A 67,972-nucleotide genomic window follows, 5' to 3' on the forward strand; every position below is an offset into this window, starting at 1 on the left:
TCTGATCTAAGCAAAGAAAATATCAGTGTTCTGGACTGACTAATATAGTCCCCTTTAGAACCTCAGCTTTTAGCATGATTAATTCCACTGTTTCTTTCAGTTTGCCTGTTACATCCAGGAAAAGCAATTTAGTTTCATCAGCATCATCCCGTCTTTATTCTGTGGCACAACTAACTTACCAGCTGAGACACTCTTCTTCAAATAATTAATAATTAAATTTAAATTAAATTTGTCTTCTACTTAAGTTGAAAAAGAGGTCAACTCTTTTAGTAGTACTGTGCAGGCTTGGAGACATTTGCAGAGCAATGTCTTCAAATAAATCTATAACTGTTCATAAGGAGCTTACTACAAGCCATTAAGTAACCATGGGCTATGTAATAAACGAAGACTAATGACAACCCAAATAGGATGGTAGGTTTTACGTCTGAGGCTGGGAGCTCCTGCAGCCCTGCCCTAATGCTATGTTGTTACATAGTATAATAATAACACTGAAAATAGTGAGTATACACATGTTGGAGTTCACCTCACTGCACATCTCTCTGTATCCTTCTGTTTTCCTGCATTTATAAATGTAAGTGTGTGGGTAGAAGGTTCTATCTCTCATCAACTGCTCTTTTAAAGCACTACTAAAATGCCAGACCCAGAGTACACTTTTTTTTATTTCAGTTAGGGAATGGTGACTGAGGTGGTGTAACCATGTCCCTTTGTAGGCATTTCAGTTCCTGTGTAGATTTCAGATATCTTGAGATGATAAAAGTATTAGAGTGGAAGAAAATTTTCTAACATGCACTTTCAATCTTAAAGCTTAAGAATTTTTAGGAATTCTTGTGAGAATATGAACATGCTGAATTTTCCCGAGTTCCTGTTGCCACTCCCCATTCCACAGGATTTGTTATTTTAATAGAGTTGTATTAGACATTATTCATATGACTTTACAAATCACTGTTGTGTTTCTTTTTTCAGAATGGAGTATACCCTATGTGACTGTATCTGTTTTTATTTTGATTGTGGTCATGGTAGGGCTTGCCTGGTTTTGCATCTGCTGCTGCAAAAGGTACATGATTTGTGTTTCTTTTTGATGGGGTATATCCAAAAACTGTACACAACTGTCATATTTAGTCCAGTGCTTAGCACTAACCCAGTGAACTCTTTTTGGACATGTGAGGAGCTTCCGGTACCTGTTTCTGTAAAGACACTTTTGTTGAAAAAAGGAGTATCTATTTGTGTCTCTATGCTTTTCTGCATTATGAAAAATGGAAAGTTAATGTTGTGGTATCTTTCATATTAAGTGATAATTAATGTTAAAATGCTGAGAGTATACTGCAGATCTTCATAGTCTCCTACTAAGTCCTCCAGGTACTCTATGTGAACAAAAAAGAGACACACCCTGATGGTCACTGATGTAAGAATGTTCTAGGCCACCGGAAAGGATCTGCTCCCAGTCTTGGACAGGAAGGGTGGGTAGGTGGGCTGCGTGTGGCTGATAGGCAAGGAGTACTCCAGTGATCTCAGTCATGCATACTTCTTGCTTCCTCTTTCCTTAAACAGTTCTGTCTACTACTGTATGTTGTTTCCCTCTCTGTTCCTCCTCTAGTCTTTCATTGTAAGCTGATAAGAAATTCTCTTTCATGTGACAAGCCCTCCAGAAAATTCTGTCACTGGATCAAGTGTTTTTGCTTCAGCTCAAACAGCTCAGCAAATAGATGACTTGTTCAGGTGTTGGTAAAAATAAAATGCTGTCAAAGTCTTTCCAGATTTTCAAATTTTTCTAGGGTGTCCTTGCAGTACATAAAGGATATGTGTGAGTTGATACTAATTTTCTTTTTATGCTTGAAGGAACAGTGCTTTTATTAGAAAACACTGTGTCCCCTGGATGGTGTAGAGCCTCACAGGCTTGTGTAGATTTGATGACAAAGGAGTTGTTTGTGAGTTCAGCTGCTTCTGTCCTTTGTCCCCATGTGGCTTATGCCAGAGAGTGATGGCTGATGGATACAGACCCATATGAAAAAGGGGACGTAAATGCTTCACAGAACAGAATGACAAGAGACTCCCTTTGCTTTGTGGAACTACAGGGAAAAGATACACTGTAGTCCCAAGACCTGGCTGGAGTTTTGAAGGTTTTAAAGACTTTGAGTTGCCAAATGAACTCTATTTCTTTAGAAATCCATAGAGGGAGGCCAAGTGGCTGGCTGTTGCTGTAATGTTGGCTGAGCAGTGAGATGGCTTTCCACTGTGAACTTGTGAGGGCAAGTGAATATGTGTCTACCTTGTCTGTAGTAACTATGTTGAAATTGAACAAACTGAACCCCTGTGGCCTAGGAACGCAAATCAATCTGTCTTGTCTTTTTGTATCAGAGAAAATAAGCTATACTAGCTTTTACAGATTGTACATCTGCTTTTGTAGGTATAAACTGGAGCAACTATTTTAAGTGGAGGTGAGAAAGTTCTGTATATCAGGGTATGTAGCTATTCATATGAAAAGGAAGAGGGAGCAGATTTATGTGTGTATATGAGAAATAAATTTCTTCATGGTAATTTCCTTTTTAGCAGAAAGAGGACAAAGATAAGAAAGAAAACAAAATATACCATCCTAGATAACAGAGATGAGCAGGAGAGAATGGAGCTATGACCCAAATACAGTAAGTGCTATATGGTAAGCTGTGAACTCATCCACCAAGCATACAGTCAAGATGTCTGAATTGACAGCTATAGTCCGGAGGAGCTCAGAAGCTGGCCTACAAGTTTGGGAGTGGCAGAGTCAAAGAGACAACAGAGTGGTTGGAGGAGAACCACTTCATTTATGAAGCCTTGGGCACAGTCACTGCTCTGAGCTTTGTGGTTAATCTTGATTTAGAACATCTAATTGTCCCACAGACTTTCCCCATGTCACACTTTCTTCTCTGCAAATGCTTTCATTTGGAGCTGTTTTTATTGCTGCCCTTCTGGCCTATAAGTGCCCTGTTAAACCTCAGTAGATTTCAGCTGCTGTTTGCATATATTTTAATTTGTTTGAGTTCTAGTTTTTAGCAAGGGAAATGTTGAAATCCAAGGAAATAAAATCATCCAAAGAAACTACTGTCTTAGAAAGACAGAGATAGCATTTCTGTAGAATATAGGGGGAGCCCCTTATACTCAGCTGGGCTGTGGACTGACAGTCAGAAGAGCTCAGGCACAGCAGACATCAGAAGGCTTGAACAGAAGGCTCACAACTTCAGAGTTTATTCAAGATAGGTTAACAGACAGCTCTTCACAGCACATAATAGAAGTTAGCTCCTAGAAGTTCCTATTACATCAGTAGATCTACATCTAACTAACTCTCATGCAGTAATATCCACACCTTTTATGCACTCTCACATCCAACATGCTATCACATAATTGGTTAACCAATTCACCTTACATACACCACAGCCTCTCATTGGTCTCTTAGCCACCACACATACTCCAGGTAGCTCTGTTCTGCTTAAGGCAGAACTCCAAACAGCTTTCCTTAAAAGGGATGCACTCACACTCACCCCTACAGTAGAAACCATGACCTTTCATTCCCGCTTGAGTTAATAAGACAGTTGAGTGGACAGACTAAATTTCAGATTTAAGCTATTAAAAGTACATTAGGCATGACAAAGATAATTGGATTTTCAAATTTAAATGCATGTATTCATATTTCAGAGCCATAAACTCATGGACCTGTAGTGAAGTCAAAAGAATATCTGCCCAACAGTATATACTTCTTCGGCCAGTTTTTATATGGGTGGTGGTTGTGATGCATGCTGTTACATTGCACTGAAGGGAATGCTTTCATTTACCTTTCATACCACATCAGGGGGAGAGGATGGTTAGTTGTTACTAAAAAGTCAAACCTTTGTCATGGGTTTGTTTTGCTTTTTTATTGTCAGGTATAAAACACAGAAGTACAGAACACAACTCCAGTCTGATGGTCTCTGAGTCAGAGTTTGACAGTGATCAGGACACTATCTTCAGCAGCAAAAAGATTGAAAGAGAGAATCCCAGAACACTTACGAATGGACCTATCAGAAATGGAGTTTCCTTCAATTACAACTGCAAAGACAGATAACTGAATGAGGGTAAAAGCACAGAACACACTGATGCAACATCTCTGAAACATGTTGCCCCCCCTCTGTTTTTCCAGAACCAAAAGCATCCTAAAATATCAAAAAAATTGCAGATGAAAGGGTAACTTATAACACAGGTCAAGGAAGGAAAAATAAAGGAGCAAGAATTAGAATGGTCACCTAACTCCTCTTGTCACCACGACAGAAACAAGGAAAAGCACATCTTATTTCTTGCATGTTCTGTGCTGAATGTTTGTCTGAACTTTAGAAGGCCATTTTTTTCTACGTCAGTGCTACAAAATCAGCCAGGGCTGTTGTGCTACAAACTGTGGTAACTAACAGTGGCATACAGATTCATGTCATATGCTCCTAGCACTCTCTTAGAGAAGGAGTATGATTTATAACAGCAAAAGTCAATATAGACAAATTCCCTTACAACTATAGAGAGCAATATGTGGCCGTAAGGTCCATCTTAATTTTCAGTTTAGGATGGAAACACAAAGAACATTTTTAGTGCATTGTGTTTATCTGACTGTGCTTTGTGAATTCTCTTTCTAGGGTACTATTCATGAGGTGAACACATCTTTGTTTTATTTTCAAAGAAAGGTTTTCCCTGTATTTTCATAGAAGGTATGGTGTCTGCAGGGAAGTCCAGCCTTAGGGTGCTTCTGTAATGATGAAAGTGCTTTGTCTCTGCCATGTTCATCCAGGAAACTGTAGTGCCTTCTAGAATCATTTTGAGCACCCCAAGCAACCTTGTGCTTAGACATCATTTTGAGGAGCTCTGAACCTTCTAGACTGAATGCTCAGCTGTTGCCTGAGGTTGTGGAAAAAAACCTTTTAAGACATATTATCTGGGTGAGGTAGAGAATACTGAAAAGCTTTCCAGATTTACAAAGTTTATACATGTACACAGCACAGGACTTACACAAATTTATAATGCTACCTAATTATCATAATTAAAGGCTACATCCAACTCAGAAACCATCCACCCTCGAAATACCTTGGTGCCACCGCAGAACCTCCTCCAGACCTGCCCCTTGGTGCACCTCCTTGGAATTGAGTCGGGGTCTCAAGACCCTTTACTTTTCACCTGCATCATCTTCACACTTTTCCCTTCTTGGACCTTCTCCAAGGCCCTGGGTCATCTATCTTGTTTTGACTAAAATGGTCTTATTGCTGTAGTCCTAGTACCTGGGTCCCAAACATGATGTTCTGGCAGCAATCTTGCCCTTAACACAGAAATTCAGGAATGTAGCACAGAGGGAGAAACTGCTTGTTGCTAAATGTAAGAAACTTATACAGCTCTATAAAAATCTACAAATATAAAGTCCTAAGGCATCAAGCTGAGATGAGTTTTCATGTCAGTCTCAGTGCTCAGTTAAACAATGTGCCAGGTACTTTTGTAGCGAAATACTTGTGGCAAATATCCTATGTGGAGAAGGAGGTTCAACACCTACCTTCATTGTCATGGGAATCACTACTGAGCAAGGTTTTAGCTTGAACATTATATTGTTTTACTTTTTGCTCTATGGCTATTCAGTGACTGGATCTGTTGGCCTAAAGAGATCCTTTTTGGGTTTTGGCAAAGGTAGGTGTATTGAAGTTCTGATATTCTTCTTCACAGTGTGCATAATTTCTTCCCAGCCTGCTTGTTAGGCTTTAAAATCATGCCCCTAAGTACTGCACTCAAAATCCCAAACTGAAGATCTGGCTTTTATACATAAGCCTCACTTTTGGGGGCATCTGCATCAGTGGAACTGTTTAGCCATGACATCAGCTTTTCCTAAGCGTACTCTACTGATGTGCTGGAGTCTTGGGCTGAGATGGAGGAATGATTTGTTTTGATGGAGAAAACGTTCCTTTGGGAGTATTTTGGAAAGGGTTTTTTTCTTTTCAATCCCGCGGTAGAGAACTTGTTATTGGAGAAGGATGGAGCAGTATAGAGATCAAGGGGAGCAGCTTAGAAGGCTCAGGGAGGTGACATAGCCCATCTCCATGAGGAATAATTTAGTGATGAATTTTGAGGCTTTTTCCATCCTTTCCTGGAAGTCTGACAGAACAGAGTAGCTGGGTTCTGTGCTTCTCTTGTTAATGGAGTTGGGAAACTAGGTTGGAAGGAATTAGTAGTCAGAAGTTGGCAGTAACATGGCATCCTCATAACTTGCTCCATACTTTTGATTCTCAAATGCAGCCAGCAAGAGTCCCTAAGGCTACTAATGCAGCACTGAGGAGTATTTACCCTGTGCCCAGTCCTGCATTTCTCTGGAGAGCTTTATGTGGCTTGCAGGAATCATCGTGGTGGAAGAGGTTGTAAAGGACTTTTTAAGGCTTTTTAGGGCTAATGCATGTGTTGGCTGTTTTTCCCATACTGACCAGCAAGGTGCAGTATAAATGATACGATTTGCTTTCTTAAGAAACCAAGTTTCAACTCTGTATATGGGAGGTATAGCGTATTTATTGAAACAAATCTAGTTTATCATACTTTTCCCCTTCCTCTGAGTGTGTATGTACATGTATATATATTTTTAATTAACTTGGTCAATAAAAGCAAGATCAGCTTCTGATGTCTTTCAGTTTCTGCACTAGATGTGTTAATGCAATAATGCAGTGTTCACTTTAAAACATTCCTGAAAATAGTTAAGGCCCACTCATAATACTAATTTAGTTTTTTCCTTTGAAATCCAAATGTTGGGCTTATTCCATTTTGCAGTTTCTCAGAATGTTCTAACAGGAATCCTGCTCCTAAGCAGTTTCAATTTTGTATTTGCCATGCTGCCATTAATGTTTCTGCTAAATGCTGTCTGCAGCGTGCCTTTATCTAGGAGCTTACCTTTTAGGACATGCCACTGCAGTCAGCAGCATCCATCAGTTTTGTGAAAACAGTCACTTATATGTTTTGGATTTATTTTATGTTTAAAGCAAAAGCCTAGAAGGTTGTTCTTTCAAGAAATTAAAATTCAGACACCTTTTTTTTAAAACCAAACCAAACAAAAAAACCCCAAACAAACAAACTCCCCCCAACCACCACCAACAACAAACAAAAAAAAAATCCCAAAGCTAAAAATTTATTCTCTTCTAAAACAACAGCAATCATAAACCTGCATTCCTTAATGCTGTTGAATTCCTAAGGATAGTCCCTTAAAATGAAAAGGTATCCTTTACGTTTTAAGGAAGTAATATATTTTGGAAAAAGACTCCTTAGAACTTCTTACTGCTAGAAGTATTGAACAGGTACTCAACTTAGTATTCAGTCCAGTGCAAACAGGTCATTGGCTTGTGTTTTTAATTTTCTTAAACAAAATGGTACTGCAGTATGAAACAAAAGTTACCTTGGCAAATCTGCTGAGATCCACATCCAAATTGTCTGTCCCATGGTTCAAACTGTCCTATTAACTAGAGAAAAGAAAGCAAAATGGGAACTGTCTAATTACAGGGAATTGTTCATTTGTGTAGGGGGGAAAAGAAAGGGTTTTCTTGTTTCATGTGTAATAATACATTGTCAGCTCTGTCCTTTCAGGTGAACAGTTTTCCTCTGTCAGATACGTGTAAGTACTATTCAAGCATCTGTTTTTTGCTGTCAGCTTTTGCTTTTATCGTATCAGTTTTGGTATCTTGTGGGCAAACAAGTGTGCACAGATTGGAACTTAACAGCGTGAACTTAGAGAGTGGGTGCATGTTCTCTGTGCTGGATGCAAACTTTCCTTAGCTAGTCTGAGGTTTTTGAAATAATTCAGTTTTTAGGCAAGTGCTTTTAGCCTCAAGTCAAACTACTGGTTTTGCCCCTGTATACTGATGTAGTACTGCATCAATCATGGATCTTTGGGATGGTGGTAATAAAAGGGCAGTTAGTGGAATCTTCTACCATTTTATGTGAGATTTGAGAGAGGTAAACATTAGAAGGGAAATGGGATAGAGGTGAATTAGTTTCTTAACATCACTTATTGCTTATGATTGATCCCTAACTAGAATACCAATCCCATACTTCTGCAATGAAGAAAAACCCATTTCACATACCTTTTATGTCCTGAACTCCCTAAGGCAAAGGAGAGAAATATAAAGTTTAGAAATAAAATTTTAAAAGGAGGCAGCAAAGGTAAATGATTTTTGCACAGGCTTTGAATCAAGTGTAGATGCGCTGCTCATCTGTAGTTTGTCTCTGTATTGAAGCACTTCTCCCTGTGGGTGGATGGGTGAGCTGTTACAGAATTTGTATTAGTATTCTGTTTCTAGAAAATGGTATTTATTGCAATTACTATCTTATTGTAACTGGAACCATTTCTGAGCTGAAATTGGTACATTTATGTAACTACTAATAAAGTTTTGTCTTTCCTTTTAGAAACTTGCCAGGTACTCTTTTAGGCATGGTATTCTGTACTGAACTCAACACTTAGCTCAGGCTAATAGGCATATGTTGTATACAATAGCTTTTGACTGTATTCAAACATAAAAGCAGTGCAATAGCTGATCCCTTCCCTTCCTACTGACAGAAGCATCTTTTTCTGGAGAGGTGACATAATTCAGTATATCAGATAGCAGGGAAAAAATAATTTACTACAGTTCACAGTAAGTTTTCATGTGGTGCTTGTCCTTACTTGGTTTAGTGGGCTGTATGTAAATAATCACCAGCTCTCAAGCCAAGTGTGGTGATTTCACAAGTTTTGTGGCTTACTCCGTAACAAATCCAGTACCTGGGAGTGTTTATCAGTACAATGGCTGTTTTGCAGTAATCACAGTGTGCAATATAACCCAAAATACTGCTGTTAGAGGCAGGTTATGCTGTCTCTTTCTGAAGTTGAAAAGAAAAATCCTTTCATCAGTGGTGTGAAGTTCGTGCTAAATTGTGATAATAAAAGGTACTATAAGACACAAGTGTCTTTCTGTAAGGAAAAATCATACATCATAAAAGCAACTTTTAAAGCATATTTGAATATATGATGCCACAGTCCACATGGCACCTCATTCATATTGGACTCCTGGAAGGGAATACTGGCTGCTGAATGAGCTGATGAGATACGTAACTGTCCTGTATTAAAGAATGGAATCTGCCCCTTTGTTATTGCACTGTACATTTTGCTAACAGCAGTAGCCTGCCCCCTACCCTTTGAGTAGGCTGGTGCAACTGCCACCATCAGCATGATAATAGTATGCCCAGCAGGACCAGGGAAATGATCCTTCCCCTGTACTCAGTGCTGGTGAGGCCACAGCTTGAGTACTGTGTCCAGATCTGGGCCCCTCAGTTCAGGAAGGACATTGAGGTGCTGGAGTGGGTCCAGAGAAGGGCAACAAGGCTGGCAAAGGGACTGGAGAGCAAGTCCTGTGAGGAGAGGTTGAGAGAGCTGGAGTTGTTCAGCCTGGAGGAGGCTGAGGGGAGACCTTACTGCTGTGTACAACTACCTGAAAGGTTGTAGCCAGGCAGGGGTTGGTCTCTTCTCCCAGGCGACCAACAGTAGGACAAGAGGGCACAGTCTTAAGCTGTTCCAGGGGAAGTTTAGGTTGGATATTAGGAAGAAATTTTTTATGGAGAGAGTAATCAGGAACTGGAATAGGCTGCCCAGGGAGGTGGTTGATTCATCGGCCCGGGAGGTTTTTAAGGCGAGACTGGACATGGCACTTAGTGCCATGGTCTAGTAAGCACGATGGTTGGATCAAAGGTCGGACTTGATGATCTCAGGTCTTTTCCAACCTGGTTAATTCTATGGTTCCTAAACAACTTCAGCCAATTGTGCTTAGTATCAGCACTCAGTGAAAAAGTGCACAAACCACCAACTTCTTACGGTTGTTCTTTGAAGGTCCTAAGCAAGGAGTTTTGACATGGAAACGCTTGTAAACAAGTGGTAAAATGTAACTAAAACTCAAAGTACTCTCATCTACTTGTTTTAGATTCAAGGGACTGTAATTGAGGGTTACCAAAATCTTCTACCGTATGAACGTGAAGATGCAAAAGAAGTGTCAATCTTTTCCAGTGATAAAGCTGGCAGACCAAAATATTCTGTGCAAATTGGAGAGACTGACAATGTGGCTGCTGTATTTGTCAATTCAACATTGAAGGAGGTGATAAGTGACAAAATCCAATGCTTACACAGAAGTTATTAACTAAAAACATTTTTTTCATCACAATTTTAATATACAGAAATTGCTAAACTATCACAAGTGCAATCAACATAAATGAGGTGTGAGAATTCAAGGAAGTATTATTTTGAATAATCACAGCTTTTGTTATGAAGACAACTTTGATTATTCTGTGCTTAACTGATGCAGACTATACAGACACAAGGATACTATGCTGGAATCCAACCACAACCCAATCTAGACAAAGGTATTTTTAAAGTTTATTACATACCTTATTTTCAGTTATGGCTTGTGCTTGTTATCAGGCATAGTAAAAGGTATTATTTGCTAGAAAAAAAGGTACATGTTTACTCATTAAAAGTGCTATTCTCAGAAAAAGCATTAAAATTTCAAATGTATCAATGCATCATATCAGTAATTTTGCTGTGAAGAGAGCAGGGGGATACAGAATTCTTCCTCCAAACGCCCTGTCCCCAGTACACCCATATTCAAGACTTCACTGTCATACAGCTGTAAATGAGATGATTAATTTTGATCTTATACTGCAGTCCACAGGCAGACATAATTTTTAGTCAGCCATTTCAGTGGCAGATATTCCACCTGCATACACCACCTCTAACTGTGCCCGCATCACTGTGTTGTGGTATCCAGGCACCAAGTTAGGACCTTCTTCTACCTACTCTTTCAAATTAGAAACAAACACACATTGGCAGCCAAGGCTGGCAAACAGTTTGCTATTGCACAACACTGTATTCCCCAAATTCAGGCAGGATATATGCTAAATAGTGCAAGCTTAAAAGTTGGATGTAAATTTCTTGCAACTAGTGCAGAAATAGGCCATTCTTTTTTTGTTCTTGTCAACAACCACAGATAACAGTACTCAGATCTCACTATCATAAATGTGTGGGTTTGGCACTTTGGGAATTACCAGAAGGGTAGTAGTTGTCCTTTAACTGCCCTTTGGTTGGCATGATGCACACACACTGCTGACGGGTAATGTGCTTCAGACTTAACTGTTACACAAATATAACTACAACAAAGTATTTAAAAATAAGAAAGAGCAGTCAATGCTACTTTATGTGCACTTTAAAAAAAACCCAAAATTCTTTTGACTTCTTGCCTACAAAGTAGTGAAAAGCAATCCTTCACCTTTCATAACCATCAGATTCACCAATAATTAAAAAGACATGCTTGCTTCTAAAGAATGTCACATAACTGTATTAGAAAATGTATTTACATAAGATTCTAAAGGGAGACTACCATCTCAAAGCCTCCCTGTCACGTGAAAAGGAGGAGAGACAGAAATGCAAAGATTTCTATTCTTACCTGTATTAAATAAAAGTTATTAGCTATAAGCGTCCTCGGAGTAATCAAAGCTTTATGAACCCAGCACTGCCTGCCGAACTCTGGACAGAACACAGGTTGGAAAGATTTTTGACTCCCCTATGAGGACCACACTTAAGCCAGGAAGAAATTAGCAATAAGCGCCTCCAGACAATCACATCCTTATGTTTCCCAACACTGCCTACAGACAGGGATAGCACACAGTTTGGAAGGGTTTCTGACCTATGATATGAGACCACACTTAAGCCAAGGAGAACTTATAGCTATATAAGTGTCTCCAGAAAATTAGAGCCTTATGTTTCCCAACACTGCCTATCGACTATGGACAGCACACAGGTTGGAAGGATTTCTAATCTCTGCTATGAGACCACATATAATAGCAAGAAAAGAACTTTCCCCACAACAGCACCCGAACTAACATTTATTAAAACAAATATGTGACAGTTATTGTGGGTTTTGCATTGCCAGTGATAACGTTTAGCTGCAAGATTGTATTTAATTAATAAAAGACCCCAAAAGAAACCAGCACAAAACACATTTTACAGAGAAAAGTGCACCAAATTTAAGTTTCAATACAGCAGGGTATCCCATTTTAAACACAGCTACCTAAAACACTTATCTAGACACTCTTTCAATAACACAGGGCAATAAAATAGCTTGCACACCACTCTCTCTGTAACACAAAAAAACAGAGCTGCTTCTTATCAACACACATGTTGAAAAAGAAACTGCACACTTTTTAGTAGCAAAGTGTAAAGCAATTTACTGTTATTAGTATTAAAGTAGCAAGAACAGAGCTAGTAAAGAAGGTGCTTATAGAGGAAGAATCAAAGTAGCTGTTAGCATAAGATGTAAGATAGAATGTATAAAGGAATGAGCTTTGTAAGGAAGTAAAGATACAGAGTAGAGAAAGCACATGGTTTCCTCACCCTTACATTGCTCCAGGAAGTGAGAGGAGGCAGGACAAGTTGCCAGCAGTTACCACAGCAGAGACAGTGGCATTTCTCCACCTGTTGCAGTTAAAACTGCATCTCTTTTTATACCCTTTCTTTTTTTTCTTCAGGTGGTTGTGTGACTAAAGTCAGAGTTCTGGGGGGTCATACAGATGCTTGAGGGGGGTAGCTCCTTGAGTAGTCATAGAAGATATTGCAAAGGAGGGCCGTGTCATTCTTTAGCAACACTCCATCCTTTGTTAATCTTATCGGTTTGAAAGCTTTTGTCTTCTGCTGGAAGCATCCCTCCAGACGGGCTGAGGCCATTTCCCTCAGCTCAAGGCTTAATCAGACCATCACCCCACACCTCCCACATCCACGCTGGAACATTAAGGTACTGGAAAATAGTGGTCTATTTTCATTATGCACCAGTCTCCACATTCTCCCAGTTACACAGGGATAATCCAAGAGTAATAAATGTGCATTCCTACCAGGCATCACTAAAAATGATGGACATTTTGATTGCTGAAAAACTGAATGTATAAACAAAGACCATGTGAAAACATATGGTAGCACAAAATATAAATATCTTTACACACAAAGAACAGGGTTACTTAGTTTTAAAGAAGTTAGAAATTGCATTCATATGTATTTCTTGTTCAAGAAGCTTCTTAAAACTAGAGCACTGTTTTTCAACCTGTTGGGATTGTGCTTTTTGAAGATCTTTATAATCCTCCAAAGCAAACATATTTTATTTCTAAGTATTCATCAATGCCGTACTTTGAACCTTCTCGCCCTAAGCCAGACTGTTTTATCCCACCAAAAGGACACTCCACTGATGAGATTATGCCTTCATTAACACCAACCATTCCAACTTCCAGCTGTTCTGCAACTCTCCAGATCTGAGCTGGATCTTGGGAGTAGAAATATCCTGCCATGAAGACAGAGAAATACAGGAATGAAAATCAGTAAGAAAATTTGCAGAATACTGTGAAAAAGAGACTTACTGACATTCAAAATCATTACCCCATAACACTAAAGCTCAGAAAACCACTGAAATGCACTTATCTGACAGAGAAGCATACCTGCTAAACCCACGTTAGCTGCATTTGCTATAGCAACAGCTTCTACTTCAGTCTCAAACCTGTCAACAGAAAGAGAAAAAATACAAATGAGGCTTGGAGTTCATCCACCGTCTTGCTGTCTTACTGACAAGAAGCAGTCTTATCAGAAATAAAAATGTCAAATTTTTTTCCCAAAAGTGTACTTTAAACATCTAATTTAACTTTCAGTTTGAAACAATGGAAGCATGTCTAACCTCTTCTCTTAATTACTTACCAGCAGTTTAAATTAAGATTGCCTTTATTCTCGCCTAGATACTGGTAGTTAAAATAATCACTTCACATGGGTTAGCCCACCTATTTCCCCAACTACACAAGCACTCTGAACTCTGAGAGGTAACTGGATGTTTTTCCATCACATCCAATTGCCCTGCACAGAGGCAGGGAAGGTTTTAAGGAGAACAGCCCACTTTAAGTCGACCTCTGTCAGAAAAACTTGACAATCACAGTAAATCACATGACAAACACAGATCTTTTATACCACAGATCATGAAGCTGATGAAGCTTTTGCTGCTATCTGCCCTTGCTTAAGTACCAATGCACTTTAAAAACAAAGTAATTCTCAAAAACTTGCAGAGATGCTAAAATCGGGTCAAGAGAGAGAAACAAACAAACCACATATCCAAAGTTTGTTTTCACATGTGCACCCCAGTCTTTCATAAGACTTGTGTGATCAAACAAAAAATTTTTTTTTTGCAAACTGTCTTTCAAATCTTGTTTATTCAAAATAATATTTCCTTGTTTTTTTAGTTGTTATTTTTAATCTGGAAAATTAATAATCTTACTTGATAACTGGTGCTAAAGGTCCAAACGTCTCCTCTTGGGTGCAAAGCATTTTTGTTGTAACATTACTAAGCAATGTTGGCTCAAAGAAATTCTTCCCAAAGCTGTGTCGTTTCCCTCCAGTTACAACAGATGCTCCTTGAGAAACTGCATCCATAATGTGTTTCTCTACCTGAGATATGCATAACAAGAATCTCAAAGTCAGCATTTAAGAATGAACAAATAGTACATTTCCCACGGAAGTAATAATCTCCAAGATGGAAGAGAAAATTTTGAAGAGAGCTTTATACTTTGCACAGGATCGCTTGCAGTATTATGTAATTTCTCTTGAATTTTTATTTCTCTCAGTCTGACATAATTTTCAGAGGGATGAATTTTGAGTATGGCCCCAGTTTCACAGATATTAAAGATTCAACTTTTCTGTTGAAATTAAGACTGCATCTAATGTAATAAAAAGTCTTTGCAGGACTAAAAGTACATACCAGTGATCAAGCACTATAAAAGCACAAGTACATGACTGCCATTTAAAGAGAAACAGCTTTCAACATGGTACTGGGAAGAATATTTTCCACCCCCTACGTCTACAATTCATCTGAAGACAACAAAGTAGTAAGAAAAGTAAAGTAGCAATCTCCACCTAGAATACTATCCTTTGAAATTATAGAAAGGCTCTTAAATGACTATATATAATGCTTGCTTATTTGTAGATATAGTTGTATGTGATACACACACTACACTTTCACGATGCACAAAGGGAAGGCATGAAGGAAAGAAAACATGTCTTTTGTCTCCCAAATAACTGATTTTTTCATATTCTAATATTTTATAAATAGAGAAAATCTGGCAGCATTCAAGTAGAATAGATTCAAACCAAGCTTGCATATTACTGAGTCATAATACCTTACAGAATATGAGCCACATAATTTAGTAATCTTTAACCTCAGAAAGGGTGAAATATTACAGAAAATATGACTTACTGGGATTTAAAAAAAAAATTCGAAGCAGAAAACCCAAACCACCCTTTTTCAGTTTCAAGTGATTACAACATCATGAGTTCTGGTATTTTTAACCCCACTTAATTATTCTGCTTAGCTTTTGCCAAACAGAGGAACTGTTTTTCAAAGTAAATTTTCAATCAGAGCACTTCAGAATTGCAGGATCACCACAGTTTTCACAGTCTATCTAACTTCAGTAAATGGTCTTGAGAACAGCTAGGAAGTAATCAGGAGGAATCAGTTTCCCCTAAAGGAGGCCTCTCTTGCCCGTAATGGAAATAAGGGAATGATACATGAAGTGTCTACATCTGTTCATCTACATGTACATGCAGACTTGGAGGACAAAACAAATTTCCAGCCACACTGCAAATACATTTTAATAAAACAACCCTGAAAAAAGTGAAATAGAACTATAAAGTAACTTGATGGGTCATAAAAAGGAAAACTAAGTTGTCAAAAATATCTTTTATTTATACCTTCTCCACTGCTTTTTCATTTATTAGTGGTCCTTGGGTAGTTTTTGCATCAAATCCATTCCCAACATGTAGTTCTTTCTCTATAGCTTTGGCAAACTTTTCCACGAATTCATCATGAATTCCCTTTTGCACCAGGAAACGGTTTGTGCAAACACAAGTCTGAAAACAAACATGAAAAGGAAAAAAAGAACAGTAGTTCATATAGCATTTAATCTCTCCATTAATTCTTTCTGGCCTTCATGCCACAGAATCAGGTTACTACACTGAAGTCCTCTGTCTCTTCTCCTTCATCCTTCTACCTAGCCTATGCCATTTCTTTTGTCACCCATTTCACTCTAGAAATACAACTTCAACAAGCTGTTGGCACGCGTGTGAAATATATCATACTGCTAAAGTTGTTTATGCTGGGTAAAGGTTTTCTGAGTTATATGGACTCGGGTACATGGATCAACTGAAGTCCAGAAGCTGCACAAAATACCTGCTACACTGCAGAACGCTGGATTGAGTAGCAGAGACTCAAATCATGTTTGGTGGTGTGGGGTCTTTTTTCTATCTCCTTCCATTATTTGAGTTTGCTTTCTTCCTGTAATTTGTTTCTAAGTGCTTTCAATGGCCTAAGTATTTGTGCTACCCTTTTGTTCTGAATGCATCCTATTTTGATTGCTATGGTATCTCAGAAGGAACAGCTACTTTATCCTTCTCTAAAGCAGCACAGATGCATTTTGTTACATCTTGTCCAGTCGGGGCTGATCCCTCAGTAGTGCCTATCCACTTTTGTTTCCTTTCTTTCTCCCCAAGATTAGTGTTACATTTTCTTTTGTTATTCAAGCAACATTTTCACCACCAAATGACCTCCAAATTTCACTGAAAACTTGCTGCTTTTCTAAAGCTGGAGTTCAACAACTTCATGTTCACAGGTACAGGTGTCCTAGTTCAGCAGACGGGACCACTTATCACTGTGTAGGGGTGATCAAAGCTGTGTATTCTACCCCCTCTATTCATTTCTCAAGAACAATGAACCATTAGCAGCAGCTGCCCAGGGAGTCGTCAGCACCTTCACACCCAACCTGAGGGGCATGCCTGCTAATGGGCCATCAATGGTTCAAAATACTCCATGAATCACATAGTTAATCACCCATTGTGTGAGTCCCTGCCCTGGGGGAGGGACTGGGTGCTCCCTGAGGGTACATAAGTGGTGGGTAAGAAGAGCTTAGGAACCACTTATTGAATCCAGAGGAGCAGCAGGGCCTCGATGGGAGGAGACCACCACTCTCAACCAGACTACAGCCATCACCAGCACCAACAGGGTTTTTCACTTCCTTTTGCTTTGGACTTGGGGGAACCACACGGGTCTCAGCACAAGGGCTAACAAACCCCCTTTGGGTTTGTGCCCCAGGACAGTGGGTTATACTGCTGAGTTTTGTGAGTTGAAAGCAATTTCTCTTTGTGTCAGTGTATTTATTTTAATATATTTCATTAAATTGTAACGCTGATTTACAATCTCTCTTGTGGTGGGTCCATTTCTCCTGCTGGTTTACGTTTAAACCAGCACAACAGGTAATACCCATAGGCTGGAACAGTCTCCATACAGCCCTTCTCAGTTGTCTGTTCTGGAAAACGATACTCTTGAAATTTTTCTGACTCCAAGTAAAATACATTTGAAACAATGTCCACTCAAAGCCTGATCTATTACTTTTTTTAAGCTATTTATTCTGAAAAAACTATCGATGACTGCCTTTAACAGATTGAAGCAGGATGCTGTCTTTCATGGCTCTAGCTCTCCAAGAAATTTAATGTTAATAAAAAATATGAAAAAATGCCTTATCACTTCTCAAGCTCTTGTGAAGAGTCCTAGTGAACATCTTCCTTCTCAATGGCTGCCATGTATGTTGTGAAAATATGTGGGATTTTAGTGTTGCTATTTGAATTTGCTGATAACTGGCCTGAGCACCCACAAGTGTGAGTCCAACATCTTTCTCTTCACATTGAAGTGTTCTATGCTTTTTTACATAAAATAGTTTATTTACAGATTAAACTATATGTACAACTGTTCACTTTCTAGAAACAAGGATGAAAAAGTTCATTCGTACCTGTCCTGAGTTTCTATACTTAGAAGCAAGAGCTCCTGCAACAGCATGGTCCACATTGGCACTGTCAAACACTATAAAAGGTGCATGTCCTCCAAGCTCCATGGAAACTCGCTTTACAGTGCCAGCTGCTTGTTTCAGCAGTATCTGTAGGCAACAGAGGAGACACAAAATCTGTAAGTCTATCAGATGTGAACTGCGGAATCAGGGATGTAAGGCAGTGAAAAATTAACTCTGGAAAGGATATAATCTGTCTCTTCTCTGTAATGTCAGACCATGTCCTATGACAAAACCTAGAACAAATTTCCTTCACTGAAATCTTTAAAGATTCTGGCCAAGAACTAATGAAGAGAGGGTCTTTGATCAACTTAAGGTCAGGTCAAGCTTTTGCACACTAATATTGTCACTTCTGTTTGCTTGCTCAATCCTTTCTCAATAATAAAATCTTGACTACTCCTAGAAAAGTTTTCCAAGATCTGACAGAATTTGGGATTAAGATGTGCCTTGATACCAAATTTTTATTTCATGCTGCATACAGCCATCCTGTAGAATTCTATCATCTTCTACCCACACTCTGCAGTTTCAGTGATTTCACCAGAGATGGCAACAAAATTGCTTAGTGACTACAGTTGATAGCAGAGATTCCAGAGCCTTACTTCTCTAATACTTTGTCTCAACTGCAGGAGCCACTCCTAATAGTTTCAGTGTTCCTATTTGTATAGTCACCTTTTGATACAGAATGTCTTGCGCAAATCTGTCCACATTGTAACTTAATAAAGGGCAGTTATCAAGAAGGTGCAGACAGGCATCCTTCTGTGAAGTAGTGATACTAAACAAATAGGCAGTATCTGAAGAAGTATATAATTATTTGGACTATCTGTGTACAGTAGATAGAAAGGAAGGCCCTGTATAAAGGCACACACTTTCACCCTACCTTTCCACTATAACCACAGTATAAATCTTCACAGATATTCTGTCCACTTACGTACCTTCCCTGTTGCTGTAGAGCCAGTAAAAGATATTTTGGATACCAGTGGATCAGTGCACAGAACTTCCCCTACAGCTGCTGTCTGTTGTCTGGAACAAGGAATAACATTATACACTCCTGCTGGAATTCCAGCCTGGTTTGCAAGCTGCAACAAAAGAAAAACAGAATTTTCATTATCAGCTCATTTTGTATGAGGAATACCCAGTTAATGTTTGTTCATTGTTTTGAAGACAACTCTTAAGTCACTGGAAACCAAAAGGGCTGAGAACAAATAATATCTGCCACAGCGTCAAAAGAGCACCTTGCTCTGGTTCAAGCTATCTGTTCAAAGTAACCAAATGAAACATACAAGAATGTTTTGTATGGCTAAATGGCCTGATTATCCTTGAGGCTCTAAGACTCTACTAGAGACAATTTCCAAAGATCCTCACTAAACTAAAATTCCTGGATCAAGTCAGCAGTTTGCCCTTTCTTCAAGTATAAAGGGGGCCAGAGTTACCTTCAAAGCCCATCTGAACTCCCCATTCACAGCTTCAGTCAACTGCTAAGATAAAGCTTAGCATGAAAACTCACCTCCCCAAGAGCTAATGCTGATAGAGGTGTGTCCTCTGCAGGTTTCACGACCACTGTACAGCCAGCTGCCAAAGCTGCACCAACCTTCCTGGTAATCATAGCACTGGGAAAATTCCACTACGATGAGAAAAAAAGGTACAATCAAAGTTTGGAAAATTCTGACACCTGTTTTTGCAGAAGTAAACTGAAATTTTCTGTAATTACGTGACAATCCAAATAGTTCTTCTGTTCTAAGTGAGTATTTAAAAGAAGCATTGCCAATCAAGGAAGAAGCAAAAATAAGGCAGAAATGAAAATTTTCAGTGGTGTTTTCCAGAGCTGGCGGAGCTGTAGCCTGAGCTGAAAAGCTTCAGGTGATTTGAAAAAGTTCAGCAATGCTTACCGGGGTTATAATGGCTGCTACTCCTACTGGCTGCTTCAGCACCAGGAGCCTTCTGTTTTTTGCAGATGCTGGAATAACATCACCATAAATACGGCAAGCCTCCTCAGCAAACCACTCCAGAAATGAGGCAGAATACACAATTTCACTCTGTGCTTCTTTGAGAGGCTTCCCCTTTGATTAAATCAGATTGAAGATATATTGTAAGAGGCAAACTGAAGCAATAAAAACACAGTCAAGTAATTTTGGAGTTTTTGTTCTTTTCAGAGGACTTTTTGATTCCCTCCCTATCGCATACCCTGCAATCTCCAAAAAGGATTATGCAATTGCAGCAGCAATAGTTGCGTGCCTTCTGTATATCATCGCTGATTGTATAGTCAACATTTCAGATACTGTGCCTGGATTCCTATCTGCCCAAGACAGCGAGCAAGAACAGCAGATGTATGTATTTATTTACAAACTGCAGTTAGCTGCTATTGCCATTCTGAATAAAGACCCAAATCATGGCAAAAGAGTTACCAGTTTAAGTCACGGGCATTCCTTTGAGAGTACTACTTTGAACTATATCCAGGTCTGATCCTGTGGACTGAATGAACACTAGCAGCTATGACACCACAGAGAAGCTTCTAAAATACCTTCCAGCAAGGTCTTATCCAAAATGGCACCAGTTTGTGAGCTTACAGTGATTTAAAGAAAAACTAGATATTAATAGTAAAGCAAAATTTTATTACAGCCTGGCCAATGGCTGGGGCCACGCAGGGGACCCATGCCCCCATATGTGTCCATCAGGTATACAAAATTCAGCCCTTTTTAAGGAGTTAACTCCAAATGTTATCTGGTACAGGCACTCTGTAGATTTACGGTTTTTCACCCCCCTTTATGTCCAGGTTCTGCTTCCCCCCTGCCCTTCGGTGTTAGAAAGCACTTTTCATGTGCTTCGAGCTGCTTCTCCATTTGAGCAAGTCCTCTTATCTTGGTTGCACATACTAAAGTCAGCTCTAGCCTTCTTTTTTTCTTAACTGCCCACCACTTGGGCTGGCCCCACAGTTACGTGGCATTACATTCTGCAAAGTCCTAACAAATTCAAAACCTAGCAAAAATATAGTTAAATTTTAAGCCATATTATTTTGTCTCTGTTTCACCAGATTACCCTGTGATACAAACCAAAGCAGACTTTGTAAATCTGGCTTGGAGACTTGCTTTAATAGCACTGTGTTTTTTCCCAGTCAATGAGACTGATAAAACACAAACTCTCCTGCTGTGAGGACAGTGGTTGAGGCATACGTATGCTTTTGTACACCATAAAGCACAACGTGGGTTTTGGTTTCTGCAGGTTACTGTCATCAAACTAATGCACCGTATGTATATCACGAAGACCAATGTTTGAAAACCTTATCTGTCGCCCTAGCAGCGCAATGGGAATGCACAATGTGCCTGATAACTTCTTTAAGTTCTCAAGAAAGCTGTGGTGGTTAACTGGTGAAATGCACACAAGGTGTTTCGTCGGCGTTCAGTTTTACGTTAATTCGCTGTTCTCATGCCTGTGTCGGGTTTCCCAGTCCGAGTGCCGCCTGCATGCGGCACTGTCCACATCCATGGCCCCGCCGCCCTACTCACGTTCTCGGCCGTGATAATCCGCGCCAGGTCCTCCTTGTTCTCCATCATTAGCTCGTACCATCTGCGGAGCCGCACGCTCCTCTCCTGGGAGGGAGAGACAAAGCTGCCGTGGGCGCCGCACACCGGGACGGCGAACCGGGAGCCCCGACCGGTCCCACCCGGACCTCCTCGTCCGCGGGCCCCCTTCGCCGCCACCTCCCGCGGCCGCTCACCTTGGCGGGGAGGCGGCCCCAGGCAGTACCGGCTTCGTGCGCGGCCCGCACGGCCGCCCGCGCCTCGGCCGCCCCGCAGTCGGATATCCGGCACAGCTCTTCGCCGCTGGCCGGGTCTTGCACGGGGAAAGCGGCGGCCGTGTCCACCCAGCGGCCGCCCACCAGGCCGCCCCGGCGCACCAGGGCGGCGGGCAGCGCCCGGCTGGAGCCCCGCCCCGGCCCCAGGCAGAGCAGTGGCAGGAGCCGCCGGAGAAGGAGGCGGCGGCGAGCAACGGCGGCGCTCCGCGGGAGTAGGGTCGCCATGTCCGCCCTCCGGCGACAGTCAGCGGCACCCCGACACGACTCGCCGGTGCCGACCCGGAGGAGGAGCCGCGCAGGGGCCGGGCGAGAAGCGGCGTCACGCCGGGACACGGCGGCGGGAGGAAGCTGAGCGGGGGCGCTTCGTCTGCCCTGGCCGGGATCGGAGTGTATGGGGAAGCGGGGAAGGGCTGTTGATTCCCGAAGTCCCATTTCTCCCGCACCTTCGAGATCCCCACTCCGGAGGGTCAGAGGTGGCTTAGAATCACCAGGATCATAGAATAAGAATATCCTGAGTTGGAAGGGACCCGCACGTGTCGTTGAGGTCCAGCTCCTGGATTTGCATAGGACACGCCAAGAGTCGCACCATGAGCCTGAGAGTGTAGTCTAAACTCTCACTGAACTCTGTCGGGCTTGGTGCTGTGACCACTTCCCTGAGGAGCCTCCACCAGTACCCAACCACCCTCTGGGTGAAGAACCTATTCCTAATATGTAAACTAAACCTCCCCTGAGACAGCTTCTTCTTGTTCCCTGGGGTCACTGGTCACCAGCAGCAAGAGTTTAGCGCCTGCCCCCACACTTACCCTTGTGAGGAAGTTGTAGGTGGCTAAGAGGTCTCTGTCTCCTCCAGGATTATTTGAGCTTTATGCCTTGACTGCAGGAGCACTAGTCCATGGGCACACTGGCCAGTGGCCCTCTCTTCTGGCCATTGGGTGCCATGGTGGCTGTGGTCAGTCTGTGGCACAAGAGCCATGTGAAGCCCCTGCCTGGTGCCACCATCTTGCTGGGAATGGGTGTGGCTGTGCCACATGTGCCAGCCTTGTGGTTGGGCTGATCAGTGATCCAGCATGGTGACCAGGCTGGGTTTGCATGGAGGGTGACTGGGAGCTGCAGTCTAGCCAGCCTCTGCAGTCAGTTCATAGCAATACATTGGGCAGGAGGAGTCTCATGATTCCCCCACATATCACCTGGGTTACCAATCCAGATCATTAGACCCAAACTTATGTATACAATGTCCTATCAGCTCACAAAAGTTTACAAATTCTTATTGCCTGCAGCTTGGGAGCTAGTGCCTTTTTATTAATACTGCTTTGGCAATTGACTTTAAATGTGAAATGTCATAGTAGCTGTTGTAAGACAAGTGCATGATGAGCTGCCCAAACTGTGGTAAGATGTTCTTTGCCGTACTGTCGTATGTTAACAGAAATCTCACTGCTGCTGTGCAGTGATGGCAGTTACACTGCTCAAACCCAAGAGATATTACAGGATTCAAGAGTGGAGAACACCCACAGATAATTTCTTTTTTTTTAAATTACTTTATTTGAGGTTAAAAAAAAGGATTAGTATAAAATAGCCTTTCAAATATGGCAGTTGTTTACTTGCTGTGTCAGCAATATGTCTGAAAGAAAAGGCATGCTCCGTAATCTACATTGCAAAGGTCACACTACTCCTGCACCAGGCTTCTGAAAGTCACACTTTGAGCCAGCATCATGGCTGGTCTGAAGATCTGGTCTGTTTTCCTGGTTATACTGTACCATTTCTGTCAAAGATGTATCCCATGTGGAATTTCAACACATCTTGAAATAGGTAAGACATGTTCAGAATTAATTTTCTTGTGTTTTGAGTTGCTCGTAAAGATAAGTAAATTCAGGTTCAGCTGGAAAGAAAAGGGAAGAAAGAATGTTAAAGTTACAAACATGCTACATAAAAAAATATGAGTACTTAGGATGGATGAGTAGTTTGATTTTGGAGTTTGAAACTTCACTGTTTTTGTAAGCAAAATGCTTGAATCAATGTTGGTATTTTTCCATCTTGTAAAGCACAGGCATTATGTAACTGGAATGTTTTTGTCTGTGAATGTTACACAGACAGAGTTTGGTTTGGAGAAAGAAGAGGGATGAATACTTTAGGCAGTTCGTGAGATTGTAATATTGAAAGAATAACACAGATCATTTATGGTAGATCTGTTTTTAAGTCACCGTGTATGAAAATAAAATGCATAAAATAGTAAAATGCTGTAATGTGTTTGTGACTAACATCATCAAAATTTTTTTGTGTCTCTTTCTGGTATGTTGCTTTTTGTAGCCTAAACAGTCTAGACTTAGAGAGAATGAAGGAGAGAACTGAGCGAACATCAAAGTGGGGAAATAATTCTGGTTTGATCTTCTTGTTTAACTGTGTTATTTTTAAAATCTGTCTTCTGTTGTAGTTATTGCAAGAACACACATGAGTAGTGTGAGATTATTCTGAAACATTTACTAATAATAATTGACAGTTTTATTTGTTTGTTCTGCTTTTTTTTCTAGATATGTTGCTCAAATAGGGGGTAAAATGTAGGATATTGCCACTGCTCAGATGAATGCATGCAACTTTGAACAAGATAAAGGATGCGATTGTTTATGGCATCTGAGACTGAGTACATTCCCTTACTGAGTGTTATACCCTCGGTCAGCATCCTGGGATCATTTGCTTTTCCTAAGGGTGTGTCATGAAACTCATAGTAATCAGTAGAAGTCACATACATGAGGCTGAGCAAGTGCATACTTCTTTATCAGCTTGGGGCTCTAATGAGCTTCTGAAGATGTGAAATAACAGTTTTGCCCAAATAGAGTGTTTTTGTAAAAAAATCTGCAAAAAGAAACAAGCTTATGGATCTGTCCCAAAGCAGTCATTTTCTTCCAATCAAGAGAACATATAGTAGAAAACCTGTTTTTATATAATTTAAAGATCTTGGTTTTTTGAGGAGTATTCTGTACCCTGAACTATTGGGTCATAGTTTACAATAAATGTTGTTCATTTGTCTGAAAATTACATTAAATTGTCATCACCTCTTATGCTGCTAAAATGAGTGCTTTTATTATTGTTCATATAAAAGTCTATGATGAAAAAATGAAAGTCTTTCCAAAATTCAAACACCGAGTATTTCAGGGTGCGAAAAAGCAACAAAACAAAAACAAACAAAACCAAAAAAACACCAAACTGTAGAAAGGAACTCCTCCAACTCAAAACCAGCACCAAAGTCTATCCTGGACAGTTTTCTGAAAGTCCTTTTAAAATGGTGAAAAGCTCTGTCTGTTTAGAATGTTGATCGTGTTCAGTGTGCTTGGCAGAGCTGTGCTGTGTCCTACTTGCCGCAGCCTTGTTGCTGGAAGCAGGTCTGAGTGGGGAGACTTTCTCCTCCAGGGACTCCTGTTGACTTGCAGAGCTCTGTGAAACTGGGGATAACTTCGCAAAATTTCATGCAAAGGGGAAGTTGTAGGACCGGGGCCCACTTGAGTAATGAGAGAAGTGAAAGGGGGGAGGCAGAAAAAGCAAGCTACCAAACTCAGACTCTCACACACTGGAAACAGAGATGGGCATCTAAATGTCTGAGCCTTAACATCATAGATGATTTATTATTATTATGTTGTTGTTGTTCCTGTTTTGGTGCAGGACCGGTCCTTAAGGTGCTTAACATGCTTGAATAAGGGTGGTTTAGATCAGTGAGTAAAATTCAAAGTGTAAGATTTTTCAAATTCACACAGGTTATCTAGATCTTATTCTGAAATACTATTGGTGAATTGTGTTATTTTGGTTGGAATTGGGTTTTTTGTGATGTGATTTATTTGCTAAGGAACAAACTAAACTCTGTTTTACACAACATTGCTTCTAATATAAAGTATTTTTAGAATAGTGTTAATAGATCATCCCTGGGATCTAACATTAATAAGAAGGAGACTTTATTAAGTAGAAATAGGTTCTTTTCATTCTCTTGTTATGCTTGCTCAATAAAAATTTTGACAGTAAGGTCTACCTATTCAGTGAATGGTGTTATTTACCTTGCTGACTTTGGATTTTTGTTGGTTTTCATACATGTTAAAGATTAATCGAACTGTTAAACATGTACATTGATTCTCAAGGTAACTTTTTCAAAGTTAAGGTCAACAGTGAAACTTAGATACAGTACAGCTAGAACCTTATGATCCATGCTCTGCATGTGCTGTGTAGCTCAGTTCTGGACATGGGGAGTTCATGTCCCTGCAATTTCAGCTTGGTCGGTCGGCTTGGGAAATGGGGATTAGACAGAGACTGATGAGACCACAGTGCCCAGATGTGCCACAAGAGCAGCACTTCCTTATTAGCTCCCTAGGTGAGAAAACCCACGCTCTCACAGGTATGTAATTCTGTGAGAAATCACGTTTCCTGCATGTGACGCTTGGTTTAGGTATGGCAATGTGGTGTTTTCTGGTTTTAGTAATGTTTCTAACAAAACACAGACCTGAACACAATACCTATAAATCAATGCTTCAATATGTTGTTTTTCAGCACATAGAGCTCTGGAATTTTTCATTAAGCATGAAGGGAGTGTTAATTATAGACAGGTAGGAAGCTCATTATTGTTTAATCGTGTACACCTTTCTTCTGAATATTTTTCTCTGTCTTCTTGACTTTCTTTATAATTCTCAATACTATGTGTGTCAACATTGTGCTAAGACTGTATTTTTACCTTTTTTTTAAATCATTTGATTGCTTCTGAATACTATTACAAATATGTAACAATTATACCAATATGTATATATACTTTGTGTGCTTTCTTACATGTTTTGCCATCTTCTTTAGTCATACTCTATGTAAGTAGTTGTATTAGAAGAATAAGTAGAGGACTTTTGGAAAAGATATTTAATAAAAAAGGAGAGCAAAATGACAAGGGTTTTGCACCACATGGTGTATTTTACCAAGATAATAACTGTATATTGCTGCATATTTAAAATTTATCTTTGATTATAGGTAGTAAAATGTGTTTTTGTCCTGTGCAATAGCATTCTGATTCCTTTTTCCCTCATCCATTCCCCAGTTATTACTAAACCACCAAGATGCATTTCAAGCTGGGAGCATTTATCCTGATGCCTTTTATCCTTCAGTCTGCAAAGGGGGTAAGAAAAACTCTGAGTCTAGTGTATCAGCAACTGTGTTTTTCTGTGGAAATCCTAGACTTTAGTAGGGCTGAAAATAGTTACATTGTAAGAAATGAAGTATGGCCAAAAATGCTTTTCTTCAAAAAATACCCAGCATTTTTGTTAGTATTTTGAGCCTTTTTGTAGAAATTAGTAAGAAAATAAGGTGTTTGAAAATGGTTTTAAAAGGTAACTTTGGGGTAAATTTAACTATTTAATGGGTGAAGCCATTTGATAGAAGGATGCTCTTTTACTAAATTAGGTCAGATTATGAGTCCTGTCTTGGGGAAGAAATGAGAGGACAAAGTGACCTTTTTTCTAAGTTTTAGGGAAAGCGTAAAGCTCATTTCTGTGTTAGGAGGTATTAGTTTCTATCAGGTCAGTCATAAAGAGGATAGGAGGAGTATATATAAAACCCACAATAACAAAATAGTACTTGCCTGGGGGTGGGTAGGCAAATGTTAGTAACATCCCAGTTTAAAGCCTTTCTTTTGCAGAGTACTGTCTTTTGCCTTTTACTGTTCCAATTTGAAATCAACAGCAGTCTTAGTTTTGTTGCTTGCAGATCTAAAGCCTGCACTACAAAATTAGTATGCTTTTGAAATGGCTGTAAAAAGTATGTCTTGACTTGCAGATGGTCCCCTGATTTTTCAACTCTGGTAGCTCAGGTCTTGATACTAATCAGCTTCTCCAGCAAGATCAGAGCTATAAAACAGCCAGCTAAGCCTTGCTGCAGGATATTTGCTACTGAATGCTAAATCTGGGTAGTGAGCAATTAGCAAATGGGACAAAGACAGCCTGTCCTCCAAAAACAAGCTATTAGGATGTTTAAGCAGATACCAGAGGTCAGAGACAAGTAATTTGTGTAAGGATATCTGGCCAATTGACTATTGAGATTTTAGCTGAAGTCTAAAGTATGGAAAGTAGCTTGTTTTAGTGGGCCATGCTGTAGCAGTTGAATAATGAGACCCGGACCCTCCTGCTTTGGAGAATGCAAGAGAATCAACTTCATTAACTGTGCAACACAGATTTTATATCCAGGGAATGGGGCTGTTGTTACATCTGGGGAATGAGCACGAGATCAGACCAATGAGCCTAGACCTTCTGGTCATGACACACATGATAGGATTGCTTCCCCCAGGCTTACACAAGGACTACAACTCCCAGCAAGCCCTGCAGCATTCCAACAGCATCTGTCTTGCGGGGGGTGTTTACCTAATCCCCACATATCCCCTGTTCTTTTTAATTATTAAGCAGGAATATCCATACATAAAAATGCAAACTTAGAACTTGAATCTTAAAACAGTTACGGGTGAGAATCTGATTGGACCTGCTTTCCTTAACCTTTTCAAAACTTCTTTTGAAACCTGGATTTAAACTTTTTATTTGAACCCTTATTTAAACCTTTATTTGAACAATTATTTAAACCTTTATTTGAGTCTTTATTTGAACCCTTATTTGAATCCGAAGCTAAACCTTTATTTATGAACGTTGAGGGAAACAGGGTTTGTACCTTTTTAGGCTCTGAGGGTTTCTTTGGGTAGAGCAGTGTATGTTGAAGTAGTATGGTTGTGCTTTAACAGTGTATAATGAGGTAGTCTGATTGTATTGTGATTGTATACATCAATTAGGAGGTTCACAATCTTACTCACAGCTTGCATACATCTCTTTCGCTCTGGCGGCCGCCTCTCTCATGCACTTACACAAACATCATGAGAACTTCATTCATGTTAGCAGCAGTTTTCAATCCCCTGTTCTCTGTTGTCAGCATCTGGCCCCATTCTAGTCTCCTTCTCCGATGTTTTGTCTGGCATGTCTAGAGTGTGTTCTGCCTGCACTGCTGCTGCTGCGGCAATTTAGGGCCTCATACACCAAGAGGGAACCCACCGCAGCTGGGTACCTGTGGGCATGTGTGAGAGTATGCAGTAGGTGGTGGCGACCAAAAAAATTAATGAGAGCACAGTTCACAGGTGTCACACAGAAGAGATAGTTGACTAAATCACTCCATGGAGAAAGGAAAAATAGGTAAAGGTAAAAGTTGACTCTAACTTCAAATAACACAATATATATTCTTAAGTCTCACCCATAGCCCAGTCTTACAGGTTGAATCACAGTGTCCATAAACCTCATTTACAGCTTTTAATTGGATGACACTTTCTGGACAGATGTTCACTGTGCTGTGAGAATTTTATCTCTTCAACATTCCATTCCTATGGGCAGGCTGACCCAAAACCTTATCTTACTTTGGTTTTGCTAGCTTGTTGGTCTTTCTCACAGAACTAGTTAGTTCTAGTAACTGCTAGTAGGCCTCAGAATCTGCCTGCAGTTCCAAAACCTTTTTCTCAACTCAAAAATCCTTCTTTACCTCCACAGACACACTTCCTCACGTCACGAGCTCCATGGGCCTGGTCCATTGGCCTGATACTAAATCTTTTACCATAACCGGTGGCTTGGGGGAGGACAACACTTAGGGCTTGTGTTGTCGCTCATATCCACTGTACCCTGCTTCATAACAGTTTAGGAAATTTAACACATACAGTGCCTTCCACAAACGTTCCTGTGAAGCTTGGATCAAGTCCCCCCTTTTCTGTTTTTTGGAGCATCTCCTTCAGTGTGTGGTGTGCCCTCTCAACAATCACCTGCCCTGTAGGTAAGTGAGGATATACAAGTGATGTGGGTAATTCCCCAGTCAGTGAGAAAAGTAGTAGCCCTAGCTGAGCAGTATGCAGGACCATTGTCTGTCTGTCTTTATGGTCCCTGGTACTCCTGAACTGCAAAGCAAGCCAGCTAGTGTCTTATGACATCCCATGCCCTCTCCCCAGCGTGAGCAGTAGCATGGATATATCAGGAAAGCATGTCAACCATGACATGGACATATTTTAGCCTGCCAAACTCCGGTATATGAGTGATATTAGTCTGCCACAACTCATTGGCTGTTAGGCCTCAAGGATTAGCCCCCTTTTTGGACCACATGGGGGCGTGTTTTTGGCAGCCAGGCCAAGACATGGTAATATCTCGGGCCTGATTCATGGTCAGTTGAAACTGTTGCTTTAAGGATCAGGCATTCTGATGGAAAAAGGAATGAGATAGCTTGCTCTAGAGTTTGAGGAATAGTAGCTGTCATAGCAGCTGCATCTGCTTGGCAATTGTCTTCTGAGATAGGTCCTGGGAAATCTGTGTGGGAATGAACATGTAGAATACAGAAGCCAAACTGTGTATGATTAATAAGGAACCCTAATGTCCGCAGTTCTGCAAATAAAAAGGGGTTAGGCACCTCACAAAGAAAAGAGGCCTCAAGGTGTGAGACTAAACCTGCAGCATAGGAAGAGTCAGTAACGATATTCAGGAGCTCATCAGAGAAGAGCTCGAAAGCCATGCGAATGGCAGCCAATTGCAGCACTAGTGCAGACCCCTGGCTTATGGTCTGTACCTTGCTCTCCCACTGATTCATTACAGGATTGACCCATGTCACTGCAACCTTCTTTGACCACCTGGAGGTGTCTGTAAACACGGTTACACCTGCCATCGGTTGGGCTTGGCATCAGCATGCAGCTAGTAAAGGTAGGTTGCCAATTTCAGCCCCCAGCCAGTGTTTAGGGAAATGAACAGACAGGTCACCCATATAGTCCAGCAGTGCTGCTTGGAATCCTGCATCCTCAGCAAGAAGCCAGTCGAGGTTGTCCTTGGTTGCTGGGTTGTAGATGACTTCCAGGTCCTCTTCATCCATCATCTGAAAGTGCTCTCTGCCTTTGATAATAAGCCTAGCAAACATGTCATTAGTGGTCCACACAGTCCTGGGAGGTAAATGGGGCAAAACCAGCCATTCCAAGACTCTTAAAGGGTCTGGTTCCAAGTGATCCCACTGGAACAAGGCTGGGAATGGCTGGAACTTGCTTGCTACAAGGGCTAGGCAAATGGGCAGGCTTAGGTGTTGTCACCAGCCCTTGTCTGCTCTCAATAAGCCTGAGAGCAGAGCTGTAGGGCCTGCTTTGCCTCCTTTGTCAGAGTCCAGCTTGAGGACAAAGCAGGGTCACCCTTTAACAGGTCAAACAGAGAGTGCAGTTCCTCAGTAGAAATGCCTACGGTGGGTCAAAGCCAATTCACAGCTCCCAAGAGCCACTGCAGATCGTTTAATGTCATAGTGTCCATTACCTTAAGGGCCAAGGGCCGTGGGACAATCTCCTGCTGGGTGATCCGCCATCCGAGGTAGGTTCATGGCGCTGTCCACTGTGTTTTCTCTGGGGCCACCTGGAAGCCTGCTTCTTGAATGACATGAGTTAGTTCAGTTATTACAGCCTGTAAATCAGAGTCTTGGGCTGTAGCCACCAGGATATCATCTATAGATAGTAACAAAAGGGAAAAGCCTACAGACTGGCTGTATGACATTTGCCACCACAGTTTGACTAATTGTTGGACTGTTTCTTGTGCTCTGGAATAGGACAAGCCAGTGATAGCATTTCATAGGCTCAGCATGTTCAGGCTTTGGATGGAAGAGGCGAAATGAGGAACATCATCAGGATGTAGAAAGGTAGTAAAGAAACAGTGCTTGAGATCAATTACAATTAAGGGCCAGTCTGCAGGTAGCATAGCAGGTGAGGGGAGCCCTGGTTGTAATCATCAGCTCGATGACATCATTGGTAGCTCTGAGATCATGCAACATACACCACTTGCCACTCATTTTTGGAATACAGAACAAAGGGATGTTCCATGGAGTTGAAACTGGCACTATGTCCTGCTTCCAGCTGTTCTTGTGCCAAGTTCTGTAGGTGTGCTAGCCAGTCTCGCTTTAGGAGCCATTGGTTTACCTAAACCGGCCAATCTGTTCTTCATTTAAGCCATATGGACCATTGAAATGGCAGCCCAATAACTCCTGCCAAAAAGCCTGATGCCTCCCCGATGCAATTTACATGATGGTACCAAATAGTTCAAGGACATCCCACCCCCCAGAGTGTGCATGGTATAGGGGCAGCCTGTCCCTCTGGCCTTATCACCATGCGTAGCTGGGCACTCTGCCTAGGCCTCTGCATACCACCAATACTCTGAATAATCACAGCAGAAAAGACAGCTGACCAGTCTGCAGGCCACTCACCATCCTTTGTGATGAACACATCTGCCCCTGTGTCCACCAGGCCTCTAAACTGATCCCCATCAATACTGCACATCATCATGGGCTGGGAGGAAGAGATGGTCTTAGCCCATAAGATCTGCGGCATGCCCATGCTGCCAAAGGCACCACTGCCCCTTTTCTCTTTGCCTGGGGGAGATGCACTGTAAAAGGGAATCAACTGGGCAAGCTGCTGCCCCTCAGGAGCCTAGCAGGGTGGTACAGGCATCCAGGCCATGATCTGGATCTCACTATGTGAGGCAGAGTTGATAACTCCTGGCAGGACAAACAACACCATTCTGGTGGTAGATGAATGGCCAATCAAAAGCGTGTGGACTCCAGCCCCCAGAAGCCCCCATACTCCTACGGGTATCAGGGCCACTGCTGTCAACAGCAGCAGTACTGGCTGGCTGGAGGTCAAATCCAATTCAGCACTGCTGGCTGTGGCTGTGATGAGCTCACTTGCAGGGCACCGGGTCTCACACGTCTTTGATTGGCAGTGGCACGCTGCCTTGCCCTCCTAGGGGAGTTTCCCTACTGCCTGCTCCCCACCCCACAGGTGGACTAAAATTGGCCTTCATTCAACCAGTGCCAACCCTGCCCACATTGTGGGCAGTCCCTAGGAAGGGATCTTCTAGAGCAATTTTTCTTAAAATGGCTAGGCAGGCCCCAGTGATAACACACCTCCAGGGGCTTTGCTCCCCCTGGATATGCAACTGAGCTCCTAATGCCAAGGCCAGTGATGCTGTGTGATAGCTAGAAGAGCCAACATTTTGGCACTCCCAAACCATTTAAGCCACTGTGCAGTTCTCCCATTTAGGAAGAGGCTACATTGTTCACCTACAATTGTCATTTGCATTTTTGTATGCTAGCTGGTTAAAAAGCAGCTCTCTGGTGTCTTCATTTTCTGTTTGCCATGCCAGAGAAGTCTTCAAATGGTCCAGGAAATTGTGTGAATGGCTCAACCGGCCCCTGCAGCACTTTAGCAAATGACAAATTCTTGTCCCAGTCCCCACCCAGGAGTTTTCTAAAGGCCCACAATACAAGCTTTGCAATGAGATCGTATATCTCACATGGGTAATCTGCCTGCTTCTTGGGGGATCTATAGTCCCCTTTCCCTGCCAACTGGGCACAGATCACCTCTGCTCACAGATTCTCGTCAATATAACTTTTACAACTCTCCTTATAATCCGTAAGCCAGACACTGAACTGAGTTACTGACAAAACCATTTTAGAAAGAGACTTCCCGTCCTGGAAGTCAAAAATGTAAGAACTACTCAGAGTCTCCAGGAACAAAAAAAACATGAGGGGATGAAACCCCACTCTCTTTTGCAATCTGCCTAAACTCCTTAACAACATTATGCATCAGATTCTGATTTTTAGAAGGCTGCCAAGACTTATAAATAATGAGGTGCGCATTAACCACCCTCCTCCCTGCATTTTCCCCACCAAACCATTCCGGTACCACCATGCAACTGCTGTTCCTCAGCAGGAGGGAAAACATCTAACTTTTCTTCCAAGTTCTCCTCCAAGTCCTCTGTGTAATCCTTGCCTTTCAGATTGTTGCATCCCTTATAGTAATCCTCAGGCAGTAGCTTGTATGAATGTGGCATTGATGGCGAGTAATTACCCCCTGCTGCCATGCCACAGTAGGAGTGGTTTGCCTGCTCCCATGTGCAGTCCCCGTGAAATGGCAGCAACCGTGTCTCTACACAGTAGCTGTAAGATGGTGGTGGTCCCCGTGAAATGGTGGTGGCAGTGTCTCCACACGGTAGCTGTAAGATGGCAGTGGTGACACCTCCACCAGTAGCTGTAAGATGGTGATGACAGTGGTGGTGCCCCCCCACCCCGGGATGTGCAAAAAATGGTGCCGTATCTGCAGCCTTGTGGCGAGGTTGAGGTGGCAGCTTGCACTTAGGAGTGTAACAAGCATGGCGTGGCAGCTAGTCAGTCACCACTGCTCAACTCCAGGGCACCAGTGCCAATTCGCGCAACAGCCAACATTCCTGCTGCTCTCCCTCCTCTCATTCCCCCATGGACTTTCACGCATGGGGGTAGTCACCTTCTAGCTCTGGGGGAAGGTCGGGGGCAATAGGGGGAACAGGGCCCACATCCACGGTAGGCGATAACCCATCACGCAGCGTCATCATGTCAGTGGTTATCTCTTTACAGATGTAACAGTTTGTTTTAGATATATGTCCAGAATAAAGATAATCACAGTCATAAAATACCACAGTGTTTATTGCATTACCAACTAGCAAAAGAGAATAAAAAGGATAAAATGCTTAATACTCAATACAAAAAAAAAATAAAAAGAATAAAACACTTAAAACTTCATAAAAGGATACAAAAGGATACAAAATAGTTGATGTTTCAGCAGTTACTTCCTATCACTGACGCTCAGTCGAGCAGACAGGCCAGGACTACCAGGCTCAGCAGAAGCTGGGTGGCATCCATGCTTAGCAGGCATCCCCGCGGAGCTAACACAGTCTCAGTGGAAGGATGGGTGTTCCTCAGCTCCCCCACTCCTGATGTCCCTGTTTATCAGCTATCCATTATACTACGTAGGGCCAGGATGGAGTATAAGGTGAAGCCTGAGAGGCAGCCAAACACCGCCTATTAATGACATAAGTGGCAACAGTCTGCGCATGCTTGCTTGTTGGTTAGTGGTCGTACAACCTCTGCCCACATTATCTTCCTCCCATCATTAGGTTCCTGTACAACCCTGTACAACCTCAACTATTGTGTTTCCAGGGTATTTGTATCTATCTTGAGGTGTGCAGCCAAGTCAGAGAGGAACACAGCCTTGATAATAGAGAACATCTAGTGTTATACAGTTACTTTGTACACTACTTTGTCTGCTTTCCCAGTATGTCATAAGTACTTTCTCACCCTTCTATGCTCCACTGGTCATCTAAATTAAAAGTACTTTCTTTACATTCGTGTTTTTCTATAACTTAGAAAGCGCCAAGGCCAGACACAGACCAAAATGATTAAAAATAATAAAAATTTTATTACACTCTGATACAACAGACTATCAGATGCTTTATGGCTTCCACATCCCCAAATGCTGCTTTCACACCCAACATATGTCTGACTTTTTGCCATGTCATAACTTGCACAGTTCCTGCCCATGCGAAGCCTGGTACATATATGTAAGGCCAGCTTAGCAGGTCAATTATTTGCTGCAGAGGAACATTCAATCTTTATTCATTTAACAAGCTGTTTATGTTTGCAGCTGTCCAATTCAGATCTTGGGAGATCCTTCCACCCCTCTTGACTCGATACCCCATCCCCTGTACCTTCAGCTGTCTTTTTTGTTGCAAAGTTTTGTATCTTTCCTGACCCCGAGTTCCTTTTCCTGGAGCTCCTACCCTGACCAAGTTGAGAGGCGACCACCAGACCGATATCCTAAAAGGATTTCTTCCTTTTAGTTCCTGATATCAGCTTGTTTGTTCCTGTTCTAGGATGCCATATGTAGCGGTTGAATAATGAGACATGGACCTTCTTGCATTGGGGAACGCAAGGGAATCAACTTTATTAACTGCACAACACAGATTCTATACCCAGGGTATGGGGACGTTGTTACTTCCGGGGAATGAGTGCAAGATCGGACCAATTAGCCTACAGCTTCTGGTCATGGTACACATAAGATAGCTTCCTGTGGGCTTGTGCAAGGACTACAACTCCCAGCAAGTCCTGAGGTGTCCCAGCAGCATTTGTCTTTCAGGGGGTGTTTATCTCATCCCTACATATTGCCTATTTTTTTTAATTAATAACCAGGAATAACCACTGTGGTAGCTTGGCCTAGCTAGGCCTTGGTTTTAGTAGGCCCTGCAGGTGCTACATAGATTAGAAGGGACATAGGTTGTCACTTGACTTAAACAACCAAAGAAATATTTTATTCCGTATGATGTAAACTGGGGTATAAAAACCAGTGTGGGAGGTTGTCGGAGTAAAAAGTATAGCTCCCAACAGCAAGAAAATGAGTAACTAAGACAGTAAACCTTAGTCAACAAAAGCTGTAGAAAATTCCATCACCAAAGACAGAGAAGGTCTGGTTTTGCTCTACTTGATAAGCTGTCTCCTGCCTTGCGATAAGAAAGAACCTTTTAATTTTGTATGTATGTGGTATACTGCATTTCACTTTTAATTTTCCCTTTTCTGTGTAAATACATAAGCCTTTCCATTTTAAGTTTCAGTTTCAGAGGTTTTTCCTCCCTTTCCCTTGGGGTGAGTAGGGAGGCTGCATTGCTGTGGTGAATACTTGGCATGGGGTTTATCTTATCCCCACACCATGGAAATTCAGATCCATTAAATTCAAAGTGTTCTTAGGATCTTTGTTCAGTTTCCCTCATCTTCTACATGTTTTTCAGCTTAGTGCCTGTGTTTCCACTTATGTCCGTATTTGTTTTTCCTGCTTCAAACTGCAAAATCCTCATTTGTCTTTTGGAGGACACTTTCCCAATCTTTTCTCATTGCCTGCTCTGTTTAGAGTCAAATCATACAGTTGCACATGGACTTCTCATTATTTCCTAGACACAAGTTGCTGATGCTAACCATTGGTTATGCCAACTGCAAGATGCTTTGTTTATATCCTGATGGGCATGTGCTCAGTTCACATCCAGATTGCCCCTCTGCTCTGGCATTTAATACTGGTTCTGTCTCCTGTCACTCATCAGGTCACTGTTCTTGGGTTTGTGCCTTGATCTGACAATATCTTATCCCAAACTTCAGTCTTGCTTGCATGTTTCCGTGACTGATGTTCTCCTGGGATTTCTTCAATTCCTACCTGAACTTGGTTATTTCTATCTACCTCATCTTTTCCTTCTAACAGTTTTGACTTCTGCCTTATACCAGGCCAGAGGTCTGAGCTTCTCTATCTGTATTAAAGGTTCAAACAAAGAAAGGTGGGGGGGAGGAGTCCTTTAGGGAATTTTTCTCTCCCTACCAACACAAAGATTTGGAGAGTTGAGGTGCCAGGATCAAGAACAAAGGAGTGGTTGATGACTCTAGATTCCAACTTAATGGTGGAGTGGAGGTGAGGAACAGATCACTAGCACCTGGGAGGGGGAGGGGCTTTTCCTGTGTGTGGGCTTCACTTCATTTTGGGCAGCTGCTGTGACTAGAAGCCATCGTTTGCTGAGCTTGTGAGAGCTCCTTCTTGCTATACTCTTCCCCCTCTCCTATCTCTGGACATCCTGTGCTTCAGAGAGACAGAGAGAGAGGAGGGTCTCATGGCTGCTTTTGGATATGCTAAAGACCTTTTTTTCTTCGGAACTGACTTTGGCTGCAAGGAGATTTCGGGGAACCACCTCCACCCCCCAACTTCCAGAGCTTCCAAAGGACAAGGAGAGATTCTGCTCTTCCCCGCAGAAAAGGTTCCATCTTGCCCCCATGTAAGTCATACAGCCTCTTGTCTCTGCCTCTTTGGGGAAAAGGTAGAACTGACTTCGCAGCCAGCTGAGGTGCAACACTGCAACCTGTTGTCTATAAATGCAATTCCACCAGGAGGAAGTTACAGGTTTTGAGTGTTGATTTGGTGTGGGGGGAATAGTTTGCTCTAGTCTGTTTATAGTTACATATCTCTCTATCTGTATAGTAGTTAAGAACAGTTATCCTTCTTATATAAATTTTCTAATTAAAGTTCTTTTAAAGTTAATAAGGGGTAAAGTCGTCATTGAGGAGGAGTACCCTCCTCTAGTCTTGGTAACCACTTTGGTTTCCCTTAAACTAGGACAATCTGCAACGTCCAGCCCACATTCCTTCACTAAAGTTGGAGTCCATCTTGCCATGTTTGATAGTTGGACCACTTGTCAGCAGTCTCCTTAGTCAATATGGAAGAAAAAGGTATCTCTGCAGGTCTGAGCTGTTTTAACTGAGCATCGCTAGATCAAGGACAAAGCCATGCAGACTGCCTTCCCAGGCAGGAGGCAAACGATGTAGAAAGCTACTCTAATTTTGGCCTAGCAAATCCCATCCTTATATTATCTAGTTTAGCTGCACTGAAAAATGTCAAGAGGCAAGGAGGTAACTGAATTACCCACAAGGTCTGCTCTCTCAGCATTTAATATACCTTAAGCTGCAGTTTCACAGTGCTGCATGAACACACATGTACTCTTCCTCAAAGTGTACTGATGGTCTGAACAATCTCTCTCCTGCCTATCTTCTCCCTCAGAGAATTTAACATTGTGCTTCATGGACTCATCACATCAGCATCACTTTCCCTTAGCTTTATGTAGATAAATGGAAATTTTTAGACAATGTCTCTGTTAGATGCTCCATAATCTTTTCTGCCTAAATCCAAATGAGAGTAATAACTGATTATTCAAATCAAACCTGGTTTTTCCTGCTTTCTTCTGCCCTTTCTCTACTCCTGCATTTACTATATCTTGTCAAGTTTGCCTTTATGTTCAGAATGATAGTAGTGATGATGACATAGTCTTTCTCTGCCCTGTGGAAACCAATACCTGTCCCAAAACATTATATTTTGAGTTGGTTGCTGTGCCCATCAGCTTTTTTGCCATACAAGTGAATGTATCAATTTAGTCTACAGCTTCTCTGTCAGCTCTCTTTATCCTCTCTGCTCGAGAGGCGGCTTTTCATTGTACTGTGCCTACTCACAGGCACAACATTTTCAGATGTTTCAAACCAAAATCATGGAAGGTTATTCTAGTATCTGTTTTGATAAGTCTCATTTGGCTTTTCTTCTCATTAAATGGTTTGCAAAATGTATTGTCTGTATGATATGAAATTGAGCAAAAGACTGTGGGTTTTTTGATTTTTCCCCAAAGAATAAATTAAATACTGATACAGTTTTGTTGCAATAGGAATTTTCCATGATGTGTCTGAAGACACTCACTGGTCACCATTTCTTAAAGCAAGTATTCACTATGTCAGAAGGAATTATCCTCAGCCTTGGGAAGTGGTAAGAAAATTTAATTAACTTTGGACTTTTTTTTCAACTGTTTTCTTCACATTCACTTCCAGAAATTCCATTCTTTGTGAAATGTAGAAAAAGCACACATTTTTATATTAATGTTTCTGCTGACCTGAAATCCTATTTTCATCTTTACCAGACAAAAAAGTTATAGTTTCCATATAAAGTCTATCAGTTATCTTCACTGTAGTCTGGTGCGTATGATACATTTCATAGGTCCAGACTTTCAAATGCAATTGGTCGTCTTGCATTCCTGTCAGATCTGGTTGAGGGTTTCCCATGTGAAAACCAGGCATTTTTAGAATTCTCACTTGTGAATTTTTGGTCTGAGTCCTGATTTGCTCTTGTTCATGGTCTATGAGCTACGTAGGAGAAGAAAAAGTTTCTCAAAAGTAAGAGTGCACAGGAATGTTATTCTCTCGCCTGTGTACTTGCAGAACACCCATGGCAGGGGAGTTCCACTCCTTGGAAGTCATGTTATCCCCAGCCCAGAGAAACATTTCAGTACATATTTATCTTGAAGTACACAAATTACCCTTACATCAACCAAGTAATTCTATGGCCTTAGACCATATGAAGTACTTAAAGCTAGTCACACAAAGTGACTCCAGCATCAAGTGATCAACATTTTGTCATGCTAAGTTCTTGGATTGTAAGAGTTTCTCACCTATATCCTTGTGTAATGTACTTACATGAAATGCTAACCTCTTCTTAAAGACGAGTAAAATTACTGACACTGCTATAAATGTATTGTTGTTGTGTAGGCTACAGAGAAACTGGTGGCTTTCCTGTTTGGAATTGCTTCACATATGGTAGCAGATGTTAGCTGGCATAGCCTGGGCATTGACCAAGGATTTCTAAAGGCCATGGGAGAAGTAAGCCTGTATTATTTTATTTATTGGTACAGCTGGATTTATTTGAATGGATAACTTAGCCTTTGACTGGTCGTGAGGGGCAAGAGAAAAGCTGGAGTCCTGTTTCAGGTAGATATTTTGAGAGACAATGTCACAAACTTTGTAGGAATTAAGTTGGTCAGGTTTGGGACCTGTAAACATTAGGGCTACTTGGACAGTTTGTTTCTGGTCATATTGAAAGAAACAGACAGTTCTCTTGTTTTCCTCTTTCTCCAGATCGATTTTCAAGGTTCATACTCAGAAGCTCACAGTGCTGGTGATATTGGTAATGTTTCTGTTTGCCAATCACAGATCCTTCTATTAGAATAACTAGTCCTCTTCAAAACCACAGAGGGTGATTGTGACTTTTAGATGGTGCAATGCAAAAGCCAAGAATGGGTCATATGGACATTGTACTCTTGCCATCCCCCACAGCTTGAAAGGCTTCCTATACCTGTCCTCATGCTCCATGTTTCAGGATATGTGATAGGGCACATGGACACTTGAATTAAAGCCTAAAAGCAGACAAAAGGATGCTAAGGTTTAAATGGAGTCACTACTGTGATTTTAAATTGTTTACTATTCTTATTCTTTGGGGGTATAAAATGTATAGCATACTTTCAGGTGAACCATTTGCTACTTCTAAATATATATCTGGAAGATCTGCTATATAAATATAGATAGCATAGCCATATATGGCTTCATCAGCAATGTTATCCATGACAGATACTTAACAGGTTCAGTTTGTTGGGCTGCGTGGGGTGTTTTTTCATTCTTCCATCCTCAGGTGGAGATGTAGTGAGTCAGTTTGAGCTGGACTTCAATTATCTGGCATCAAATTGGTAAGATAATAAGGTTACCTTCTTTAATATTTATTTCTGTTTATTCTATATAATCATTGTGTTTTAACAAAATGCTGTCAAAAGAAGCCCTTGCAGCTATTTAAATTTTTCTGAGTTTGCTATTCCTTATATACATACTGTTTGCCAACATGAAAAACTGGAAGGACAGAAAAAAAGTAAAGAGCTTTATGCATAGGAACAAAGCAAGAAAGATTATTTACCTCTGAACAGAATTTTAAGTTGTTATATAGAAAATAACCAGTGAAAAAATTTTAGTGGAATGTCCTGGAAGCTAGTAAAATAATGCAGTTAAATGAAAATCTAAGCAAGATTTATTTAAATTTTTGGAAATTGAGGATGTTGAATTCAGACAGGTTTCAAAACCATAAAAATTAGCAGAAGATTGACATACACACATTTGTTTCCTCACAGTTTTAACCAAAATGAAAAACTCATATGTCTTTTCTTCTGTTGATAAAGTAGGTTATTTGAGTCATTTTTTTTAAGTAGAATGTAGTTCACATAGGTGTGGAAGGCACCGTTCACTAATAAATCTCTCACACAGCTGTGGGAAATGTCTATTTTTTTAGGAGGAGATTTGGCACAACAGAGTTGGAGGACATCCTCCAAGATGGTGTAATCACCAAGCCAGGGAACCAGTGCGGGGAGTGTGGGAATTCTACCAGCAGTAGCCATAGGGGAAAGGTTCTACGGGGTTCTGACCTTCAATCTGAACAACAGGAGAGTGTTGTCTAGAGAGTAACTGCATGTGCAATCCTGGTCTTCTTTTGAAATTTAGAATATTTTATAGCAGGCTTTTGTGATTATAGAGACTGTAATCTTTTATCAGATAATGTGGAAAATCTGTTATATCTTCTTGATTTTAGGTATGTACCTGTCAAAGACCTAGCAGCTGTCTATAAGGAATTTTATGGAAAAGAGATAATAACTGAAAGCACAATTACTGACTGTACTTTCCTACTGTTTCTTGAACTGTAAGTTGAATAGCTTTGTCTGGGTTTTTATAAGTGAAACCTATTTAGGAAAATTATTATAGCTGTATTTGAACTGCCTTATGCATTGAGGTCAGCAATACAGGCTCCCTACTAGACATCAAAATCATAAAGCACCTGAATTTTTTCAACGAATGGAATATGACTGTTAAATTAACTATTGCTCCACAGATGGTGAATCTTGGGTATTTATGCCTATTTATTGGAGAACAATTGTGTCTTGAAGTACTATTGTGGCATGTTAGCAATACCATTTTCATGTACTGAAGGAGTAGTGCACATATCTAAATAGATGGCTTATCTATGTTTTATGTAGATCCTTCAAGTCCAAGAATAATTCTAAACAGACTTTGCCTATCTGTCAGTGTTTGCTTTTGAATGCGCCTGAACAGCCTAGTTGTATCTCTTATTTTAGTCAATAGTCTCACAGCAGTTACAAAAACTGTGAATCCCTCCAAATTAAAGGCAACAATTAAATTTATGTAAGTACTTTTGACATTACAACTCTAAAAAGTATATTAACAACCAACAGAGAAATGTAATGACTTGCATAGTATTTACCATACAGGAGCCTTGAAAATAATAGTTTAAATAATTGAATATTAAGTGAGGGAGTTTTATTTCTGAAGATTTTTTTGTTTGTTTTAGGCATGGAGAAAGGCTTGCTGCTGCCAAGGTTGGTCTTCTGCTTCCCGAGTAAAAATGAATGTATAGCATGAAGACAATGTAATCTATCTTACTAAGTATGTGGTCTGTCTCTCAGCTTTTTCCAAGATATGCTAGTAAATCTCCATTTCTGGTGGAGAAGTTCCATGAATATTTCCTTGGAGGAGTGGATGACATGGCATTCTGGACAAACAATATTTTTGAGCTGATGAGCCACATGCTAGAGAATGGAACCAGGTACAGTGTGTCCTGGAATATGAAATGCAGTAGTCAAGTTCTGACACTCATTTAATTGTTCTTCCAAAGGCATGTTCTTTCCTAGAAGAGGTGCTAAGCTTTAGAACCTCACTGGATAAAGGGATTTCTGTGTCTGTCTTTTACCTGGGCGCACATAGACCCTGAGTTCACACTTACGTGTTCACATTCCTTTGCCCAGGCAGGCCTCTGCCACACCCAGCTGATACTCAGCAGGGAAATTTTCAGGCATGCTTTAAGGCATACTCAAGGCCCTGCTTACATGTTGCATAGCCATGCCCTAAGGTTCTGCCTGGCCTGGCTCTCTGAGACTGCACCATCTGGCTGCTGCCATCAGTCAGCAACAATGTCCCTTTCAAGGGGAGGTCAGATACTGCCTTCAGACACTCAAGGCAAGTAGAATTAGAAGGAGGAGGAGTATATTCTAGTGTAAGAGTATATATTCCTTGCTGTACAATGTTGGAGCTCAGGCTTCTACTCAAAATTTCACATTTTTTGTAGAAGTTCTAGCCTTGTACAACTCTTACAGATGTAGTGGCAATTAATCTATCCATTTAAATGGAAACTATCACTGTGGCCATTTTGTGAAATTATGTTTCAAATACAGTCTGTTATGTTCTTTGTTCCAAAGCGGTGCTTTCATTGAAAGTGCTTTAGATTCATAGAAATAACAGCAAATGTCACATGAGTTTCCTTCAAGACTTATATAAAGATATGCAAGATTCATATCGAACCTAATCAATGTCATTAAAATAAATATCAGAGGGATTCCTAAGGATTATGTTGCTCTAATTTTAAGTTTCTTGAGAAAACTGATGACTTCTAACAGAGGAACAAGTAAGGATAAAAGTTATATTTTTGGTTTCACTTCCATTGTATGAAAGTCTTGAAAGTGCTTTCTGCATATTCTTCTTTAGTGCCTGCTACCTGCCTGAGAATCCTCTGTTTATAAACTGCACGAAGGAGTACAAAGACAACCACATGTAAGTACAGCTCTGAATGTTCAAAGGTTTAGTGATGAAATGAGAGTCTTCTGCTAATGTGGACAGTGAGCTATCGAAAATTAGAGATATTTTTCTTTATATTTTTGTGTGTGAATTTACTTCTCATAGCATGAAGTAAGTTTTGTAGAGGGGAACTGTACAGAACCTAAGAGAGACTTTTACCTTAAGTAATTCATTCAGCTATATTAATTTTTATTACTGCCCTCTTTATTTTAGCAGAAACAAACAATCAAAACATGAACATCACAAGAATACAACTTCTTTGCTTACAGAAACACTGGAGAAGAACATAAAGTATACGGAGAGAGGAGTTCGTTTCAACATGCAACCTTGGGCAACAGTAAGTGAGAAGTGACAAATGTGTTAGGTAAAATTCAGCTCTATATAAAACTGCTTTCATTTCTGTCTGAAATGCTGCATGGTGGAGCAGGGTCTCTGGATGTTACATCATGATAGCGAAAACGACACAAAAAATAACTACTAAGAGAAAGTTTTGTGTTCCATCAGCAGCAAAGGTATTTATTTCTGTGCAGGGAAGCAAGGCAGCTAATGCCGCACAAATTTGCTCGCCCAACAGGTGTCAAAGCAGGCTAATTTATACATTTGAACATGAATGATTACAACATCTTTCATTCATTATGCAGAAGATTATAGCATCTCATTACATACTGATTACAGGGGTGGTCTGGGCAGAGTTGGGGCAGTGTTTACTTCTGGCATCAGTTTTGGGGAGTGGTCCTTCTGTTCTTCATCCCCAAAAGAAGGGTCTCAGTAGGTCTTCCTCACTTTGACTCAGCTTGCTTCTTTTCACAGGTGACCCAGCCAAATCTAGTAGAAAAAGTCTTGGCTAGCTACCATTTTGCTCTATTCATATGTCTACCACTACCTGATTTATCGCCTCTGGTTTATGGCAGAACAAACTCAGTGATAACCAAGTCCTGGTAAAGAGAACAGAACATGCTTAGTGATAAAGATTGAGCAAACAGGCCTAAAACTTGGGGAGGGGGTTTGGGCATTGGGCCTTGCTCCTTCTCAATCATAAATACTCAATTTTTACACTTTGCTCACTGTATGGTGAAGTTAGAACACATCTTGCCATGCCAAAAAAGACAAAATATATCTTTAGTATTTACATTTTGCAGAATGAGTTGTTCACTTTTTTGAGGTTAAGCACTCCCAGCAAAGCACAACAGTGAACAATTAGTAGTGCTCCCTTTAAAGCATACAGATTTTGTCTCTTTCCAAAATGGTGCTTATAACCTGGGTTAGATTCATCTGGTGATTTCCACTGTTGGTGACTTGATTTTTGAGGTGCTCCAAAATGTTTTATAGTTTCAGCCTGTGTTTTAACTATTTTTGTGTCTCTTCATTATTTTTATTTCAGAATTCCCTCCACTTGATAAAGCATGCTTTTACAACCACTATGTGGAGAGCATTAGCAGCTGCACATCAGAAATCTTCTAAGCACATCTCCAAGTCAGCAGCTTCATATTTTCTGACTTCACCCTATGCTAGACTTGGATGGTTAGTAATTTTTTTCTTTCTGTGTCCCTCTTAATTTCTGAAAATTTTGAGTGCCCACCAAAATATTATTGTTTATTCTTTGAATACTCTTTAAATGTGAAAGTCCAAATCAATACAAATATGTTGTCCAGAACAACAAGTTAGCTCTTATACCTTTTCTTTCAGATGTTGATCAAGCTCACAATGAAAGGAACCAAAATTATAACCAACATCGTCTCTAGTTATGAACAGTATGGGAACACTGTTACCCTTTTTTTTGTTGTTGGTTGACATATGTGCAAAATTAATTGTCTGTCATGAGTTGATTTCTGAAGGTGCCTGGCAAGCATTCTTGGAAATGCTCACGTCTAGCAGAGAGTTCAAAGCCAGATTAAGGACAGAGAGAGGGATATTGTCTCTCCTTGCCAGAGATGTTCTAGCTTGACCTGCAACAAGGCAGAGTAATAAAATAAATTTGCATTGCTGCTTACCTTTATTCACTTATTATGACTCAAAATTTGGATGCAATTCTTGAGTTTACTTCACATCAGCTAAATTAGCAGTAGTCAGTTGTTTCCACATTCCCTCTCTAAACTCCAATGTTTTACTGAAATTTGCGATCCCTTTGCTTATTTAAGTCAGAGATTCAGTTTAAAAGATACTTCTTTTATTCTCTGTCATATACAAGCAGCCCTTTTTACCTGCTCCTTACTATAATTGCTCTCAGGTGCCTTGTGTCAGTAAAAAGCAGTTCCTACAGATTCATTAATGGAAAATGAATCTTAAAGGCTCAGTTTTTATTTAATTTTTAGGTTTTATTTAATTTTTAATTTTTATTTAATTTAAGAAAACACAAATCAAATGTATAATATGAAAAATGCTGCATAGATTTTTACAAAACTATATGGGGAAACACAGGTCCTGGTTTACCTGAACTAAATTTATTTATTTTCCACTAATATTGTGGTAGCCTGGAAGGTGATGCTGACTTCGTTGACTCCCTTGCTGTACAGGGCAGTGATTGCAGCTAACTTAAACCAGGATGGCTGTGAAGATCTGGTCGTTGGAGCACCAGGGTACAGCACCATGGGCCACATTCAGATAGGACGGGTGTATGTGGTCTATGGTAACCAGTCAGGTTTGCCACCAGAGGACATGGATCTGGATGAGAAAGCAGACCAAGTACTACAGGGTCATCAGGTGAGGGATCAAGTCAGATATTTGTGACTTAAATTTTTTGGCCTGAAAATGTGGTAAATTTTGACTAAGAATTATATCATTAATGTGTATGAGTATTATTCCTGAAACTTTCCTCCTGATTAAAGGGTATCATAAGCTTTTCAAGAAAAATAACCAGTCACAGGAACAAGTGAAGCAATAGTGATGTGTAGGTTCACTGTCATTACTGTACCAGAGAAGTGACCATTAAAACATAATGTGCCCTTGAATAAAACTGAGGTAAATATCTCTGTGGGTCACAATGTATCTCATTCAGGTCCTTGCATTTAAGAAAATATTGTGATTTCCCCTTCTTTTTAGCATAATAATATTAATTCAATATGTTTCAATTCCTTTGAAGCTACATTTTTTCATTAATTGGTAATTTCTTCTGAAATAATGATTTGTCTTTAGTAAGAGTGGACTGTATTAAAAAAAGGAAGAAAACTGGGATTTGATATGATGGTGGATGTATATAACTAAGCAGGATCAAATGACCCTTTTGAGTAATAAATATGATCTTCTGTTGAAAATATCTTTATTTGCAAAGAAGAGAATAGAGAAAAGTGAGATACACTTCATTTTAATCTGTTTCTATGGTTACAAATTGTGGAGTAACAGCTGCTGTCTTCTCACATAATGTTTAGGAGTTCACAGCTATAATGTCATCAACAGGAAAAATCATAAGCTTAACATCCATGGTACACTGGGCTCAGAAGAGGAAATAAGAAAGCAGAACCATACTGTGTTCAGTTATCTTATGGTTTAGCACCTCCATGTCCTCAAACAAAATAGTTGTCTCAGAGTTAGTGTTTTGGTATGATGCTTATTACTCGGGTCAACAAAAATTCTTTGAACAGATTTTTGTCATCTGTTTCCAGCTCTCTCCTGTGTAAATGTGCATTAGGTTGTTGGGGTCTTTTTATCTTGAAAATGTTTGTTACTTTCATAAGAGCAATCCCTTTTCTTTTAGCCTTCAGGAAGATTTGGTTCTGCCTTGGCAGTCCTGGACTTCAATCAGGATGGGGTGCCAGATCTGGCAGTTGGAGCACCTTCTGTGGGATCCCAGTTTCTTACTTACAAAGTAAGCCACACACATGGCTTTGTTGTTTGTTTTTTTTTCTCTCCAAACAGTATGTTTTTGTGGATACATATTTCTTTGAGCAGTGAAATGAGAGAGAGAATTTTTGTTGTTGCTGAAGGTGACATGGTAATTTAAATACAACAGTTTATAGCCTTTGTGAGTACTTTGACTGGAGCAATGACAGCTATCTATAGGTCTCATTCAGTGGCCTTTTTTGCACATTAAAAATCCAAATCAGATTGCGACTTTGCAGCACTGATGTTCTGGAAATGTAAGCGGCCATTCACGAAAATAAATGCACATCTACCCTTTTTGATTAGGGACAGAAAGTCTGGAATGGACCTCATGTGTCAGTGAGCTTTGTCCTATGTTGTTACAGGCCAACAGGTGATACTTAAAATGTGATAAAAATACGACACACTTGCTAAAAATAATCAAGTTAGACGCTTAATGACTTGCTGTTTACTAGATAAGCCTATGTAATGGTCCCTGAGCATTTTCAGCCCAAGAAATCTGAGAAGTAAGATGTTTTTATTTAAACCACATCCATTAAGCTTAAAAATCTTCAAAACTTCAGATACTAACTTCGCTGTCTAAAAAAGAATTTAAATAATTTAAATTTGATGTAGATCCACTACGTTGAAAAATTGCGTGCATCTGTTGTGCCTGGCACTGTTTGCCATTGCATTAAATAATAGTTTTCAAAATTTGAGCCACTTGAATGTATGTATAGCAAATACAAATATTTCTCCTTACCCACAGTATGCTGAAAATTTACCTCTCTACTTTGTTGCTTGGTTACAGCATTAACCATTGCAGCATGGATATTCTTAGGTTTGGGGTAGAAAAGACAGAAGTATGAGGAGGCTCTGACAAAAAAAATGCAATTGTGTTAATAGCCCTTGCAGAACTGTTTCACTCCTTGTGATTTGCCTTGGATTTTGTACTTGGTACTGACATGCAGATGCTTTCATGCTGTATTTGCTTTTCCTGCTGTTTAGGGTGCTGTGTATGTCTACTTCGGCTCTGAGGGAAGAGGCTTGTCATCTCAGCCAAATGTTACCATAACTTGTCAGGTATATTGATAGCATGTAATATCCTGTATATATTATCCTGTTAACCAGGTTAACACAGGGCTACACAGCCAGAAGGTGAAATAAAGGGGAAAGGGTCTTATGGGCCAAAAAAACACATTGAAGTCAAATTGCAAGGGAATTTACACTGATGGGGATGATGCAAGCAGGTGCTTGCCTAGGTTGGTTGTATGTGGTTTGTATCCCAGAACAGAGAAGGCAATAGGGTAAACAGAAAAATACATAGCCCTCAAAAAACCAAACAAACAAAGAAAAAAAAGACAAACAACAAACAACAACAACAACAAAAAATCAACCAAAACCCCAAAGAAAACAAAACTGAACCCAAGGAGTGGGAGAGCAATTTGATCAGAAGCAAAGTTAGCTCTTTAGCAGCAAGTTGCTCTATTTTGTTACAGGATTGGTGGTTTCAGTTCTATTTCAGGCTTAAACTAATTTTTTATTGCAGTATTCCTACTGTAATCTTGGTTGGTCCCTCCTGGCAGCTGATGTTGATGGGGATGGCAATGCTGATCTGGTTGTGGGCTCTCCATATGCAGCTGGTGGTGGCCAGCAGAGAGGATTTGTGATTGCCTTTTACTCCTATTTCAACAGGAGTGACCAAGGTAATATTTATTGAGTAAATTAACACTCACATATTTTGTGTGCCTGTTCATTTGTTCCTAATGAATCATGGGATAATTGAGGTTCAAAGGGATCTCAGAGGGTGTATTATCCAGTGTCCTACTCAATATGAGATAGCTGTGAAGCCAAACCAAATTTTTCAGGGCTTTGTCCAGTTGGGTCTTAAAAATCTCCAATGACAGAGTTTGCACAGCCGCTGTGGACAGCTGTTTCACTTCTTGGCGGTCCTGATAGGGAAAAAGATGTCTTATTACAGCCACTGTGAACCCTTTTTGTCTCAATTTATACTCATCATGAACAGACAGCATGGAATACCCCTGCTATATTTGTTACAGTTTATCAACATCTTTCCTGTTACTGAACTATGTATTATAGATGGTATCTAGGGAGGATTAAATTGGGAACAATCACTTCTCTCAATCTCTTTGCCTTGCTCCTGCTTATATAGCCTGTTGGCTGTTTGCTGTCAGAGCCTCACACACCCACTACAATCTCCAGGGCTGTGACAGCTGAGGGAAAGAAATAAAAAGCTAGACACCATTCAAGGGGTGAATGAACAATGCCTGTTTACTGGCGGTGAAAGCACAGTTTATAGTCCTTGAAGGTGGAGCATGCAAATAGGAGGAATGTGATAGGCTAAACTGAGATCAAATGAGATGGGATATACGAAGAGAGGGAAAGAGGGGGGTGCAATCACCTAAGAGGAAAAAGGAAGGTAACAAGCAATAGAACATTCCAACAGAACTGTGCTAGTTTGTAATTGTTAAACACCAACATAACGGGGCAATGCAAGAACAGTCCATGAACTAAAGGGGACATTTCAAATGTCAGTGATGTGCAGTTTCTTCTCTTCCTCTCTGAGGTCCCATGGTCAGTCTCTCAGACCTACCATCTCCATTGCCACCAGCCATGGGCTTCCGTCTCCAACATCTCTCCCTTTTTTGTTTTGCTGCAATAAAAACATTTTTGCAAAACTTTGTATGCAGGAGAACAAACAAGGGATAAAACAAACTATGCAAAGAAATACAAACAATCCCAGCAATGCTATAATGAATAGTTTTTTAAGCCATGGATTAAAAAATATGTAACCAGTCAAACAACCTGCTGTGCCATTATCATTGTTTACCTTTAATTGGGAGGTTAAAGTTTAAGCTGGCTAATACTTCTGTGCATGGATTCGGAGTGATCACTCAGATTCATGCAGCAGAGTCCTTTGAACTCCTTGCAGCCATGGCCATGGGACAATAGCAAAAAGTCACTAGCTGCTTTGTTTTTCAAGGTCACTCATCTAATAGTATCAACATCTGTAAGCAAGTCTTGCAGAGCGGAGCTGGTTGCATCCACCTCCTTGGCAAGCCAGCATCCCATTTTGTTCAACATTGTCAGGGCATGTGTTGTTCTATAGCTGGGATTAACACACTACCCCAAATGTCTTGCAAATGGCTCCAGAAATGAACTTTGGAATCACAATCTCTTGTGAAACCATGTGAGTTGAAATCAGTGGGTAAGAAGTGCTGATAATTTGGTTTTTGAATGGGTATAGTCTTTGAGGTAGCAGGAGTTGTAAGTTCAGAACACCAGTCAACAAATGAGGGTGCCAAGGGCAAGCCATGAAGGAGTGCTTGAGGCAATTAATAGGTTTGTGAGGCAGGGGGGCTTTGCTAGATTGAACAAGGAGAGCTTGCCGAAAGTGCCTTTTGCCCTACTGGGGCCACTTTTCCACACTCTTTCTCCACAAATCAAAACCAGTTTATTGGGGAGAGCTATAGGGAACGCAGTTTGTTTAGTCATTATTAAATCACTTTGGGAGCACCAAAAGGACTCATTCTTGAACACTCCTTTGGGAGTCATGTCAGTGGCCAATGGGTCATCAAGGCGGTGATCTGATGAATAAAAATGGAAACACAAAGGGATTACTAAACTGCCTATTGTCTCTCTTTCCTGTGGCTCATCTTCATGGGTGGTAAAATTCTTTGTACCATATTTCTGCCTAATGGGAGCCACTGTTCTTGGGAAAGTAGAATGCCAACTAAACAGGAACGAAAGGGATCTGTGGCAGTTGCTACTGACAAGCAGAACATGTCTGTTCCAGTCACCTTACATTGTTCTGGCTGGATGTAAGCCAATCAGGCATAGGCATTACTACAGGGAATTCCATGGTCAGGAGATAGAGGAGAAGATAGCTTTACATAGCACAATGGTATCCATCTTGGACCATGATCTGTTAAAATGCATGCATATCCTTTCCCCCATGTTATCAATGGATACAGACTCTGCCACTGGCCTGTTGAAAGATCTAAACATGACATCTGCTTTTGCTGTTACTTTTAGTCTGTGCATGCACATAGTGACATTGCACTGCAATAGCATCACCAACCACCCGATTCAGAAAATTAAGAACATATAAAGCTTTGCTAAGACACTCTTGTAGGGTCAGGCCAACACTCTTCCTTTTTGTTTTCCAAGCATTTGTTTTAGGGTCTTTTGGGCATGCTCTACAATAGCCTGGTCCATTGGGGAGTGAGGTATTCCTGTGACATGTTCAATCCCCCACAAGGAAAAGAATTTTTGATGGAATTAGAGGTATATGCAGGTCCATTATCAGTTTTGATTCATTTTGGAATTCCCATAAAAGCAAAAGCATCTATTAAATGTCTACGCACATTTTTCCTTTTTTTAACAAGAAATAAGGAGAGACAAAACCAAACCAAAACAAACGAAACAGACAAATACAATTAAAAACTCTGAGAAAGGAGAACAGGCAATGATACACTCTCACCACGTCCCGAGCTAGGAAAACCAACAAAGACAAGGGATTGCCCGGCTCTCCCCTGCTCCCCTGAGCTGGCTGGAAGAAGAAAGACATGGAAAACTTGTGTGGAATACTTTGTAACATCCACTTCCTTAGTTACACCTAGTTACTGAGGAAGCCATGGATCAAACCCATCACAATTACCCCATAGTTCTAACACCTCCATGGCCTTCCGATCCCTTCCGGTGGCTGCTTTCCAGAGAGTGACACCGATTTGATCCCACTCAGTGTATTCTAATATATTAATGGCAGAGGACATAAAGTAGTTGTGCTGAATCTAGCATGATAAGTTCTTTAAGATGTGTTCATCAACTTTGGCACCGTGCTGCCAGAGCAGGTGCTTCATTGGGGTGTAAATTTGCTTTTTGTCTCAAGATAGAAAAGCTCCCATGATTAGAAACAGGGGCTCAGTGTGAAAAATGAAGGGTAGAAACCTGTTCACAGCTGCTCATCTCTGGTCCAGCCAGCTAGGGATCTTTCGGTGCATCTTCCTCCAAGTTCAGCCATGCACTGCCACCTAGGTAGGGGCTCCTGCTTTCCTTCACCACTGTTCCCACAGGTGCACCAGGTCAGCCTCTAAATGTTAGAGGTTTCAGGCCTGTCCCTGTTCAGATGCCATTTGTGGCAGCTGAGGGAACGACGTAAAATACCTTGGATACGATTCAAGGGCTGAACAAACAACGTCCATTTGTTTGGGGTGACAGCACAGTTTATAGTCCTCAAGGGCAGACCATGCAAATACAATGTGACAGGCTGAACTGAGATTGAATGAGATGGGAGATACCAAGAGAGGGAAAGAGGGGGGTGCAGTCATCTAAGGGGAACAAGGAAGGTAACAAGCAGTAGAACATTCCAACAGAACAGTACTAGTTTGGAACCATTAAACATCAGCATAACGGGACAACAAAAGAACAGTCCATGAACTAAAGGGGACATTTCAAATGTCAGTGACATGCAGTTTCTTCTCCTCCTTATTGAGGTCCTATGGTCAGTCTCTCAGACCTACCATCTCCATTGCCACCAGTCATGGGCTCCCTTCTCTAACACAGAGCCTTTTTCACATGGCTTCTCCCCTCAGCCTAAGTCACTGCAAGGGCATCTCCTTTCCCAGGGTCAGGCTTTGCATTTGTCCTCACTGATTTGTGAGGGTCCTGTCAGTCTGTTCCTCCAGCCTGTTTGGGTCCCTCTGAATGGTGGCTCCGCTGCAATCCCTTTTCATCTGGCAACTGCATGAAAGGGCCTCTTCTTACCTTCTCCAAATCAATTATTGTAACGCATTAAACAGGATGAATCTAAAGATAGATCCCTGAAGGCACTCTGGTTGTCGCAAACATTCAGAGCACAACCCCGTCTGCTGCCCTGTGAAGGTGATTGTCTCAAGTCGGCTTTTCCCATATGGTCCTCCACCCATGCAGATGCAATGTACCAGCCTGGATGAAAGAGCATTGTGGGACACTGTGTTGAAAGCCTTGCAAAAGCAATGGATTCCAGTATGTATGGTGATTTCAGGGCAGCCTCACTACTCTTCCTTGGAAAATAGAAAATGTACCTTAAAAGATGAATTTTTTATCATTCTGTACACTCCTTCATATGGCTAAAGAGGAATGCTACAAGTGAACACAGCTAATGAGTAGAGGTGATGAGAATTGTTGTGAATCAGGGAGAAAATGTCACATACAGAGCTAAATAAACTTAGTAAAGGTAGGACAGTGTCTTGCATTGAACTGGAAAGATGCCAACTGAGAAACTCCTCCTACACTGGCTTTTATATTTTGAGATGATGTTAGAATATGGTATGGAATACCATTGGCCAGCAGTAGTCAGCTGTCAGCTAGCTCAGCCCCGCTCAAGTCAGCTGATAGTCTCAGGCCTATTTTGAAATCTAAAGCCAAAATTTAGACCTACACCTAGCTAAACCCATAACAGACAGCTTTCTCAGAATCACGTAATTGAAGTTTCCAATCATGCTTAATTTTTATGGCTTATTCTACTTCATGTAAAGTTAGAAACCACAAGGAAAATGGTTTTCAAAACACTGATGACTGACATTTCTGTAAAATCAAAGCAGAAATGAGTTCTTTAAATTATAGCCAGAATTATCTAAAGCTCCCCAACCCCTTGAAGAATTACAATTACTGACAAGCCATCACTAGTTTAGGGCAAGGTTGACTGGAGCTTTCATATACTTCGTGTAGGCAATTGGAAGGATTTAGAAACAGTCTGTGTTGAATAAAGGCTTTCCAGCAGTCAATACAGCTGCAGACTGAGCAAGTGAAGTCAGCAATTACTGATGCCATACATATTATGAACAATGTAACTTTGTTTATAGAAACTTGTTGTCATAGGATGAATCAGCAGAGGCTTGCTAACAATTTTTTCTATGCCAGGGGACACCAAGATTTAATTAATATTTTTCTGGTCTTTCAGAATTTCTTTCAGTACAGGATGCCAACTGGATGGTGAAGGGGGAAGAAAATTATGCTTGGTTTGGATTTTCACTTGACAGCTGCCAAGTGGAGAACATAACATTACTACTGATTGGTAGTCCTACATGGAAGAGTTGTGCTAGGTGTGTTGTATGGGACAGCTTGATCTCTCCTGCATTCTGTTATACAAAGTTTAATATTTGTAATAGATTAAACTTCTAGCTTTTTAGGAATTTCCATCTTTGTCCTGCTTAGATTATTTATATTAAATTAATATTTTTATGCCTTCACCCTGCCTTATGAAGACAGAGGTATTTAGACCCTTATAGAGCAGGTCTTTGTTATTTAGAGACCCTGAAGAATTTCTTGAGTTTTCTTTGAGAGAGGGGCCACAAAAATGTGAAGAGGTAAGCACGCCTTAAATAATTGTATAGATAGCTCTTACTTTGAGATAGCATTTTTAAAAGCAAACCAAACACAAAAATGTGTTGACGAAGAAATGGATAGACAGACCAAGTCTGCACTCTAAATGTTGTGTAACTAGTTAGGACAAATATGGGAATTACTAAAATAGATCTCTGGAATTTGGCAGGCACTATTATTCCAAAGTAAAAGGGGAAAATTTTAAGAGTAGAATTCCTAGTTGAATGTACAAAAATATGTTGTTACATACAACTGTATTTTGTATTGTAATTCAAGCTGCAGGCCCTTCTCATCAGATGCCAGGCAGAGTGTTGGAAAGGTGTATGGGTACAACCCACCGAGCACAGAGTACTGGTTTGCAGTCACTGGTGACAAGGTAAGGCTCCTTCTTCCCTATGGGACCTTATGAATAATTTGAAGTAAAGCAACAATCTGTAGAAATGACATAGGTGTTTTCAAAATCTAACAGGAGATGGGCAGAATGGGTTTATCTCTGGCCAGTGGTGTGATCTCTGTGGCTGGGAACACAAGGCGAGTTTTGGTGGTGGGTGCACCTACTGCAGGTATGTCCAGAAAACAAAGTCATTTCTGCTTTAGAGTGTTTATTTCTCTATGAACAGAGGACAGATACAACTTTTAAATTAGAAAAAGGACTTTTAAATTGTCACGTAATTGAAAAAAAAATTCACTGTAATGATCTATAAGTGTCTTAAATGTAGAGTGGTGTCTACTATGCCTCAACTTCAATGCATTTTTTTTCATCCTTAAAATTGGCTTAACAACATAACCACCTTACATTGTTTATGTAGCAGTGATTTGCTCGTACACTGCATATTTCTTGTAATTAAAACAACCTAGTATTTTTTCCTTACTCCGGCTGCAGACAGTAAGGAATTGGGAAAATCAAAATGCAGAAGTCTATCTTTAACTTGAATGCATTTCTACCCTGGTCCTATAGCTAAGAGATTTTTTCCTAAACTAATTAGTGTTAATCCCATATAATGTTTGATGTGCTTTGCTAAATTACATTTATTTTGTTCATTTTAAGTAATGCCAGTATTACCTGCTGTCAGTGTGTTGTAAGTATTAAACCTGAATTCCTGTGTCTGTTGCTCAACTTCTGTTACTTCTTTTTTCTCCAGACAGCCTGTATAGGATGTCATTTATGTCCTCAGTACTGCATCAAGCTGGACTGGCTCTAGTATATGACCTGACAGACAGCACCAAACCTTCTTTGCTCAGCACATTCAGTGGGGACAGGAGGTTTTCTCGTTTTGGAGGAGATGTATACTTAAGTGATCTGGATAACGATGGACTGGGTAATGCTTGATGAATCCAGATCAGAGGTGAAGTGTTTAACTTTTAGCAGCAGGAATACAGCTCACTTACATTTTCATACAGGAGCTAAACACAGTCTGCTTCCCCAGCTGACTTGTATCAGTGTTCCATCATGCCTTACAGAGAGGCCTCTCTAAGATCCCAAGCAACTCAGTAGGAAATTGAAATATTTTAATTGCCATCATCATTAGGAATTGTGACATCTAGAAGTGTGTAAATGCAAGCTCTCTCTCATGTTTTGGCTTAGCATTCATTCACTCCTGTCATCTTTGTCACACCTGCAGATGAAATGATTGTGGCATCCCCACTGCGAACTAATGGTATCTCCTCAGTACTGGTTGGTGGGGCAGCTGGACGTGTTTACATTTACAATGGAAAGCAGGCATCCTCAGGGAATGTGACAGGCCACTGCAAATCATGGCTATCTCCCTGTCCTGAGGACTGGGTAAGAATACATGAAAGGTGAAATCAGGACATGAGTTTATAATGACATCCAGTACAAGTATGTTGTGTGTTCTGACTTTGTTCCAGAAAACAGGAAGTTTACTCATGTTTCTGAACCTCTGTAAATATGCTCCTCCTGTTCACTCTTAAATGACTTTGCTGTTTAGAAGCCAGGATTATCTTACTGGTCTTCTACTCCCCTAGTGTGGTTCTCTCTGCTGGCCTTTTATTTTCTCTTTTTATATTCTTCAGGCACAGTATGTCCTGATTTCTCCTGAGGTAAGTAAACAGAAAACAAACTGCTGAGAGAAACTAAAACGTCCTACTTTAAAAAAAGACTAACAGCATTATAACAAGCAATATTACTTTACAGGAACTATCAAGATTTGGGAGCTCTGTTATCACTGTGAAATCTAAAAGTAAGGTGAGGAAAATTATTGTTGTTGGTTGCTTTGCAACATCTTTTTGCCTTACTTGCAAATCCTCACTAAGACCTCACATGTATCTTACTCATTTGTGGAAGTCTTAAGTGCTTTACATAGTTAATTAAGTCATTCTCTGAACCAGTAATCAAAACCACTGCATAGGTGGATGAGCTATGGAGTTGCCAAAATTTTGGCACCTGAATTGAAAGTAATCACATTAAAATGGCCTGAAACCTAAATTGCTTTAGGAGTTTGCTGAAAGGTTGCATGGTAAATGGTGTGTAGGTGCCAACTGGCTTTACTGTTCATGCCAGCCTCTATGCAAAGTGAATGCTCAGCTATGAATTGCACACAACCATCCCTCTCATTTAGTCTTTACTGGCTTGCTGTCCTGGACATCACTTGCAGTGAACACCATTCACATGGCAAGTGTTGCCAAGCGCAGACAAGTCCAGTTCTTACCTGAATGATTTTGGATATGTTCATATACCTGTTTCTCTTTATTCCCCCAGATGCCCATTATTTTTACCAAATGTCGATCCCTAGGTTTGTATGATCCACTGAGGAACCATTTTTCAGCTTGAAGGTTACTCAGTGTTTATTCAGCTAAAGGGGGTCCAATGTTTTCCTTACTCTGACATCACCTCTGTTAACACTGGGGTTCTCAGTGTAAATACTGAGGAAGCCTCAGGAACTAGGTAGAGGTGCATGACAGGTCTTCACCAAATAGTGTTTAGCTTCTTGCTGTTAGAAAATGCAGTGGAGAAACACCTGGAAATGTCAATTCTTCTTGGATAGTCTAGGGTGGATAATCCCAACACCTGAAACACAGGCATTGCTCAGTGCAAGTGAGACTGTTCTCCAAGCAGTTGTATTCCATTGCTATGGCACCAATCCTGTCCACACTCCAGCTTCACCTGTATGGATCTTAGCCCTCAGAAACAGTTTATATTTGCAACAGACTTACTTCAGTGGTTCCAATGTGCTCCAGTTTCCCAAATGAAATAAAGTCTGTTTGCCAAATTGTTTTGTTAACCACTATTCTGATGATGTGCGTTGCTCTCTCATTTTTCCTCACATTTCTGTATGACACTTACGAGATGGACAAAATCTGGTTTCTATTAGGGAAGCTTAAGGCAGCCACACACCTGCAGCTGCATTTTGCTAACTCTTGCTCTGTATCTCCACAGAAAGAAGTTGTAGTAGCAGCTGAGAGAAGTTCTGCTAAAGCTCGACTTGGCGGAAGGCTTTTTGTCTACTCATTTTAAAAAGTTCATGGTAGCCTTTAAGACCAGGGCACAGCTGGTCTTTTAGTGAAGAATCTCCATAGTATCTGTAATGTGTGTGTGTGTGTGGCTCAGCTTCATGAACAAAGATTTGGGAAGGGCTGTCCCCACGTGGGTGGGCCCTTCCAGCCTGCGCAGTGGATTTTAGGTGAGGCTCAGCGTGCGCAGAACTGGCCCCACCGTTTAAGTTCTGAGGTTCATCTGTCGCGGCCGAGCGAGCTTGGACAGTGACAGTGAAGTCCTCAGGACTAGAACCTACAGCACCCGGCATTTCCCAGGAGGTCTCCCATCCAAGTACTAATCCGGGGCTGACCCTGCTTAGCTTCTGATATCTGATGGGATCGGATGTCAGGGAGGCATTTAACTGCCAAAATAGTATCTGTAATACTTTCCTGAATTCACACAAGCCAACAGACCACATGTCAGCAAGCTTTTGAGGAATTGTGTTGTGGGCAGCAGCATCACTTAATCTAAAACAAGCGAAGTGGTCTGAAAATCTTTTAGAGGTTGAAATGAGCAGGCAGCTAGATTTTTGGTAGTAGTATTTGGCTGTATGAGAAACGTTCAGTGGTCACCTTCTTTACTGGTCAGATTCGAGTATTTTCTTGCCAAAACTAGGAAATAGCAGCATATAATTTACAATGCCTTATACACTGTGATAAAGACAGGTATTCTAAATTATGGAAAGCTGCCGTCAAAATAATAAGCATGGAGGAGAGGCAGCTGACAGAAAAGTGGGTGCCAATGAATGAGACTGTCTCTGTCTCTAGCAAGTCTTGATCCCTGCACTGAGGGTGTGAAACAGTTGGGATCTCCCAGGAAGAAAAGCACAAGTTTTAGGAAATACTTTTGCTTTTGCAGTTGTGATTGACTACTCTGATACCCTTTCTTTGTGTTTTCATGTAAAATTCCATGACCATGGTAACTTAGAATTGTTAGTGGCTTTTATTTTTGATAGTACTGTCTTCAACTAATTATCACTAATTTTGTATGATGCAGGTTTATCAGTGTGCATCAATTATCTATTAAACAACTTGTACAGCAAAATGTGATGGTGCTATTTTTATGAACCCTAGTCTGTAGACACATAGGTGCATGTATTCTTGTCTCCTTCACAAATGCAAAGCATTATTTTTATTTTAAATAACTCAAGTTGATGGAATAGCACAGAATTCTAACGATCATACTCCAAACTGAAACACCTCAGCTTACCCTGTTAGGAATTCTTCTCAGGGATGTTGCTTTAAACAAATCAAAAAAGGCAAGGTGAACATTAGCTTGATGTATTGTGCATTCTGACATCTATTTTGTGGATTTGCCCAAATAGCAAGAAGACCTAAAAAAAAATAAAATCTCAACTTCATGAAAGAAGATAATGGATAGGACAGGGAACACAGTACTTTCCTTACAAATCTGTGAATTGTGGTGTAAGGCAAAACAAGCAATGCACTTATGAGGGTGGCAGAATAAAGAGTTTTCCTTTTTAAATGACAATTGATGAAACCAGTATGTTCTGTAGCAATTCCATTCCAAATATACACCTTCCACTGGCTTCTGTTTTTCCTGTGTATGATCTCAAAGTAATTTTATTGCACCTGAATGTATTTTGATTACTTAAATTGTAAGAAAAATATTAAACATTTGCATATGTCTGTAGAGAGAAAAAGCAGGCTTGTAAAAGATATGTCTTTCTCGCCATGTTTTTATTATAAGTCAGTTATGTACACAAAAAGGAGTCAAAAGGAGCTCACAGAAGTCTCTCTGCACAAAACTACACCAAAAAGCTTCCGAAACAGCTGCACCAGTTCTAGCCTTCTGCAACAACAGCTTGGTTGAAAACATCAGCATCCATGTCCCTTCATGTACTGAGCTGTCAGCCAAGGTATATGAGCCCTTGGTTCTTCTACTGAAGTGCTCAGTTTAGAGAGTTTTTAAAGTTTCACATGCTAAGCCAAATGACTGTAAAAATATCAGCTAAAAAACTCAAATATATTAGAAACCCTATTAATTTTCTCACCTTCTCATGCCTTTTGTATCTGTAGTTGAAGTCACATACAGAGAAAGAACTATTTGAAAATAATTGCATACAATGAATTTTAATCAAACTAGGATCACAGGCCTGCACAACTTTAATTTATGTACCTTTTTATTTACATCTTTGACTCATTAATCCCGAGGAAAAATATTCACAGCTACAGTTACTGTCTTTCCAACTTCTGCCAGGACAGGGATTTATCTGGTGGCACCTAAGAAGCTGTTCACTGTATGATACATCAAGGTTAAAAAAAAACAAATAAGAAATGGACAGTTTATGACCTCTTTTAAAATTATTTCATGCTCCATCTACAGACTGAGAGAAACCAGTGCAGAAATATGCCTGCAGAGATATGTCCTAAGAAAACCCGCAAATAGTGAACATAAGGCTTCCTTCAGTCCATCACAGGACGCCAGAATTCCACACCCTTTATTAACCTGGCTACTTACTGTGGTGCAGGCTAGTCCATGGTTTGTCTTCAAGAGAAGAGAGAAAGCATAGCCCAGTTAAGAGAAACTAACAACCCATATGTTGTTTTTTACCAGAATTTGAATTAATCCTCATGACACCGTAAGTTGTTAAAATACAGCAGTATCAATGCGTGTTGAAATAGTGTCAGGTGGCAAACACAAGTTGGTACTATCCATAAGCCTGCTTTCCCTGTGTCTTGGTTTCATTTTGGTTTTCCAGCCCCGAACTGCCCCTCCTTCTCTCTCCACTCCTCAAAGCAGGGAAAAGGAGAAAGGGAAAAAAAGCTTGAAAGAAACTGAGTTAAGTCAGGAGATATAAATATGTGTGTGTATTTCTAAACGTTTACAAATATAGGTATGCAATCTGCACCTACAATAGGAAAAGGGAAAAGGAAGGGAAAAGGGGAGGGAGAAACAGTGACAACAAAGATACAGAACAAAAGCAATATGTACCAAACACTCTACCCACCCTCTAAGTAAACCAGTACAATGCAATCCCACCAACCACTTTCAGAAGAAAGCTAGCCCCCTTTCTCTCATGCCTTCTCACTCATGTTTTCTCTCTGACCTTCTGTGTGGCTCTGATAAGGGACCAAAAGCAGCAAAAAACCTCTTTGCTCCCAACCCTTGCCCAAAACAGAAGAAAAAACCTACTTCCTATCTCCCTGTCTTATATCTTCTCTTGTCTCGTGGGAGAGGAAAGAATGGGTGAGGAATACCTGGGAGACAAGCTCTTCCTTAGTTACATCTGGTTACCAGGGAAAGCCTGGATCAAACTATCACATTCTCCACCCCTTATTCTACGCTTTTTTTCCCCCCTCCACGCAACACTTAGATCCTGCGCTCACTTATATCTTGCACATATATACATATATGTATAGTCTTTATGTAGTCTTTTTGAGGCAAATGTCTTGTCATCAAGGATCAGCACTAACATCAGTTCAATTTGGATCCTTTGCCTTCTTGGTTACAGTCACAGTTCCGAGTTTAGGACTGGTTCACAGGTTGGGGCTGTCTTATTGCTGGACATCATGGGATACCAGTATCAGCTTTGTTTGTTTTTTTTTTTAACTGGCGTCTAGTTTCCTGCAACACACAACTCAAAGCACACAATTAGCTTTTCCCCAAGGCTAAGTTGCTTTGGGGCACACACTGGATCTCTCCATCTTCTCTCATTACCCACCACGTATTTCCGGGCCCTTGAGTGAAAACAATCCCACAAATGGGTTTGTCATGGCCTGAGGGAGGAATAATCTAAACAGATTTCTCTAACATGCCTCTCTGGGGAATTGCTGGAACTTTGTCTCTAATCTACCATGTGGAGGGATTCTGCTTGGACAGAATCAGCTCGACTGACAGAGCCTCTAGTGTTAACCAACCAGGTGGCCTTGGCTAAATGCTTATCCCAGTTCTTGAAAGTTCTTCTACGTAGTGCTTTCAGAGTTGTTTTTAGCAGTCCATTGCACCTTTTAACTTTCCCAGCAGCAGGTGCATTATATGGAATGTGATATACCCATTCAATACCATGCTCCCGTGCCCAAGTGGCCACTAGATTATTCTTGAAATGGGTCTCATTGTCTGACTCAATGCAATCTGGAGTACCATGCTTCCACAAGACCTGCATCTCAAGGCCCAGAATGGTATTCTGGGCCATGGCATATCATACCGAATATGTCTCTTACCACCCAATAGTTGCTTGTACCATGGTGTTATAGTTTGAGCTGGCAAAATGCCAACTGCCTGGTACCCAGTCAAAAAGTCCACTCCCAGAGCAGAAGAGTGAGGGAAAACAGCAGAAACGAGGCTTTAAACACGGTGAGGTTTTTATATTTATACAAAGAAGAGGAGAGCTTAACACAGAATATGAAATAGCACATAGTGACAGGAAACAACAACAGGCTCACCGAGGTCGCCCCAGCTAACAAGCGAAATTCCAAACCAACCAAACCTCCTCCCCAAAGGAAACCTCCCAGCAGGAGGGAAAAAGGAATTAACAGGAAGATGCTCACGTCCCTGGGTAAACAACCGTGTGGACCGGCAGCAGGGCCTAATCTCAGGAGCTGGGAGCAGGAAGCCTCCTGGTCAGAAGCATGGACCCAAAAATAGAGAAACTCCTCCCCCCTTGCTTGTTATACTCCCTGACACTTCCTGATGATGTCAGATGATATGAAATACCTCTTTAGCTGCTTAAGTCAGATGATACCTGTCCCCTCTAATCTGTGTCACTAAAAACTGAGGCCTAAATGGGGACCTATGCTGACTAAAGCCAAAACTATCACACATGGCAACCACATAGCGTCTACTTCGGCTAGTCTGTGGCAATATGATGTAGTTAACCTGCCAGGCTTCTCCATATTTGTATTTGTCCCAGCGTCCACCATATCAAAGGGGCTTCAACTTTTCTGCCTGCTTAATAGCAGCACAGGTTTCACAATCATGGATAACCTGGGAGATAGTGTCTATGGTTAAACCTACCCCTCGGTCTTGTGCCCATTTATAAGTGGCATCTTGGTCCTGATGGCCTGAAGCATCATGGGCTCATCAAGCTAGGAGCAATTGTCTCTTTTGCTTCCAATCTAGGTCTACTTGTGACACCTTGATCTGTGCAGCTCGGTCTGCTTGTCTGTTATTATCATGGTCCTCATTAGCTCGACCTTTAATAACATGGGCATCTACATGGCGGACTCTCACGTTCAGTTTCTTGACTCTGGCAGCAATGTCTTGCCATAAATCAGCAGCTCAGATCAGTTTTCCTCTACACCTCCAATTCATTTTTTTCCACCGGTCTAGCCACCCCCATAGAGAGTTAGCTATCATCAATGAGTCGGTGTATTAAGTAGAGCCTTGGCCATCCTTCTCTTTCTGTGATGTCTAAGGCCAATTGGATGGCTTTGAGTTCCGCAAACTGACTCGATTTGTCTTTTCCTTCGGTGGCTTCCACCACCCATTGGGTGGAACTCCACACAGCTGCTTTCCACTTCCAGCTCTTCCCTACAATATGGCAAGAACCATCGGTGAAAAGGGCATAGCGCGTCTCTACATCTGGCAGCTGATTAATATGACAGAGTTTCTTCAGCTCGACTCACTGATTCTTCTTCTTCTTCATCTACCAGACTGAAGTTGCCACCTTCAGGCCAATTGGTTATGATTTCTAAAATTGCAGAGCGACTTGAGGCTTATGGTAAGTGCCTTCGATTAGTGCAGTATTTGAGGACAATTAAAGCAACAGAAGATATTCTTCCAGTAGTGGCCAACCCCTATACCCTTTTAACCAGACTGACAGATGATCTAGAATAGTTTACTGTTCTTGATCTTGAAGATGCCTGTGAATAAAGACAGTCAAGAGCTTTTTACTTTTGAATGCTAAGATCTTGAAACAGAGAGAACTCAACTCACCTAGACTGTCCAAGGTTTCAAAAATAGTCCAACTGTACTTGGAAATCAGCTGGCAAAAGAATTAGAGGAGCGAAGAAGTCAACAACCAGATGGAGTTCTCTTGCAATATGTGGATGACATCCTATTTGCTGGATTCACTGCTTCAGATTTAAGAAGGCCTGATTCTGGAACAGCTGCGAAAACAGAGACTGATATAGATGAAGATGATGTGGTTTAGACTGTTCTTTATGTGTTTATTCCCTACAGGGTTGATAACTATGATTCAGGTTTGGAAACAAAATTTGCATGTAGCTCTGGTCCAAAATGCATCCAATATTCTTCGCAAAAATGACTATTAGATTTGTACTCAAATGCCAACAATTGATGAGGATAACTGGACTTGAATAAGTGTCTAAATGAACAAGAAAAAAACTAGCAAAGCCTCTAGAGGCAATAACAGCTCAAGTGGTTTAGAATCTGAAACTTGGACACAAGTCACTAAAGCCTACTTGCATATAGCTCTAGGCAGCCTAATTCCAGGCCAAGAAAATTATGCAGTAGCCTATGTGACTGTTAATGCCACTGGAAAGATTATTCTCCCTCCGTGTTGTCATAAAACTGAATCTAAAATAAGGCTATCATCAGAGCTGGTAATAAATTTGACAGAGACACCCTGGAGAATGATTCCCCTACAAGGTTTCAGGATGATATTGAATATGTAAAAGTGAGGCATGGAAAGTTTTGCCCCTTGATAAATATCAGGGTTGTGCTCTTGGGGCTGTAATCCCAAGCACTACTATATTTGATCAAATTGAAGAAAAATTGGGTGAATAAGAACTCAAGTGAGGAAGATCAACAGATCCAGGAACCTTCTCATTGAACATCCTACGATTTTTCATAGTATGTTTACGGCTCTTATTCCTGCTTTTGGACTAATTTAATTGAAAAAAGCAATCATTAATATTTCAGCTGTTACTGAACATATTGAAAATCATACTTTGGATGCAATTTGGACAGTGCAAAAAGAAAGCAGGCAAAAAGGTTGAAGTCACTCTGGTACGGTGGACACTGGGACAAGTATAAATACGGAGAGGCCTGGCAGGTTGACTACATCACCGTGCCACAGACCCACCAGGGTAAACGCTATGTGCTTACCATGGTAGAAGCGACCACCGGATGGTTAGAGACATATTCAGTACCCCTGGGAGACAGCAGACTTCCCTGTGAGTTGGGTTCAGCCTGCGTGTTGGGCCCTCCATTCCCCCTAGAAGTGAGTTTCCTATTAAAACTATCTTTCTTTTCCTCTTAACAAGGGAGGTCATGATGTGAGGTACAGGTGGTGTTGTTTTAGGAGGCCCCACTACCCCAGGAGGACCTTTGCCCATCTCATAACTTGTCTGGCCTTCTAGTTCCAGAGCCTCATACTTGTTGTAGAAGGTACCAGTCCTACCTGTCAAATTTTGAGAAGGAGGAACCTTCCTCCTAGTATGTGCAGTGACCCACTTTCAGTGTTTAACAGATCCATGATCAACAGTCCTTTGACTAATTACCCTGCAGAGTTTTGACTCCATTTGCATCTCCATTACAATGAAGGTTTAAGACTCCCAAGAGTTTTGAGACTGTAGCATCTCTGAAAATAATCAGTCTCTCTCTTGCTCATTTGCCCAAATATTATGAAGCCTGTTCACTTCCTCCCATAGCTTCTTCACCTGGCAACACAGCTCCTCAACCATGGCACACTTCATCTATATTCTTCTGCTGACTAGGTAGCAGTGATCAGTGGTTTGGGTTTTTGAACTGGAGAACTAAATTTGATGTGAACACTGAGAAGGACTGTCCAGTTAGACTTCTTTCCTTCCAATGTGACTCTTCACCAGCTCCAGCAAATTCAGATCAGAATAAAACTGATGTCATTAAATCAGTCAGAATATATTGGTGGCTCTGGTATTTCTTTGGCTGCTAAAATCCCACCACAGGATTTCTCCAGAAATTAAGAAGTAGTTGTTACAGGATTGGGGTCACATCTCCAAGCAGAGAGCATGTGCACCAGGAATGGCAGTACAAGCTGACAGCTCTCATGTATTTTCTTTAATGACTCAGGTCACCATTACACTAGCATCAACCCAGAGAATTAAGAAACATACAGAGGCAACATCCCTGGGAACCACTCTTTTCTCCTAGGGACTCCATCCATTGCCTGTTCTCTCCCAGAAAGAGGCTCGAACTTCCTGCTTGTGGGGAGAAAGGTGTTCGTCCAAACTACCTTTTTTATTCATGAGCCTTCCTTAACAGTAATTATAAGAATAACAAATCCTGTGGGAGCAATGTAACTAATTCACCGTGGATGTGCAAATGGGCAATTAGCAAACTAATTGCCCACACACAATACACTGTGCAGACAGGTTGTCCAAACACTGGCTCTGCGTACTTTTTGTAGTGGCGGCTGCCTGGTAGAGGCAGTTGAAATGCTTTCTGGACAGACAATGGGCTTGGTCAAGTGTGCAACTATTTTGAAGAGAAGCTATTCCGCCCACCCTGGGTGGCAAAGGTTTGTTCTGCCTGCGTCCAGCTGCCGTGTTGTGCCAGGAAAATACAGGGGCCATGTGTGGGACAAAACAGTTTTGCCTTATTGCCTCTGCTGGCTCAGGAGGATGCAGAGAATATCAGCAGCATATGGGCCTCTGGGGATTTCAGCCATTTGACAAACATATGCTCCATAACAAAACAACAATATTTCAGTACTTAGATCAAGCAGATAACTAAATTAAATTCCCTAGACGGTGAGGACTGGTATGCTAATTGGCTTGCCTTGTGGATTTTTCCATGCAGCTCCTCAAGAAACAGATTGGCCCATTTTTCAGGCCAACTGATTGTTAATTGGAGTAATGAATAGCAGGCTGGAGGGGCCAATAACTTTGCTTGGTAAATTCAAATTCCCATTATTCATGAGGACAAACCAGAGGTGACGTGGTTTTCATGGGAGGTGGGCAAACAGCTGGTGCCAGGTCAACTCTTTTCTTTATCTTTACTCCAGGAACACAAGGGGAAATATAGCAACTGATTCCCTCACCCCTCTGGGATGCTGTGCTCTTCAAACAGCTGAATTTCCCTCAAGGAAGTTTTTCTCTGCTAACTACAGAAGGCCAGTGGGTACATTTATTGAACAGACTTTCTGCTGATCTCCTGCTCTGGCTCCATGGTCTCTAACACAAGCAAACCTCTACTGTCTCTGGGAAAGTCCTCGGAACACAAATAGAGTGTAGGGAAGGTGAAGCTTTGGGTCTCGTCTGCTCTTTGATCCAGAAGACCCAGATCTCAAGGCAGCACCAGCAAGGATGAAGGCTGTTACCTTGTTTCCCACCACTCCATCCAGTGCCTGGATGATTACAAACAGTGTGGAAATGCCCATATCTCTGTTCTCACAACCTTTGAGGCAAGCTAAGCTCTCAGCATCTCCCCAGTGCTGAGCAGCCCTCTTCAGACCAGCTCCGTGGCTGCACACAGGACACTTGCCTGCTCCTCTGGGCAAGCTTCCTTGCAACTGCTTTCTGCACCAAGACAGATCATACAAACTGTGTGAAAACTATGGCCCAACTATTCACCAAAGACAATACTAAGAAAATTTCAGAAATGGGTCCCTTTCAACTACTGTTCTGCAGCTGATGAGATTTTCAGTTTGTTATAGCTGAAACAAAATATAGCTTTTGTAACTTCACAGAGATATACAACTAAAATATTTTAACTTGTTAAAACATCACCTTTCCAGACAATTGCAGATACATTCTACTAAAAAGTAGTGATTTTTTTTGTTACTTATT

The 67,972-nt window shown here is 41.0% G+C and overlaps 2 protein-coding genes across 10 annotated transcripts; one reads left to right on the forward strand and one right to left on the reverse strand.

The window, feature by feature from the left end:
- Positions 1-11,891: 11,891 nt before the first annotated feature.
- On the reverse strand, positions 11,892-22,022 carry ALDH5A1 (aldehyde dehydrogenase 5 family member A1). The gene is made up of 10 exons (XM_071553499.1): positions 21,650-22,022; positions 21,438-21,521; positions 19,824-19,994; positions 19,442-19,558; positions 18,870-19,013; positions 17,884-18,027; positions 15,794-15,952; positions 14,325-14,494; positions 13,504-13,562; positions 11,892-13,349 (listed from the first exon to the last, which is right to left on the reverse strand). Exons 1-10 carry the CDS (start codon positions 21,950-21,952, stop codon positions 13,144-13,146), a joined length of 1,557 nt encoding a protein of 518 aa, XP_071409600.1. The 5' UTR covers positions 21,953-22,022; the 3' UTR covers positions 11,892-13,143.
- A 1,252-nt stretch (positions 22,023-23,274) lies between these two features.
- GPLD1 (glycosylphosphatidylinositol specific phospholipase D1) lies at positions 23,275-59,768 on the forward strand. 9 transcript variants are annotated; one of them, XM_071553506.1, is made up of 26 exons: positions 26,778-26,859; positions 29,254-29,530; positions 30,337-30,441; positions 35,452-35,555; positions 38,815-38,912; positions 39,689-39,799; positions 40,055-40,103; positions 40,605-40,659; positions 41,547-41,654; positions 42,321-42,348; positions 42,436-42,575; positions 43,511-43,576; positions 43,814-43,937; positions 44,982-45,121; positions 46,114-46,300; positions 47,292-47,402; positions 48,404-48,478; positions 48,945-49,101; positions 54,360-54,501; positions 55,058-55,157; positions 55,251-55,344; positions 55,924-56,100; positions 56,404-56,564; positions 56,816-56,842; positions 56,937-56,987; positions 58,179-59,768. In XM_071553506.1, exons 4-26 carry the CDS (start codon positions 35,483-35,485, stop codon positions 58,254-58,256), a joined length of 2,352 nt encoding a protein of 783 aa, XP_071409607.1. In that variant the 5' UTR covers positions 26,778-26,859; positions 29,254-29,530; positions 30,337-30,441; positions 35,452-35,482; the 3' UTR covers positions 58,257-59,768. The 9 variants fall into 9 exon arrangements, with proteins under 9 accessions (XP_071409604.1, XP_071409603.1, XP_071409601.1 ...); XM_071553503.1 differs by lacking the exons at positions 29,254-29,530; positions 30,337-30,441; positions 35,452-35,555 and adding exons at positions 23,275-23,533; positions 26,252-26,307 and having other exon boundaries at positions 26,781-26,859; positions 43,817-43,937; XM_071553502.1 differs by lacking the exons at positions 29,254-29,530; positions 30,337-30,441; positions 35,452-35,555 and adding exons at positions 23,276-23,533; positions 26,252-26,307 and having other exon boundaries at positions 26,781-26,859.
- The last annotated feature ends 8,204 nt before the right edge of the window (positions 59,769-67,972 follow it).

The sequence above is a fragment of the Pithys albifrons genome, chromosome 4, assembly GCF_047495875.1.
Source record: "Pithys albifrons albifrons isolate INPA30051 chromosome 4, PitAlb_v1, whole genome shotgun sequence".
Lineage (NCBI taxonomy): Eukaryota > Metazoa > Chordata > Aves > Passeriformes > Thamnophilidae > Pithys > Pithys albifrons.

Bases quoted from the DNA above. Each gene is read 5' to 3' on its own strand.
- ALDH5A1 (XM_071553499.1), bottom strand. From the start codon at position 21,952: ATGGCGACCCTACTCCCGCGGAGCGCCGCCGTTGCTCGCCGCCGCCTC. The intron at 21,522-21,649 runs GTGAGCGGCCGC...TCTCCCTCCCAG, and splicing joins GGGGCCGCCTCCCCGCCAAG to GAGAGGAGCGTGCGGCTCCG. The intron at 19,995-21,437 runs GTGAGTAGGGCG...ATTTAATCAAAG, and splicing joins GGATTATCACGGCCGAGAAC to GGGAAGCCTCTCAAAGAAGC.
- GPLD1 (XM_071553500.1), top strand. From the start codon at position 25,958: ATGTCCCTGCAATTTCAGCTTGGTCGGTCGGCTTGGGAAATGGGGATT. The intron at 39,800-40,054 runs GTAAGCCTGTAT...CTCTTTCTCCAG, and splicing joins TTCTAAAGGCCATGGGAGAA to ATCGATTTTCAAGGTTCATA. The intron at 56,101-56,403 runs GTAATGCTTGAT...TCACACCTGCAG, and splicing joins TCTGGATAACGATGGACTGG to ATGAAATGATTGTGGCATCC.